Genomic DNA, 72,089 nt, shown 5'->3' on the forward strand with positions numbered 1-72,089 from the left:
ATTTTTCTTTTGGGAGTGAGTCTTCTCCTGGGACCTTGAACACTACAAGAGATTTTTAAGCAGGTACATGGGGAATCGGGAATGGGGAAGGCTGTTTGAAATGATTAGAGCTGTCAGAAAGGTGATGGGGTCCCGTAACTTCGGGTCGGATTCCTGAAGGGACATGGTTCCCAGTCACTTGAAGGTGACCTTTCTTTGACGTGATTTCCTTAATTCTCTACCCACCACTCCCGGCTCACAGTATTTTCAATGAGGAAAGTGTAGTGATTACAAGGACCCGGACGGGTTAAGGATCAGCTCACCAAGTTCTTCCCACTGCCCTTGGTAGGGGGGGTGAGGACAGAATTTCCAAAGGAGCACACACCCAGGGAGGAGGGGCAGAGGGAGAGAGGGGACAAAAGGTAAAGATAGGCGGGATCAACTTCCAGCGCCAAACCTTGCCTGGCTGCGCGCGTGTCCGCCTGGGCTCAGGACCTTTGAGGGGCTCAGGGTGCGGGGCGCGCAGCCCGGGACTGGGCTCCAGCTGCGCGGGGGCGAACATGGCTCGGCCGCGGGCGCTGTTTCTCCTGGGCTTCCTCGTGCTCGGGCTCCTGCCCTCAGAGGCCGGCAAAATCCTGACCGTGTCCTCACTGGGTGAGTGCCCTGCCAAGTATCCCGAGACAGGCGCATCCTGGGCACCGGTGCCAGAGCTCCGGCCAGCAGCCCTTGCACAGCGCGCCAGCGCCTGCGGTTTCCCAGACCGGGCTTGTGTCTCAGGCTGGAGGAGGGAGAGGCGGCGGGGTCTGTGGCGCCGGGAGGGGGCTCCAACTCCCGGAGAAGTGAGTTCTGGAGAATCACTGGTTTCCGGTCCACTCCTAAAAATCGGTCTGGACGCGCGTCCCATTGTGCGCATCTGGGGCCAGTAGTTGTGATCCATGGCTGAGCTGGAGACCGCGGGCCGCCTGCTCCAGGGCGCTGGAGGCTCACCCCTAACTTTAGCTGGGCGCGGTGGTACCAGTAGCAAGTGGGAGGCGGAATCCATTTCAGGCCCTTGGAGGCCGAGAACGGGTGCTCCTGGGGGCAGTGGTGCAAATTGGGATGCTTCATGACTGTGAAACCTGGGGATCCCAAGCAGAGGAAGGTACCTGGGGCAAGGGAGTCCTTGGGCTGAGGGTCTCTCTCTCTCACCTGTCCTGCTAGAAGTTCTGACAGACAGTGAAGCAGTTAATTCTGCATATTGTGGACGTAGTTTTACTTTCTTTCCTTTTGCCCAAACGGGAACAGAGGATGAACCCGAAATCTTAATCAGGATAAGGAGTCAGTATAGGATGGAGTTTCCCCAAGATTTATTCAACCCATCCTGAAGCCTTCTGGGTTCCCTCATTCAGCCCATCCTGAAGCCTTGTGGGTCCCCTCAGTCCGTGCATTTCCTGAGAGGGAACATGAGGTTAGGGAAATGAGGTGCCCTGTGCAAGAGCCCCATGCATCTCCGGAAAGGCACCCGGGCAGTTTACTCAGGATTTCTTAGTCAAAACCATCCTCTTCCACAGATTCCACTCTGTCACTCGTTACAGTGGGGATTTCTAAGAATCAGCATTTAAAAATCCCTTGCCACATTTTTCAGCCTTTTTTCCTTTCTTCAAATTTTGTGATAGAGACAATGGAGAACAGAACCGTCTGCCCCTCTGAAAAGTACCTGCTCCCCTGCTTCCGACTCTGCAGGGAGCTGATGGCGCTTTGGGAGGTGCTGCAAACCTGGCCTCTGCCCCTTAAGGGCTCTAGCTCACCGAGACCCACATGACTGGCCATGTCTGTAGGGACCCCTTCCACCTGCACCCATTTCCTCCACAAGTTAAATGTGAGCAAGAGCAGGCGGCAGGCCGAGCGGTAAGGGAGTTGAGATTTTTGTCAGTGGTGTTCCCTCAGGCAACACAAGTGTGATAGGAAGAAGTCGAGTAATTGCCAGACATGCACACTATCTCTGTAGTGCTATCCTCCTCTCTGCTGACCCAGTCACATGGGCCATCCTCTCCCAAACACCCTCCACTTCCCATCTTCGGCAAAATCTATGCCTTCCCTCTGGTCTGGGTTTTCCTGCTGCTGAGACCCATAGATTCAAGAGAGACGGCCCAGGATGGATGGCACAGAGTTTTAGGCAGACGTGGTGTGATGGGTCTTGGACCTGTCTGGAGGATTCAGCTTCTCTTTCCTTAGAGTCCAAGAGTGGTCCCCCTCTGGGGGATGCTCCAGTGTCCCACGCACATAGGATCCTGCAGACTGGGCCCTTTGGCCCCACAGTCATCCTGAATGTCTTAATTGATGTGCAAAATAGAGGCCCCAACTGGCTCTAAGTGGTGGCTCCACATGCTTTCCCTCCAACAGCTGTTTCTTGGACTCAAATTCAAGCCCCCATATTTCTGCCTCCTACACTATAATAAATTTCCAAAGAGGAGCATCCCAGAAATAGCTCTGTTTGATTGTCTGTTCGGACCCTTAGCACTGTGCCACAATGGCCAGCAGCGCTCTCATTTCTTTAGGACGTGATGTCTCCATGAGCCCGACTAACGTGAAGCTTGTGCCTCAGGGTCAGGAACTCCCAAAACCTAAGCCCAGAGAAGCTCCTCACACTGATGGAGAGACAGAGTCAAGGGAGACCAAAAGGGTGTCTCTGTCAGTAAAGGAGACAAAGTGTCCTCTTGTGGAGGACCGGCAGAGGCCAAGGTTCCGGGCAGACAGGGGCAGGCATCTGGGCTTAGGTTACGCAGAGTGAGAAAGAGGGACTGAAGAAACTCATCTTCCTTTCTTCTCTATCAATTTTCTGTTGGCTTACCCAGATATCCCTCCTGCCACCTCACAGCACTTTCAGACCCTCTATTCTCATCTTTACAAAAGTGAAACTGTGTATTGTTCCTAGGTGGAAGCCATTATCTGCTGTTAGACCGGGTGTCTCAGATCCTTCAAGATCATGGCCATAATGTCACCATGCTTCATTTTGGAAGACAGTTTATGAACCTAAGTATGATTTTTATAATTTTTGAGTTCTTCTATACCAGACTAAGAAAGGCAATGCCTTATTTATATTATGCTTAGCACAAAATCTTTTTGAATCGAGTTGTTGAAGAAATGAAAAAATGTGCGTGTGTGAATGTGTGATTATGTTAAATCCCGGATATCTTATAAGGTTCAGTAGACTTGGCCTCCACATGCCGTATTACCCTATCTTATCTTTGTCTGGGTAGTTTCATTTTAGGCTAGCCTCTTAAAATTATTATTGACATTTTTGATAATTGCTAGTCTGTTTTGTGGTTTAAATTTGTATTGAACAGAAGTATTCAGCCATATTTAAGGCTTGTATTATGTAATTACAGCTGCTCCTCCTTTATCATAGGTTACTTTCTACTCCTGTTATGAGACCTGAAATTTAAGAAAGCTTCCTCAGGTTGTCAAAAGTTCTTGGATCACTGAATCCACTGAATTTTAGTTCCAAAGAACTTCCTCAGTCTAGGACACAGAGGCCCAGAAAAGTGAAGTGATTTGTTCAGGTTCACGTGGCAGGTTAACAGTAGAGTTGAGTGTATCTGGGACTTTAAACTCTGGGTTTCTTATTCAGACTAGCTGGAGCTATGATTCTTTAAAATATTCCAAAATTAATCAACTATGATGAAAAATAGTCTCAACAATTATAGAATTCTGAAAATGAACTTCAGGTTTTGTCATTGTTCAGAATGTTTTACAATAATTTTGATCACCTAGATTGGGTCCCGTATTGTTCACTGAATATCGTTCTATACATACCACTATGTATCTGCCTTGACTGTCAGTCAGGGTAGTTGAAGCACATGATCATTTCATTTCAGTGGGTTCTTTGGCTTTGAGGAACTATCGACAGCTTTTGTCTTTCTACCGGTTCTACAGAATCCAAACAATTCACCGGATTCACGGTCCCCTTAGGTTTATCCTTGGGCCCAAGTTTTAATAGTCCAGGTTTTAATGTTCTTTCAATATTCACCTACCAATGGAAATAATTGAGGTTTTGAATGGAATATTAGTTTTTCTTTTAAGGAGTGGACTTGCATAGAGTTCTGACTAGACAGTTCTTATCTCCTTCAGCCAGTTAAGTCAGCTTTCTTTGGGTGCGTAGGTAGGACAGAAGATCAGCAGCTAGTAAGGAGGTTCTGTCTTGGAATTCAGGTTTTGGATTGGACTCCTGGGCTCCTCCCTTTACCTATCAAGTGGTGCTCACTGGGCCTTGGGAGGGAAACATACAGTGTTTCAGTCTGTTGTCATCAGGTGAGGTCAGCTTCTTACTGTTTGGGACTTATAGAGCTTAGTAAGATACCACCACCTTTCCCTCTGAATTTTCCAACCAATTGAGAGAAAGTTATAGGGGTTAGACTGATGACGATCAAAATGTCACCTTCATCAAGCTGCTTGGGGACCTTATTTTTAGGCTTTATTATATGTCAAGGCTGAGCAGCGGCTTGGAAAGAGGCCCTGTATACCATGTGGGTTTTGTTTTACCTCATCATTTATGGTGGCCATTCCAAGACCTGGGTGATATCCTCACATGTATGTGTAGAACTGCTCCCAGGAAGATCCAAACTCCAGAGCTTTTGCCTATGCAGATGTCTTTGGTGTTCTGGAATTCTGCCTTTGGAGTTCGAGCTTCTATGACCTCCCCAAAACCTGAACTCAGTCTCCTGCACTTGGGAAGACGGCCAGGCCAGATTTGGACACCTGCTCGATGAGCCGTGTCCTGGAGATTTTCCCGATCAGCCATCAATGTCATGAACGGCCTGGTTTCCAACATCTGAAAAACATTTTACCATGTATTTACTATATATCTGATGTTTCTAAAAAACATTTTTTTAAAGTAGTTCATAGTAGGAAGGTCCTGTTGCTAGTTTGGGGCCACAGATTGAAATTCATTGTCTTCATTATTTCAAGCATTGTGTTGAAGTAATATTGGCAATAATAAACTACACATTTAAAATATGTAATTTGATGACTTTACTTTTATATATATACGAAACCATCAACATAATCAAGATAACAAATTTATTTTCACCCCCAGAAGATTTCTCATGTTCTTTGGCCATCTCCCTTCTGTGCTTCCCACCTTCCAATTCCTATTGTTAGTCAATCACTAGTATGTCATTATATGGAATGCATCTTCTAGATTTGATATTAATGGGATCATAATTATGAACCCTTAGATTTTTGTTTATTTTTTTCAGCATAAATATTTTGAGAAAAATTCATAGTGCGTGTATGAATACTTCATTTTCTTTTATTGATAATAAAAGTGTTCTATTGTATGGATTACTAGAATGTGTTTGTTTAGTTGACTGTTGATGGATATTATGGTAGTTTACAGTTTTGAGCTACCATAAATAAACCTGCTGTGCATATTTTTATACATGTTTTTATATGAGCATGTACTGTCTTTTCTCTGGATTAATTGCCAGGAGGGCAGTAGCTGAACCATATGTTAAGTGTATGTTTAATTTTTTAGGAAATAGTCAAATTTCCAAAGTGGCTGTAACATTTTACATTCTAACCAGAAGTGAATGCAAGAACCAGCTCTACTACTTCCTTCTGAGCACTTGGTAGACTTGGTCTTTTTAATTTTAGTCATTCTTGTGCAGATTGTTACTTGTAATTCATTATGGTTTTTATTTACATTTACTTCATGACTGATTTCCTTCAAGCATTTTTCATGCACATGTGTCCAAAATTCCTCATTGATGACTTAAGTGTTTGTCAGATTTGTAGCTGACAAATTCCATTTTTAAATAGGAATATTTGTTTTCTTTTTATTGAGTTTTCAGAGATCTTGATATATATTTTGGATATAACTATTTTATCAGATATAAGCTTTGCAAATATTCCTTATCAGTCCATGACTTATCTTTTCATTCTCTTAGCAGTATCTTTTGAAGAGCACAACTTTTAATTTTGATGAGCTCTAATTCCATACTTTTGTTACATTCATTAGTATGAATATATTATTTTTTGCTTGTTTTCTGAATATGTTGACTATCACTGATTGATTTTCAAATGTCAAAACTAACCTTTTTTTCTGGGAGAATAAGCTCCATTTGGTCAAGACATATTTTCTGTTAATTTATATTTAGATTCAGGTTGCTTAAATTTCAGTTTAAGACTGTACATGTGTGTTCACGTAGAACACTATTCTGGGATTTTGTCTGAATGCTTCTTCTGTCATTGCTATCAGGGCAATGTTTGCCTCAGAGAGTGAATTGAGAAGTGTTCTGTCCTCAAGTTTCTGAGAGAGTTTGGGTAAAATTAGTATTAATTCTACCTAAACTGTTTTAGTCATTCTGTGATAAAAATGATCCCCCTCTTTAGTTAGGTTCTGGCATCAAATACACACCAAGAGGCTCTAAAAGGTTTATTAATATTATATTGGAGCTTCCTGGGGAGAATAAGGCAACTTCCTAGCTGGTTCCAGAATATATTGAGAGTAGAGAAAGGAGAGTGGCTTGGGATTTTTGAAGTGGTTAGGGTTGGGGCTGGAATGAGGGTTCCCTTCATATTTGATGACCATATTGTGCTATGTTTCATTTATTTCAATTTGAACCTGTTGAAGTTATTTTGACATTTTATGGGACCTGCTCCCTAGGGCTGGTGAGAGAGTTGCAAATTTCACTGAAGGTCTTATTGAAAAAGGTCACCATCGTACATTTTGAGAATTGATTAGTGCCTTGGCATGATCAATAATACCTGAAAATCTGAAGAGGACAAGGATAGTCTTGGAGAGGCTCCCCATGTATTGTATTTTTAGTATGTGTAGAAACATGTGTGACCTTGATACAAATTTTGAGACTCTATACAAGAGATTCTGTGTTCTTTACCCAAATAGGAATTTATCTCAAAGTATTTTCTGATTTTCTCAAAATGTTCATGTCAAAGTACTTTCTAATTTTCCTATTGTTTCCTTCTTTAACCCATTGGTTACTTAATAGTATTTCCCACCCAAATTTTTGAGGTATTAATTTCATATGGCATATATATGCTCAAGTTGTACAATGTGAAGAGTTGAAATGCATAAATATTGTGAAATGATTACCACAGAAGATTTGTTAACACCTCCATCCCTTCATGTAATTCCCAGTTTTCTTTTGAGTGATAACAATCAAAATCTACCCTCTTAACAACTTTCAAATACATAATACTGCATTGTTAGCTATAGTCACCATGCTGTACATTAGATCCCCAGCATTTATTCATCTCATACCTGGACATTTGTACCCTTAGACCAACCAACATCTCCCCAGATGCCCCACTTTCAGTCCCTGGCAACATATATTCTAGTCTCTGTTTCTTTGAGTTCAGCTTTTTTAGATTCCACATATTAGTGAGAATATACAGTGTTTATGTTTCTCTATCTCACTTATTTCAGCTAGCATAATGCCCTTAAAGTCCATCTATGTTGTCACAAAAACAGGATTTCCTTCTTTTTTGTGTCAAATAACATTCCATTCTGTGTGTGTATATATATATATATATATATATATACCACATTTTCTTTATCCATTCACTTATCAGTGGATACTTAGGTTGTTTCCATTTGCTGGCTATTGTGAATAATGATGAAAGGAACATGAGAGTGCAGATATCTCTTCAAGATAGTGGTTTCATTTCTTTTGGACATGTACCCAGAAGTGGGACTGTGGGTCATTTGGTAATATTATTTTTAATTCTTTGAGGAACCTCAGTATTGTATTCCGTAGTGGCTAAAGTCATTTACATTCCCCTCAAGGGTGCACAGGAGTTCCCTTTTCTCCAAATCCTTGCTGACACTTCTTAACTCTTGTCTTTTTGACAATAGCCATTTTAACATGCGTGAAGTGATTTCATGTGGTTTTGATTTGAATTTTCATGATGAGTAATGATGCTGAACATCTTTTATGTACTTTTTGGCCATTAGTGTGTGTTCTTTGGAGAAATGTCTGTTCAAGTCCTCAGCTGAGTTTTACATCAACCACTTATCATGCACTTTGCAAATATTTTCTCCCACCTGTAGCTTGCCTTTTCCTTTTGTTGATTATTTCTTACACTGTGGAGAAAACAGCTTTTTTGTTTCATATAGTCTCACTTGTTTACTTGTTCCTTTGTTCCTTGCACTTTTGATTCATATCCAAATATCCAAAAAACTGTTGCCAAGACTAATGTCAAGGAGATTTTTCCATACATTTTCCTCAAGGAGTTATAGTTTGGAGTTTTACATTTATGTAAAAGAGAGAGGTCTAATTTCATTCTTTGCATGTGAATATCCAATTTTGCTGATACTATTATTGAAGAGACTGTCCTGTTCTCACTGAATATTTTTAGGTTCCCTGTCAAATATTAGTTGACGGTGTCTGTGTGGCTTCATTTCTGTGCTGTCAGTTCTGTTCTGTTGGTCTGCATGTCTGTTTTTAAGCCAGTACCATACTTTTTTGATTACTATAGCTTTGCAATAAAGTGATGTCAGGAAGTATGACGCCTTGAGCTTTGGTTTTCTTTCTCAGGGTTGTTTTGTCTATTTGGGTTCTTAAGTGGTTCTATATGAATTTTAGGATTGTTAAAGATTTAAAATGATGTTGGAATTTTGATAGGGATTTCACTGAATCTATAGATGGCATTGGGTAGTAGGCACATTTTTGTCATATTAATTAGTACAATCCATGAATACAGGGCATCTTTCCATTTCTGTGTCTTCTTTGATTGTTTTCAATCTTGTCCTTTCAGTGTACAGGTCTTTCACTTCCTTGGATAAATTTGTTCCTAAGTATTTTGTTATTTTTTATTATACTATATTATTTTTATTATTATTGTAAGAGATTTTCTTTGTTTTTTTCAAACATTTTAATGTTAGTGTACAGAAATGCAACTGATTTTTGTATGTTAACATTGTATCCTGCAATTTTACTGAATTAGTTTTTTTATTTTAACAGTTTTTGGTGGAGTCACTAAAATTTTATTGATATAGGACCATATAATCCTCAAACAGAGACAGTTTTGATTCCTCTAAATTTGAATACCTTTGATTTCTTCTTGCCTAATTGCTCTGCCTAGGACTTCTAGTGCTATGTTGAATAGGATTGGTGAGAGTGGATACCCTTGTGTTTTTCTTGATCTTGGTGGGAAAGCTTTCTTACTTTCTTCATTGATTATGCTGTTAGCTGTGGGTTTGTCATATATGCCTTTATTCTGTTGAGTTGTAAGTTCTCTCCCTAATGTGTGTCAGTGTGTTGGGGGCATGGTTTATGGTGAGATTGTGTCTCAGTTTTTCCTACCCATTTTGATGTGGTTTTCTTCTTGTTCAGCCAATATGAGAGAGTCACTCAGCTAGTTTTCCGATTCCTTTCAGAGGTAATTGTTACATATGTAGCTGTAGAGTCCATGTGTCCATGAAAGGAGGTTAGTCTAGGAGCCTCCCACATCACTATCTTGAAACAGAACTTAAAACTTCATTCTTTTACATGTGGATATGCAGTTCTAATTTGTTGAAAAGACTGCCCTTTCTCACTGAATGGCCTTAGCCCCTTGTCAAAAATAAATTCCAGGGGCTTTTTATTCCATTGGTCCATGTTTGTGTCTTTGCCAATACTGTAGTATATTAATTACTGTAGCTTTGTAGTAAGTTTTGAGATCAGAAGGTGTGAGTCCTTCAGCTTTGTTCTTTCTCAAGATTGGCTATTTGGGACACCTTGAGATTCCATATAAATTTTAGGATGGCTTTTTCTACTTCTGCAAAAGACATCATTAGGATTTTGATAGGGATTTCATTAAATCTATAGATCATTTTAGATAGTACTAATATGTTAACAATATTGAGTCTTCCAATTCATGACCATGAGATGTTTTTCCATTTACTTATTCCTTCTCTAATTTCCTTCAGCATTGTTGTGCAGTTTTCATTTTACAAGTTATTCACCTCTTTGGTTAAATTAAATCCTAATCATTTTATTCTTGTTGATGTGATTATAATTGGAATTTTTTTTTGTAATTTTCTTTTCAGAGTGTTCATTTATAGTGTATAAAAATGCAGTTGGTTTTTATGTGTTGACATTTTAATCATGATATTTTGCTAAATTTATTAGCTGTAACATTTTTTGTGTATGTGGAATCTTTAAGGTTTTCTACATAGAAAATCATGTGATCTGCTAATAGAAATAATTTTCTTTTCCTCCTTTTTTCTGCCCTACTCCCACTCATTCCTTCCTTCCTTCCTTCCTTCCTTCCTTCCTTCCTTCCTTCCTTCCTTCCTTCCTTCCTTCCTTCCTTCCTTCCTTCCTTCCTTCCTTCCAATTACTGGAAAATTACTTGTAAAATTAAGTATACTGGTCTGTAGTTTTCTTTGTTTCTGTATTGAACAGAAATGGTGAAAATGAGCTTCACTGTCTTATTCCTGATCTTAACGAAAAACTTTTCAGTCTTTCTCTACTGAGTATCATGTTTGCTGTGTTCTTCATACATGGTTTTTATTATGGTGAAGTAGTTTCCTCCTATTCCTAACCTGAGTGTTTTTCTTTTCTAATCATGAAAGGATGCTTAATTTTGTCAATGCTTTTTTGCAGCAGTTGATATGTCATATGGTTTTGTCCTTCATTCTGTGAATGTGATGTTTTAGATTGTATGATTTTATATATTGGGCAATCCTTGCCTTTTGGGAATAAATCCCACTTGGATATGGTATATAATCCTCTCTATAGTCTGCTGAGTTTGGTTTGCTAATACTCTGTTGAGGACTTTTGCATCAATATTCATTAAGTATACTGGTCTGTAGTTTTCATTGATTTTGTAGTGTCCTTGTCTGGATTTAGTATCAGGGAAATGCTGGCCTCATAAAATAAGTTTGGAAGTGTTTCAAGCTATTCAACTTTTGAGAAGCCTTGGTATTAATTCTTCTTTAAATGTTGGTAGAATTTACCTGTGAAGCCACTGGGTCTGAGCCTTTTCTTTGTTGTGACATTTTAAAATGCCAGTTGAATCTCCTTACCAGTTATAGGTCTGTTCATATTTTCTCTTTCTTTGTGATTATTCTTAACTGGTTTTGTGTTTCTAGTGAATTTTTCCATTTTATCTAGGTTATCCAATTTGTTGGTGTATAATTGTTCATGGTACTCTAATAATCCTTATTTCTGTAGAATTGGTAGCAATGACACCACTTTCATTTTTTGTATGTTAAAACCCTTTCCAAGGGTTTGAAGTTTTTTAAATTCTTGTTCTTCTTTTTATTTTTATTTATTTATTTTTGGTTACTTAAAGCTACCTCTGTGGTGAGGATCTACCTAAGGTGTGAATTTAGGTCTTTTTATGTTGTTGTTTTTGTTGAGACTCTCCCTGGACATGAATGGGCACTTTCTAATATTCCTGGTATATGTAGGTGATTTTTAATGTACTAGCCTTTAATTGTTTTTCCCAAAGGGAAAAAGAGAGAAAAAGGTTGGGAATAAAAAGTCATTAACCTTTTAAATACACTAGAAATCCATTCAATTGCAACAGTTTGGGGTGGTTCAAAAACAATGGGTGCCTACCTGTTTGTCTGTACCTTTTTGATCAAAAGCAGCAAACAGCAATCAGAGCAAAGATACCTGACATTTGGAAGAAAAGTTCCTTTCTACCTATCCTGGCTCCTGAAACCTGTGTGCAAGCTGTTCTAGGAATATCTGTACAGCTGCCTGCCACAAGATTGAGTGGTGGAGGATGGGAGTTGCTACTGTGGTAGGAGGTGAAATTAACTGACATTATCTGAAATTATCTGTAATATATAGTGAAGGCATTCCCCTGTAAGTTGCAAGCCATCGTTTGAGTGCAGAGTTACAAAAATAATTATTTTAGACATTCTACCCCTACAGTTGCAGTCTAGGTGGAAAGACAGGTTTCCAGTTCTTCCCACTCCATCATCTTCCCAGAGTCTATCGAAGTGCCATTTTTTTTTTTTTCACCTTTTCAAGCTGCTCTCCCAGGTTGGGGCTGCTGCTACATTTATTTGTTTGTTTGTTTATTAGTTTTATTCATTCATTCATTCATTTATTTAATTTTTTATTAAGGTATGATTGATATACACTCTTATGAAGGTTTCACATGAAAAAACAATGTGGTTACTACATTTATCCATATTATCATGTCCCCACCCATATCCAATGCAGTCACTGTCCATCAGTGCAGCAAGTTGCCAGAGATCCACTATGTCCCTTCTCTGTGATACACTGTTCTCTCCGTGATGCCCCACACCGTGTGTGCTAAACATAATACCCGTCAATCCCCTTCTCCCTCCCTTCCCACCTGCCCTCCCACAGCCCTCCCCTTTGGTAACCACTAGTTCATTCTTGGGGTCTCTGAGTCTGCTACCATTTTGTTCCTTCAGTTTTGCTTCATTGTTATACTCCACAAATGAGGAAAATCATTTGGCATTTGTCTTTGCCTATCTTACTACACTGAGCATAATGTCCTCCAGCTCCATCCATGTTGTTGCAAATGGTAGGATTTCTTTCTTTCTTATGGCTGAATCATATTCCATTGTATATATGTACCACATCTTCTTTATCCATTCATCTACAGATGGACAATTAGGTCGCTTCCATATCTTGGCTGTTGTAAAAAGTGGGGCGATGAACATGGGGGTGCATATGTCTTTTTGAATCTGAGAAGTTGTATTCTTTGGGTATATTCCAAGAAGTGGGATTCCAGGGTCAAATGGTATTTTTATTTTTAGTTTTTTGAGGAACCTCCATATTGCTTTCCACAATGTTTAAACTAGCTTACATTCCCACCAGCAGTGTAGGAGGGTTCCGTTTTCTCTGCATCCTCACCAACATTTGTTGTTCTTAGGCTTTTCGATGCTGGCCATCCTTACTGGTGTGAGGTGTTATCTCATTGTGCTTTTAATTTGCATTTCCCTGATGATTAGTGATGTGGAGCATCTTTTCGTGTGTCTGTTGACCATCTGAATTTCTTCTTTGGAGAACTGTCTCTTCATATCCTCTGCCAATTTTTTAATTGGGTTATTTGCTTTTTGGGTGTTGAGGTGTGTAATTTCTTTATATATTTTGGATGTTAACCCCTTGTCAGATACATCATTTAAAAATATATTCTCCCATACTGTAGGATGCCTTTTTGTTTTGTTGGTGATGTCCTTTGCCTTACAAAAACCTTTTAGTTTGATGTAGTCTCATGAGTTCATTTTTGCTTTTGTTTTGCTTTCTCGAGGAGATGGGTTCAGGAAGAAGTTGCTCATGCTTATATTCAGAAGATGTTTGATTATGTTGTCTTCTAAGAGTTTTATGGTTTCCTGACTTACTTTCAAGTCTTTAATCCATTTCGAGTTTACTTTTGTGTATGGGGTTAAACAATAATCCAGTTTTATTCTCTTGCATGTAGCTGTCCAGTTTTGCCAACACCAGCTGTTGAAGAGGCTGTCATTTCCCCATTGTATGTCCATGGCTCCTTTATCATATATTAATTGACCATATATGTTTGGGTTTATCTCTGGGCTCTCTAGTCTGTGCCATTGGTCTATGGGTCTGTTCCTGTGCCAGTACCAAATTGTCTTGATTACTGTGGCTTTGTAGTAGAGCTTGAAGTTGGGGAGCATAATTCCCCCTGCTATATTCTTCCTTCTCAGGATTGCTTCGGCTATTCGAGGTCTTTTGGTTCCATATGAATTTTAGGATGATTTTCTCTAATTCATTGAAGAATGCTGTTGGTATTTTGATAGGAATTGCATTGAATGTATAGATTGCTCTAGGCAGGATGGCCATTTTGACAATATAAATGCTTCCTATCCGTGAGCACAGGATGTGTTTCCATTTATTGGTATCTTCTTAAATTTCTCTCATGAGTGTCTTGTAGTTTTCAGAGTATAGGTCCTTCACTTCTGTGGTTAGGTTTATTCCTAGGTATTTTATTCTTTTTAATGCAATTGTGAATGGAATTGTTTTCATGATTTCTCTCTCTGCTAGTTGATTTTTAGTGTATAGGAAAGCAACAGATTTCTGTGTATTAATTTTGTATCCTGCAACTTTGCTGATTTCAGATATTAGATCTAGTAGTTTTGGAGTGGATTCTTTAGGGTTTTTTATGTACAATATCATGTCATCTGCAAACAGGGACAGTTTAACTTCTTCCTTGCCTATCTGGATGCCTTTTATTTCTTTGTGTTGTCTGATTGCTGTGGCTAGGACCTCCAGTACTATGTTGAATAGTAGTGGGGAGAGTGGGCATCCTTGTCTTGTTCCCGATCTTAAAGGAAAAGCTTTCAGCTTCTCGCTGTTAAGTATAATGTTGGCTGTGGGTTTGTCATGTATGGCCTTTATTATGTGGAGGTACTTGCCCTTTATACCCATTTTGTTGAGAGTTTTTATAATGAATTGATGTTGAATTTTTCAAATGCTTTTTCAGCATCTATGGAGATGATCATGTGGTTTTTGTCCTTCTTTTTGTTGATGTGCTGGATGATGTTGATGGATTTTCGAATGTTGTACCATCCTTGCATTCCTGGCATAAATCCTACTTGATCATGATGGATAATCTTTTTGATGTATTTTTGAATTCGATTTGCTAATGTTTTGTTGAATATTTTTGCATCTATGTTAATGAGGGATATTGTTCTGTAATATTCTTTTTTTGTGGTGTCTTTGCCTGGTTTTGGTATTAGAGTGATGCTGGCCTCATAGATTGAGTTTGGAAGTATTCCCTCCTCTTCTATTTTTTGGAAAGGTTTAAGGAGAATGGGTATTAGGTCTTCACTAAATGTTTGATAAAATTCAGCAGTGAAGCCCTCTCGTTCAAGAGTTTTGTTCTTAGGTAAGTTTAGATTACCAGTTCAGTTTCATTGCTGGTAATTACTCTGTTCATATTTTCTGTTTCTTCCTTGGTCAGCCTTGGAAGGTTGTATTTTTCTAGAAAATTGTCCATTTCTTCTAGGTTATCCAGTTTGTTAGCATATAATTTTTCATAATATTCTCTAATAATTCTCTGTATTTCTGTGGTGTCTGTAGTGATTTTTCCTTTCTCATTTCTGATTCTGTTTATGTGTGTAGACTCACTTTATTTCTTGATAAGTCTGGCTAGGGGTTTATCTATTTTGTTTATTTTCTCAAAGAACCAGCTCTTGCTTTCATTGATTCTTTCTATTGTTTTATTCTTCTCAATTTTATTTATTTCTGCTCTAATCTTTATTATGTTCCTCCTTCTACTGACTTTGGGCCTCGTTTGTTGTTCTTTTTCTAGTTTCATTAATTGTGAATTAGGCTGCTCATATGGGAATGTTCTTCTTTCTTGAGGTAGGCCTGTATTACAATATACTTTCCTCTTAGCACACCCTTGGCTGTTTCCCGCAGATTTTGCAGTGAATTATTGTTGTCATTTGTCTCCATATATTCTGAGATCTCTCTTTTTATTTTGTCATTGATCTATTTTGAACATTGGTCAATGTTGTGAGCCTCCATGTGTTTATGGGATTTTTCATTTTCTTTGTGTAATTTATTTCCATTTTCATACCTTTGTGATGTGAGAAACTGGTTTGTACAATTTCAATATTTTTGAATTTACTGAAGCTCTTTTTGTGGCCTAGTATATGATTTATTCTTGAAAATGTTCCATGTGCCCTCTAGAAGAATGTGTATTCTGCTGCATTTCGGTGTAGAGTTCTGTAGATGTCTGTTAGTTTCATCTGTTCTATTGTGTTGTTAAGTGACTCTGTCTCCTTACTTATCTTCTGCCTGGTTGATCTGTCTTTCAGAGTGAGCGGAGTGTTGAAGTCTCCAAGAATGAATGCATTGCATTCTATTTACCCTTCTAATTCAGTTAGTATTTGTTTCACATATGTGGGTGCTCCTGTGTTGGGGGCATAGGTATTTATAATGGTTATGTCTTCTTATTGAATTAATGCCTTTATCATTATGTAATGTCCTTCTTTGTCTCTTGTTACTTTCTGTGTTTTGAAGTCTATTGTGTCTGATACAACTATTGCAAGTCTCCATGGCTTCAGAGACTATCTCCATTCCCAGCCTGGGGAAGTTTTCAGAACTACCTCCTCAAAGACACTTTCTGCCCCTTTCTCTTTCTCCTCTTCTTCTGGTATCCCTATAATTCAAATATTGTTCCATTTGGTTTGGTCACACAGGTCTCTCAATATTCTTTCCTTCTTAGACATCATTTTTTCTGTCTGTTAGTTGCATGAAATATCTTTTCCCATCCCTTCACTTTTATTCTGTGTATGTCTTCGGGTTTAAAGTGAGTCTCTTGTAGGCAGCATATAGATGGGTCTTGTTTTTTTATACATTCAGTGATTCTATGTCTTTTGATTGGTCCATTCAGTCCGTTTACATTTAGGATGATTTGCGATAGGTATGTGCTAACTGCCATTGCAGGCTTTAGATTTGTGGTTACCAAAGGTTCAAGGTTAATTTCCTTACTATCTAAGAGTCTAACTTAACTCAATTAATATGCTGTTACAAATACAATCTAAAGGTTCTTTTCTTTTTCTCTTCCTTTTTCTTCCTTCTCGATCCTTTATATATTAGGTATCATATTCTGTATTCGTTGTCTATCACTTGATTGACTTTGGGGATAGTTAATTTAATTTTACCTTTGCTTAGTAATTAGCTGTTCTACTTTCTTTACTGTGATTTTATTTCCTTTGGTGACAGCTATTAAACCTTATGAACACTTCCATCTATAGCAGTCCCTCCAAAATAGACTGTAGAGATGTTTTGTGGGATGTAAATTCACTCAGCTTTTGCTTATCTGGAAATTGTTTAATCCTTCCTTCATATTTAAATGATAATCTTGCCAGATAAAGTAATCTTGGTTTGAGGTCCTTCTGCTTCATTGCATTAAATACATCATGCCACTCCCTTCTGGTCTGTAAGGTTTCTGCTGAGAAGTCTGATGTTATCCTGATGGGCTTTCCTTTGTATGTGATCTTATTTCTTTCTCTGGCTGCTTTTAATAGTCTGTCCTTTCCCTTGATCTTTGCAATTTTATTACTATATGTCAATAGTCTGTCCTTTCCCTTGATCTTTGCAATTTTATTACTATATGTCTTGTCTTTCTTGGGTCCCTTGTTTTGGCAGATCTATGCATCTTCATGGCCTGAGAGACTATCTTCTTTCCTGGACTGGGGAAGTTTTCAGCAACTACCTCCTCAAAGACACTTTCTATCCCTTTCTCTTTCTCTTCTTCTTCTGGTATCTCTATAATGCAAATATTGTTCCGTTTGGATTGGTCACATAGTTCTTTCAATGTTCTTTCATTCTTAGAGATTCTTTTTTCTCTCTGGGCCTCAGCTTCGTTTATATTCCTCTTCTCTAGATTCTATTTCATTTATCATCTCTTCGACTGTATCCAACCTGCTTTTAATACCCTCCATCTTGCTCTTCAGCAATTGGATCTCTGACCTGAATTCATTCCTGAATTATTGGATATCTTTCCGTACCTCCATTAGCATGTTGATGATTTTTATTTTGAACTCCCTTTCAGGAAGAATCATAAGGTCCATATCATTTAAATATTTCTCTGGAGTTACATTTATTTTACTCTGGACCAGGTTCCTTTGGCATTTCAGATTTGTATATGGCGCCCTCTAGTGTCCCGAAGCTCTACTCTGGAGCTGCTCAGCCCCTGAAGCAATATCAGGGGTCACAGGGTAGTGGTCTTGGTGCGTGGGTGGAGGAAAGAGCTCTTCCCCGCTTTCTAGCTGCTGTGCCTGTCTCCACTGCCTTAACCAGTGGGCCAAGCACACAGCTATAAGCTTTTGTCCCAAAGCAGCCAGATATGGATCCCTGCTTTCCACAAGTGGCTGGAATCTCAGTCTCTCCAGGAATTCTGCCTGTATTAACTTTCCAACCCAGTAGTCATGCGAGTATCGTAAAAGCACCATGAAATGTAGGTTTATGCTCCCAGTGCAGATCTCTGGAGCTAGGTATTCAGCAGTCCCAGGCCTTCAACTCCCTCCCTGCTCTGTTTCTCTTCCTCCCACCAGTGAGCTGGGATGGGGGAAGGGCTTGGACCCTGCATGGCCACAGCTCTGGTACGTTACCCTGTTCCATGAGGTCTGCTCTTTTCTCCAGGTGTATGCAGTCTGGCATCATCCTCTTTCCTGTTGCTCTCTCAGGATTAGTTGTGTCAACTATATTTTCTAATTGTATTCAGTTTTAGGAGGAAGCCTCTGTATCTCCTCTCACACTGCCATCTTTAATCCAGTCTGCCACACCCAACTGCCATTTGACCTATCATTTCCTTTCAGAACTCATCTATCTACCTACCCATAATATGTGTATGACATATGTATATATGAATATATATAGGTGATGATATATATGTGTGAATATGTATATTATAAATATATATACAGGCGAACACAAAATATACAATACAGATGTTGACCAAATAATTCTTTCCAGCAGCACTGAGGTGCCATGATTTGTGCTTTGCATTGGGTAGTGACACACCTCCTTTTGTTTGCTTCTTTGTGAATGTTTGTATATTGTGAGTGAGTGCAGTCAATAAATTGCTGCAGAGGGTGATGTCTTCAATGTAATGTCATCCATGGGTCCTGGAGAAACCCAAATGTGGTTTAGATTTTGCAGCAAACATTGTGAGCAGGGTTGTTTGGTACTCCATCCATGAAGAGGCATTTAGAGATGATTTGTGTCTTTCACAGATGGAGATATTGCAGCTGGGAGCTTATTAAACTAGGAATTGAATTGGATATATGAACCAAATCTGTGATTGCAAAGTATTTGTCAGTATTTAGGTATAGTCAGCAATTTCAGTAACATTGGGAATGGGGGACCATGGCATTAATATTATAGTAGTCCAATGCAAGGACTCATTCATTCTCTACAGGTTTAAGAGTAGTCTAAATTAGGCTTTTAATGGAAAACCAGTATGATAATCAGTCATTCCCCAACTAGATCATTTGTAATGAATTTCATGATTGAAGGCACTATTTAAGGATACATTGAGTTGTGTTTATATATTTGATCCAAAGGGTCTCTTTTTGTAAGATAACTATAAATGCCAAAACCTTAATTTTATTTTAATTATTACTTGTTAGAAAGAGTTACCATGCTTCCAATGAGACAATTTAACAAATGGGTCTTTTGACTATGGGATATTTAATTCCAGGAGTTAAGACAGGGTGTGTACATCTGACCTCTATTTAATATTCCTATAAGTCTGAAGCATAAAGAGGTGACTTGCTTAAATTTAGTGGGCCCTCTGACATATCTGTGACTTTTGCTCCATAGTTAAGACCATTAGAGTTTCTCATTGGTGCATCTCATGTAATGTTAACTTAGAGCCTCTGATGAAGAGGCACCAAAGCCAACCTGAATCCTTTTTATTTTTGTTATAATATAATTTTAAGTGATGTTAGATTCCAAATGTGTCAAACCTGAGACCTCTGTTTTAGTTTCTTTCCTGATTTTTCCACTCTGCCTCTTCTCTCTCCTCCCATTCCTTTTGGTTCTAATTGGATATACCTTGAGGGGTGGGTGTCCTTTCTAACCTGCTCAAAGGAGTCTTTCTCAGAGTGTCCCAACTAGTATCATCTAGGTTAGGGGCTTCCCAGTGGTGATTGTGAGAGACCTGAGGTTAAGTTGGGTTTGATTTAACTCCTTGCTGTGCCAGAGGGTTGTCATCATGTTTTTCCATGTTATTCTTTTAATCAAGATCTTTTCTGGCTACAGAAATATAATTAGAAGCACAACAAAGGCATTTTCAAGGGTCCTAGTGCACCATATACTTCTAGAGTATGAATCTCATCATGCCACATGGTGACTGTCCTTCTTCACACCATTCAGTGGGCTTGTTAGTATCAGTCCTACCCCCAAGTACTGTTTACAATGGGGTCATTGCCTGGCTGAGACACACAACCCATTGGTCACAGGATTTGCCTACCCTAGTGTCAATCACTGCTCATGGTGGAACTGAGAAACACTACCCAATCTGACACACCCAAATAGGGCTGGCTAAGACACAGGACTTAGGACCACTTAAAGGCCAAAGCCATATTTTGTCTCTAAGTGCCAATTATTGAGGCTTCCAGGTGGGAGTGAGGTGAAGGTTCCCTTGTCTGTGTCTGGCTTGCTTGGTTGGAAGATCTTGCTCACACCAGGGGAGGGCATGCTGGGGTTTTTTTCTCAGTTTTCCCAGAGGAGGCACAGAACCTTTGGGGGGAGGTGGAGCTTGAATGTCTGCAGAGTTCAGATATGGTGTCAGTCTGTTTGTTACACACGGCTGTGGGGGAAAGGCCAGACTGGTAAGTAAGGCTGCAGAGGACTACCACTTTTAACTTAGCCTTTGTTACTTTTGGCTGAGTAATAACCTTTGCATATATCACTTGAATTAATGAAAATGATTTTTTCTTAAAAGAGAAAGGACTGGGGAACTGGAATAAGAAAGATCTATATTTAAATGCAAAGTATACTGGTCAGTCTATGTGCCTCAACAAATTATCTGACACTCCATTCATCTTTGTTTTCCTACCTGCAAAATGAGGAATACTTAATTCCTTGGAATAAAAGCCTTACATGGAAACTTCAAGTATTTAAACTGAATAAAATTGACCAAATCATTGTACGGTTTTCTATAAGTACTACTAGGTCACATGACTGAAGGAAGGAGAAATCAAACCAAACAAGCAGAAAACTTCAAAGCTCTGAAATCATTATTCTAATGTTAATCAGGGTTGTGTGACTTATTTAAGTATCTCCATAATAGTCTCTTCTTTTTTTTAGAATTAGAAATGAAAAAAACATCATACCAAGTTATCAGTTGGCATGTACATGAAGATCATGAGAAAGACATGAAGAAATACTTGGATTTCATAATGACAGAAGCTCTGCAGAGCAGGTAATTTCTTTTATTCTCTAAATGAAAGACTTACTGTTTGAGCAATGCAAATGAATGGATGGCTGCATGGATCCTAAGAGTGAGTTTAAGAGAAGTGTATATTTTGATATGGATGAATGGATGGAGGGAAAGTTCAATAATGGGGGCGAGGATGGATAGGTAGAATAGATGGGTTTCATATTCCCAAACATCCAGTATGCATACTGTCTGCTTTACTAAATGCATGAATGTATTTCAGTATAGTGCAGGGAATTTTTCCTTCTGGATCTTCCTGGAAACATCTCACCTACAGACTTGTGCATAATCTACCAAACACAAAAAGAAGCATAGACAATTTAATTCTTCATTGTTGGTAGGCAAATCAGATCCACCATTTTATACTTATTTTTCTTCCCTTCTGCCCACATAAACTCAAGGATGGAAAAACGCTTATGAACATTGATTTCATACCTTGAACTTCTGGCCTATTGAACCCACTTTAAATAAGCCCAAATATCTTGATGACACACAGTGAGAGATGAGCCTGAGAGTTTCTGTGTCACCGTTATCTATAGAAAATTCTTCACCTTTGACATAAAAGGGGGAAGACACAAATTCATTCCTTGTGTGGTTAATTACAGTGACCCAGCACCCCATTTCTCTCCTTAAAAATTCTTTTACTAATCAAGGTGGTACTCAAATGTAATTTTTTCTATAGAGCCTCTTCCTTACTCAAGTACAAGACTAAATTTTCTCCTCTGTGAGATATGATCTAAAGTACGCATTTGAAACTTTGACTCTATCATCCTATTTTGTTATTCATGTGTTTTTCACTATGTATCTTCTTTGTTCTCCCCAGAGAGATTTCTCTGAAGAATGGTTCCACACACGTTAAATATGATGCCATATACTGAGCACAGTGCCTTCCTGAACGTTTTTTCAATTAATTAACTTAATTTCAAATATAATTATGATTATATGAATTATATAAATATACTACTTTTGAGGAATTTACACTTCATACCTTGATTATCAACATTTGACAGTCATCCTTTTTGTGAAATTTTTAAAAAATACAACAGAGAATAATTTTAGTTAATTATCCATTAGCATCACTTGAAGTTGTTCATAAAGAGCAGGTGGAGATCTGCATATTGTTAATGACTTCCCAACCTGTGGCCTTCTTTAAATGACTGACATGGTGTAGTGTTGTATAGGTAATAGGTTTGTTGGGCAATTGATTCTTACCATCCTTCAACCAACGAGGAAGCCCATGGGGTTCCAAAGCACCTGGACCTGCCAGTACTCTGGTCAGGAGCCTCCTCATCTATTTTACCAGTTACTGTACAACAAGGAGCAGTTTCTTTGCATGCACTGATGGGAAAACATTGAAGGAGAAAAGTCCCTGGAATAATGCTATAGATGACAGCCTTAATTAAGTGTCAGTAAAATTTAAGCATTAACTTCTGTGAATGCTCCAGCAAATATAAAGTGGACAGGCCAGTAAGCTTCAGAAAGCTTTTAATATTATTATTTCTTAAATTGTTTAATTCCTAAGTAGGAAGTCATAAAACTCATGGCTCAGCTTAAAATTTGGGTTCTGATATCATTATCAGAAAGTCCTTGAGTGGGGCAATCTGTCAAATGTAGAATCTACATAATTTGTAAAAAAAGGCTCTATCATCAATATTGATGGACTCTGTTATCAAGTTACTTCCACAATTTTGCTGAGAAACAAGATGGACACTCATAAAAAGTGAGTATACAGATAAAAGTTAGAGCATCAAAGAATATCTCAAGTACACATTAGATTGTGAGATCTGCTACAGGTAGAGATGACTCCCAAAGCTGAGGACATTGAATTTACATTGACAGTGTGTGGATTTGGATCTGCCAGAGAAAGGGGCAGGAGGAAGTGAGAAACTTTAGGGAATAGAAACACCTGCAACAGATTGACCAGGGCTGAGGGTATGTGTTGGATGTTGTTAAAATAGGTGGTGGTAGTGGTGGTGGGGTAGCTGCTAGATATGCTCATACCTGTGATATTTTCATTGACTCAAAGTTTCTCTTAAGTATTGTGCAATTAACACTTATAATGAACATTTGTCACCAGATTTTTTTTCTTACAGAGAAGCACATGAGAACTTGGTAAAGGCAATGGAACAACTGGGGACTCGATGCAGTCATTTGCTAAAGAGAAGTGATATCATGCATTCCTTAAAAAATGAGAACTTTGACCTGGTATTTGTTGAAGTACTTGACTTCTGTTCTTTCCTGCTTGCTGAGAAGCTTGGGAAACCATTTGTGTCCCTTCTTCCCACCCCATTTGGCTCTGCAGACTTTGGGTTGCCGAGCCCCTTGTCTTATGTGCCAGTATACCAATCCTTGCTAACCGACCGCATGGACTTCTGGGGTCGAGTGAAGAATTTTCTGATGTTCTTTGATTTCTCCATGAAGAACTGGAAAATCTACTCTACGTTTGACAACACCATCAAGGAGCATTTTCCTGAAGGTTCTAGGCCAGTTTTGTCTCATCTTCAAAAGAAAGCAGAGCTGTGGTTTGTTAACTCTGACTTTGCCTTTGAATTTGCTCGGCCCCTGCTTCCCAACACTGTGTATGTCGGAGGGTTAACGGCCAAACCTGTTAAACCACTGCCACCAGTAAGTACACTTTAGCACGCAATGTGGACTTCATGCAGAGCCCTTCAGTGCAGAGCTGGCTGCTGCCCCTGCCAGTGGGATCATGGGAGTGAAGTAGGGTGAGACAGCCAAAATACCTAATGTATTCCCTTCTATATTGTGTTATATTACATTATAATTGTAAGATAAATTCTAACTGAAATGAGCAGGTGATGAGAGGCGACAAAAGGCCAGGCAGTTTATTTGAGTGCAATCCTGGGCGAGGTTCATCAGTCTACAGAAACACAGGGCAGAAAAGTCCCGCTCAAGCAGACAGGTGGGAGTTTTTATAAGCACAGGGAAGGGAGGGGGAAGTGGGCCATACCAGGGGTATGTGGGGAATTTTTATTGGCTCAGGGTTGGGTGATGGACAACCAGAGGTCTCCTCCTTCCGAATGGACGGGGTCTGCATCCGGCGTTTGTCGGCACGTCATGGGACTGGAATGCAGGAAGAGCTTTCTGTTGCTTCCTTATATGGCACAGAGCTATTTGGTGCTGTCTTTATTCCACTTGCGCTGTCCTCGCTTTCTCTCTCTGGTACCTCCAAACTTACATGTAAATATTATGTTATATTTTAGTATTTAGTTTTTCTATTCTGTTCTATTCTTGTTGTAAGAATACTTGCAATACATCTAACCCCCTAAGAAAATTTTTAGACAGTACATTTAATTGACTATCAGTACCATGTGTTGCAACAGACTTGTATCTTATTCACCTTTTTATCTGAAACTCTTCACCTGTTTAATAATAATTTTCCCCTTCCCTGAAACACCTGGAAACAAATGTCCACTTTTTGACTCTACAAATTTGACTATTTTAGATACTTCATATAAGTGAACTGATACAGTGTTTGGCAATCTGTGACTGCTTTATTTCACTTAGCTTATTGGCCTCAACGTTCATCTCTATTTTCACATGCTGTATAATTTCATTCATTTTTAAGGCTAAATAGTATTTCATTGTATGTTTAGCTCATATATTTAGGTGTTTGATCCATTTTGACTAAATTTAGTATGTGGTATACTCACTTTTTCTTTAACCATTCATCTTTTAGTGGACATTAAGGCTGTTTCCACATCTTGGCTATTGTGAATAGCTGTTAAGTAAACATGGGAGTGCAGATAGATCTTTGAGATCCTGATTTCAATCCTTTTGGGTATGTATACATAAAAGGGATTGCTGGATCATATGGCATCTCCATTTTTATTTTTAGTGGAATCTCCATACTCTTTTCCTGTACCGTTGCACTGTTTTACACTAACAGCAATCGTGTGTAAGGGTTGCAATTTCTCCATATCCTCAACCCTTGTGCTCTTTGATAATGGCTGTACTGACAGGTATGAAATGATACCTCATTGTGGTATTTTTTTATGATACTATAAGATTTTGTTTTGCTATTGAGTTTTAGGGGTTTCCTAAATATTTTGGAGATTGACCTCTTATCAGGTATTTATCTTGCAAATATTTTCGTTTTTGTAGGTTGTCTTTTCACTCTGTTGTTGGTTTCCTTTGTTGTGCAGAAGCTTTTTAGTTTGATGTAGTCCCACTTGTTTATTTTTGGTTTTGTTGCCCATGCATGGTGCTATCTCATTGCTCAATATCATGAAGTTTTCCCTCTACATTTTCTTCTAAGAGCTTCACAATTTCAGGTCTTATGTTTAAATCTTTAATCCACTTTGAGCTGAGTTTTTTGTGTGGTGTAAGGTAAAGGCCTAATTTTATTCTTGTGCAGGAGTATATGCACATGCCAGGGTAGGGATTCAGGTGAGAGTTTGTTTTGATTACTACCTGCTGACTGGTGAATCTGGTTACACATTTGCTTGGGGTGCTCTACTCTTTCAGTTGGCTTTTGGATTTCTCCCAAGGGGAATTAGTCAGTGAAATGTTGCTGAATTAGCATGTCTTTAGGGGGATGTAGTGTCTAGGGCTTCCAATGTCTAGGGCTTCCCATGCTGCCATCTTGCTGTCATTACTCACCACAGGCACACTTTTAAGGAAGCACTTTTTTAAGCATCATGGAAGTACTATGTTAGCTTTTACATGATCCTGAGACTGAGGATCTCCTTAAGTAACATGTCCAAGGCTCTTCATCTGCCTTATCCTAGTCCTAGCCTGATGGTAAAAGTGCTTTAGTAAGTTGGTATTTTCATTTGCATTTTTACTACCACGTCTACAATAATTATGTAGTGAGAAGCCACAACATGAAATAATTTTTAAGGAGATTAGCTACCCATGATGAAACACACCTCTTTTTGTACTTTTATATATATATTTTTGATATTAGCCATCTAATGGGTATGAACTGGTGTCTCATTGTGGCTTGATTAGAATTTCCCTAGTTAGTAATTTTTACCATGTCATAAGCTTAATGGACATTTATATATTGTCTTTGAAGAATATCTCTTTAGGTCTTTGCCTATTTGTGGATCATGTTGTTTGTTTTGTTTTTCAGAATTGTTAGAATTCTTTATATAATCTGGATATCAGTCCCTTATCAGAAAGATGATTTGCAATCATTTTTCCATTCCCTGGGTTGCTTTTTCACTATGCTCATAGTGTCCTTTGATGTCCAAACTATTTCTTTTTGATGTAATCCAATGTACTGATTTTTAATTTTGTTCCCTGTATTTTTGGTGACATATCCAAGAAATTATTACTAAATGCAATGGCATGAAAATTTCCCCTGTATTTTTCTCTAAGAGTTTTATAATTTTAGTTCATATATTTAGGTGTTTGATCCATTTTGACTAAATTTAGTATATGGCATACTGTCAGACTTCAGCCTTTTGCATGTGGTAATTCAGTTTTTCAATGGCATTTGTTGAAAAGACTGTCCTTTACCTAATGAATGGTCTTGATATCCTTGCCCAAAGTTATTTGACCTAATACATATTATGGTTTATTTCTTGGCCTTCTATTTTATTTCATTGTTCTGTAGGTCTGTCCTTATGCCAATGCCACATTTATTTGATTTTTGTGGCTTTGAAGTAACTTTTGAATTCAGGAATTGCAAGACCTCCAACTTTGTCCTCTTAGTCAGAATTGTTTTGGGCACTCCAAATCTTCTGAAATTCCATATGAATTTTAGTGTGGGCTTTTCTATTTCACAAAAATTAAAAAGTTGTTCAACAGAAATAAAGATTGCATGTTTCAAGGCCACCTTGGGTAGTACTGACATCTTAAAACTATTAAGTTTTCTAATCCATGAAGTCTGATGTATAATTTCTTTTAACAATGTCCTGTAGCTTTCAATGTAAATTTTTTTCATCTCCTTTGTCAAGTGCATTCCTAAGTATTCTTTTGATGCTATTGCAAATGAATTTGTTTTCTCATCTATTTTTTAAAATGTGTATTATTTACATATAGAAAAACAATTGGCTTTTTTGAGGTCTCTTTGTTTCTTGCTACTTTCCTTAATTTATTAATTTTGACAGGTTTTTGTGTTTCTGTGTTTGTTATCTTTAGAGTTGTGTACATAAATATCCTGTCATGTGCCATTATTTCCTCAATCTCTTTGCTCCTCTTACTCTTCTCTTGGGACTTCCATAGTGCATTTATTAATCTACTTGATGGGGTTCCATAAGTTCCATATACTCTATTCATTTTTCTGTAACCTTTTTCCTTTCTGCTTCTTAGACTTAATAGTTTCAAATGACCTGTCTTCAAGTTCATTGACCCTTTTGTCTGTTTGAGTCTGCTGTTGAAATCTTGCAGTGAATTTTTGTATTCTGTTATTGTATTTTTTTTTACTCTCTAGATTTGCGTTCCTTTTAAAAAGTACTTTCTCTTTGTAATATGATCAATTTGTTCCACATACTTTTTTTGTGATTTCCTTTAGATCTTTGTCCATGTTTTCCTTTAGCAATCTGAGCATATTTGGTCAATTTCTTAAAAGTCTTTGCCTTCTAAATCCAATGATCATTTGTCTTTAAGCAGCATTTCTAGATGTTTATTTTTTTTTGAATGACATACTACAGATTTTTTTTTTTAGTATGCCTTGTGATCTTTGGAGAAAAATGGCCACTTGAGTAAACAGTTCCCCCTGCCAGTGTTTGCATACTGTCATGAAAGATCTTCACTAAGGAGTGGGGAATGTTTGGTCCTTTGGATCAGACAGGGGTGAAGGCTTTAATAACTTCTCACCCATTTTCTGGGCATTTGTCTTGTCTGGACCTTAGAATATGAGTTTATTGACCTGATTTTTCCTTTATACTTGGCTACTTTTTAATGTCTTAAGTTCCCAAAGAGTCTCATCATTCTCCCCATGGCTTTAGGTATTTCACTGCATTTTATATCCATAATCTTTTGCCCCAAGATTCTAAATTCTGCAGTATCCCTGAAGCCCTTACATGCCATGCTGTCCTCTATTATTTTGCAAGACTCCCAGCAACCTGGTATCTGAGCTATACTGTCATTCTTATACTGTCAGAGCTCCAAGTCTGGCAAGAGATGAATCTCTCGCTTCGGAACCCACAGAGGATTAAGACATTGACAATAGGTTCTGTTCTTCTGCTGATGACTTCAAAGCCAGGGCTATCACTTCTGCGTTGTGGCATGCTATTCCAGGAGAAGTGTGGGACAAGTGAAAATAAAATTACCATGGAAATTCCTACCATTTTCAGTGTGTATTTTTTCTTGAGTGTGCATATGTTTGATTTTTGTATATCCCTGACTGTTTTCCCAAGTATTGAATAGTTGTTTGAGTTAGTGTCTAGTTGTTTTTTGGTTTTTTTTTTTTAATGTTTCTGTGAGGGAATGTGAGCATGCAGCCTTTTACTCTGCCATGTTGCTGTACTCTTCTGAATTTTTAATTTTAGATTTGCATTAGCAGTCATGGAATTATGAAAGGACAACAAAAGTGTTAAGGCTTCGTCTGGTGTGGTAGCTCTCATAGTGTTATGCTGGATGGAGTCACACAGAGCTACAATGGCCCAGTGGAGTAAGGGGCTGGGAGCAGGGGACAGCCAAAAAACGCAGAGGAAGGAAGAAATAGATGTTTTGAAGTAAGAATTGACAAAACTGTATTAAAGCTAATTTGTAGGGCACTTGATGACAACCCTTTAAGAATCATTTAAGGGTGGCTATCTAACAGAATGAATTAATAGTTAATATCAGACAAAGTAGAATTACATAAAAACTTTTCCAGGACATAAAGGATATTTTATATAAGGTATAACCTAACAAAATCGATCAGTGTAATACAGCACATTAAAAGCACGGAAGGGATAAAATAATGTTATCTCAATAAATGCAGAAAGGATATTTGACAAAATCTATCATGACAAAAACATTCACAGCAGTAGGACTAAAAAGGTACTTCCTCAATATGATAGTGTTTATGGGAAACGTACAGCTGACTTCATATTCTATGGTGATAGACTGAACCCGTGCCACTGAGGATCAGTAGTCAAAAATACCCATTCACACCACTGCTCTTCAAATATGTCTTAGACAGAGCAAGTAGGCAAGAAAAAGAATAAAAGTTCTCCAAATTGGCATGGAAAGAATAAACACATCTTGATTTGTATATGACATGATCCTATATAGAGAAAATCCCAAATAATCCATATACACAAAATAACTACTAGATCTAATAAATGAATCCAGCAAAGATGCAGGGAATTTTATCAACATGCAAATATCAGTTATGTTTGTAATACACCAGCTTTGAACAATCTGAAAATGAAATTAAATATTCTTAATTAAATAGAATTAAATTCTATTTAAAATAGAGTCCTATTGAACCAAAGAGGCAAAAGACATGTACACTAGAAATGTCAAATATGCTTAAAGAAAGTGAGGAAGATCTAAGTAAGACCATGATTTGTCCAACTTATTATTGGCAACATAGCAATACCACTCAAAGGAATGTGGAGGTCAGATCTAATCCCTAGCAACATTGAAATGGCCTTTTTTGCACAAATGGACAGGCCAATCTTTACATATATATGGAGATGAAAGAGATCCTGAGTAACCAAAACAATATATAGATATAGATATAGATAGATATAGATGTAGATATAGATACAGATGACTCATATATCTGGGCCCAATTCATTTTTGAAAAGAGTGCCAAGACCAATCAGTGAAGGAAAGAATTGTCTCTTCAACAAATGGTGTTGGAATAACTGTATATCACAGAAAAAGAATGAATTTTGAGCCTTGCTCACATCACATACAAAAACTAACTGAAAATGATTAGTAGCCTAAAAAAAATACCCAGTTAAAACTGTAAAATTCTTAGAGAAAAACAGAGGGATAAATCTGCATGCACTTGGATTTGGTTAAGGATTTGTAGATGTGACACCAAATGCATGAGTCACAAAGAAAATATAGATAAATTGGACTTCGTCATCAGAATTAAAAATTTCTATGTATCAAAGGACATATAAAGAAAGTGATGAGATAACTTATCAGGTATAAAGCAATTATGGCTCTCACCACTGCTTTTCAGCCTCATACTGAAAGTTCCAGTTGAAGCAACAGGCACAAATAAATAAAAGGCATATATAGGTAAGGACAGAATAAATAAACTGATTTGTTCACAGAAGAATTGATGATTCATGTGAAAATCTGAGTCAGAAAAAAAAATCCTGGAACTAATAAACAATTATGGCAATGTTGCAGGATATAAGTTTAATAGACAATATAAATCCCTTTCCTGTATACCAGGAATGAGCAAGAGGAATGTGAAACTATAAACACATTATCATATACAAATTTACATTAGAACCACCAAAAATAAAAGACTTAGGTATAAATCTAACAAAGCATGTTGAAGGTGTTTATGAGAAAAAATACAAAACTCTGGTGGAAGAAATTAGAGAACTAAATAAATGAAGAGTGGTTCCATATTCATGACAGGAAGATCCAATATTGTCAAGATGTCAGTTCTCTGCAATTTGATCTATGGATTCAAGGCAATCGCAATCAAAATCTCAGCAAGTTATTTTGTGGCTATTAACAAACCAATCCCCAAATTTGTGTGGAGAGGTAAACTCTAAAGAGCCCAAAGATAACAAACAAATTTGGAGAATTAACATCACTGAACTTTGTGATTTACTATAAACTACAGCAACCAACACCTTGTGCTTTGACAAAAAATCAACAAATTGGTTAATGGAACAGATGAAGAGCCCAGAAACAGACCCATATAAATTTAGTCAACTGATCTTTGACAAAGGATTAAAGACAACCATGGAGAAAAGACAGTCTTTACAACAAATTTATAAATATACACTTATAGACATGTATATACACATATATGCACGCAATATAAAAGAACTCTAAAAATTCAAAACTAAGCAAGGGAAAAAAAAAGCCAAAAACCTTAACAGAAAACTCATTAAGTAGATATACAAATGCTCATAAGCATATGGAGGAGACATATTTTCCCAGCATCTTTATATCAGCATCTAGGAGTTCCACCACCCACCACTGGGCCAGGACAGGGGCCTGCTTTCTCCAAGGCACCTGCACCTCTGGTTTGGCATTGGAATAGTCCCAATGACTATATCACTCCAGACCAACAGTGAGGGATGAGGACCCTGGAACTAGGTCATGTTTTCAATGAAGAAAGAGATTCCTACCATCTCAACTTCTTTCTTCCATAAAGCATTGTTATACACAGAGGTCTGGATCTACATGTCAGTCCTGCAGTACTTCATGTGCAATGTAGGCTCTTGTGGCACATGATCTTGTGGCACCATAATCTAAAGCTCCTACCACACCCCTTTGTGATTTAAAAAGATATTTATATGGGAAAATGTGTCCTGAGGTTCTCAAAAATGACTTCAAGGTCATCCAGACACAGTGGATATGAGCATCGTACAGAAGACACTGAGCTGTCCAGGGAACATGAGGTAAATCTCAAGACAATGAGCTCTAGGCACTGACAGGAGGGTGAATTCAGTAAACAGTGACTTTAATTTCAGGTTATCTATGCTTTTGCAGATGTCATTAACCTATTTCCTTTCTTCCCTGTCTTCAGGAATTTGAGCATTTCATTGCCAAGTTTGGTGACTCTGGCTTTGTCCTGGTGGCCCTGGGCTCCATGGTGAGCACCTATCAGTCCCAGGAGGCTCTCATGGAGATGAACAATGCCTTTACTCGTCTTTCCCAAGGGGTGATATGGTCATGTAAGTGTCTTCATTGGCCCAAGGACATCCAGTTGGCAACAAATGTGAAAATCGTGGACTGGCTTCCTCAGAACGACCTATTGGGTAAGGAGTGCCCTGGTTTGCTTGTCTCTTTCCATTTTGTGACTTTAGGACTCATCAGGGTGCTGATTTACTGGGGCAAACCCATCAGCATGAGGCCAGCTGATAACTGAATGGAATCTTCAGAGGACAAGCCAAAGAAGCAGCGGCACCTTCTGAGAAAACAGGTTATCTTTCCAACATGGCAGCAACAGCCATTTTCCTTGCAGCCTTTATTCCGACCAGAGTGATATTTTTGTCAGGTTTTTTGACCTTGCCATATTTGGCACTAAGCAAATTCACCCAAATGCAATCCAAGGCAGTATGTGAACTCATAGAACATGTAACAGGGAGCATGTTGCCACTCTTCTCTGTGGCCTCTTGAGCACCTGTTTAGCCACCTGCCATTATACAAACACCCACACATATTGATCATCCTCCTTAGACACATAAGGCATGAGCAGGTCACACCTTCAGAGTGTGGATGTCCATGGTATCTGGTGGGGGCACCAAGCTATCTGAGTGCCAGGCTAGGTGACCTCCAGCCAGTTATGCAGCCCATCATTTCTCTGTAAACAGGGAGCCCTTACCCCCTCAGGTTCCCTTTGTCCCTGTGCTGCTTTGGGCCCACCCCTCACTGCCACAGCCACGGACTGCATCACAAGTTCCTAATCGAGATAATGCCTCAAAGCATATTGGGAATTTAAGGGAGAGGAAGTGCTGCATATTTGAATCATAGATCATGGGGTAGGGGACAGGATTCTCATTTTCAGGAAATACAAGAACATCCTGATGCACGTTGCTGTTGAGAAGTAGAGTTTGAAATGAACTCGTTGTCAACACTTGCTTTAGTGTTATCTAAGTAAGGGTAGGGTGGGTAGAAAGGAAGTGAAAATACTGAGGTATGTAGTCCATCATTCCTACTTTAAAGGATTTTTCATAAAATTGAGGAGAAAGTGCATGACTAAGTTTTATAAGTGCTGCATGCATTTTGATGTCAGTGAAAGTGTGAAGAATTCAGACAAGAGGAAAATGAATGCACAGTGGAGGAGAGAAAGGGAGACCTAGAGAGTCAGAGAGAGAGAGAGAGAGAGAGAGAGAGAGAGAATGGGAGAGACAGAGACAGGGCCAGGCACACAGAGAAGTGGAGAGGGAGATGGAGAGGGAGGGAGGAACATAAGGAGAGGAACGGAGAGAGTGCACCCTGGGAGAAGTTACGGGGGAAACAGATGGAAAAGCGAATTCAGAGGCAGAGTGAAGAGAGAAGGTAGGATGGATGGATGGAAGAACGGATGGATGGATGGGTGGATGGATGAATGGGTAGGTGAATGGATGGATGGGTGGATGGGTGGACGGATGGATGGATGGATGATGGATGGATGGATGGGTGAATGGATGGATGGATGTGTGGATGGGTGGATGGGTGGGTGGATGGGTGAATGGATGGATGGGTGGACGGATGGATGGGTGGATGGGTGGACAGATGGATGGGTGGATGGGTGGACGGAAGGGTGGATGGATGATGGATGGATGGATGATGGATGGATGGATGGGTGGATGGATGGATGGATGGGTGGACGGATGGTTGGGTGGATGGGTGGACGGAAGGATGGATGGATCATGGATGGATGGATGATGGATGGATGGATGGGTGAATGGATGGATGGATGGGTGGATGGATAGATGGGTGGATGGGTGGATGGATAGATGGATGGGTGCAGAGGTGGACGGATGGATGGATGGATGATGGATGGATGGATGGGTGGACGGATGGACGGGTGGGTGGACGGATGGATGGGTGGATGGATGGATGGATGGGTGAACGGATGGATGGGTGGATGGATGGATGGGTGGATGGGTGGACAGATGGATAGATGGATGATGGATGGATGGATAAGTGAATGGATGGATGTATGGGTGGACAGATGGATGGATGGGTGGATGGATGGATGGGTGAATGGGTGGATGGGTGGATGGATGGACGGATGGATGGATGGATGATGGATGGGTTAACAGATGGATGGGTGGATGGATTCATGGCCAGGAGGAGGGATATGCCTCTCTTATCACTCTCTTTTGAAGTGCCCCTGGATTCTAAGCCTTAGTTGGATGACATAGACTTAGAGGCATCTCTGTTCAGAGACAAGCCCAGCATTTTGTGTCCTGGAACCTGTCCCCTTGAGTGTGTCCTAGGCTAAATGAATAAATTCATTTTCTCCAAAACACTTTGAGATCCCATGACATTTTCTTCTGCCCTTGCTGCTTTCCCCATTGTTCTGAAACTTCCCATTCTGAAATGTTCTGCTCTCTTTATTTCCAACAGCTCACCCTCGCATCCGTCTTTTTGTCACCCATGGTGGGATGAATAGCGTAATGGAGGCCATCCAACACGGCGTGCCTATGGTGGGGATTCCTGTCCTTTCAGACCAGCATGAAAATGTGGTCCGAATAGAAGTCAAAAATTTAGGTGTCTCCCTGCAGTTAAAGCAGCTGAAGGCTGAGATGTTGGCTCTGAAGATGAAGCAAGTCATAGAAGACAAGAGGTACGTGGCTCTTCGGACCTGGGGGCACACACGCTGCATGAAGACAATAAACACGAAGGGTACTGTGTGGATCTTGTTTGCAATATAGGCTGAAGCTTCCTAGACACAGAATAATATATGTGTGTGATGCTGACCCCTGACCTGCTTCCTGGGAAAGGAAGCCCAGACAATTTAGGTTAGAGGCTGAGAATAACCTGCCTGAGGGGTGGTGAGGGACACGACGTACATACGGGGAGTCTCTGAGAACACTATATTTAACAGGCTCTTGTGTAGTGGGGCTCCAACTGAGGTCAGGCCCTTTGTCTGTGTTGCGCCCTGCAGCATCCTCCCCTTCTGCTCACAGGCAGCTCCTGATGACATTCAGGTCTCCCCTGCAATGTCGACTCCTCAGAGGGGTGGCTCCCACTCTGACAGTCCTACTTGGGCTCCTCTCCCGCCCACTCCCATTGTGATTCATTATTTTCTTCTTAACAATCCTTGGGATCTGTAAATACCCCCATTTCTTTACGTTTTAGTTTTTCTCTGTCCCCCCACACTAGAGTGCAGAACCTCAGCTCCCCCAGATAGCAACCCGTGTCTCGTTTCCACTATGTTCCCAGGGCCCCCCCACTCAGGGCTGCCACAAAGTAACTTTGAATAAATTTCTGGTATGTGAGTCAGTAAAAGGGACCCATTGATCCCAAGGTAAATTTTCATCAGACACAACATGTTATTTTGTAACCAAAGTAGAATATCTTATAGGGTTTCAAGGATAGAAACCCTGTCTCATGAATGTAGTACATCATGTATACACATATGTACTTTTCCCTTACTGTGCCATAAGCCTACCTGGGTGGAGACTAGTCTTGACTGATGAAGTCAATTTTTTACACTTTAGCACTGAACATGGGTCTTTGCATGTAGGTATGAGTTTGAACTTTTCAAGGGACCCACCTAGACACTGGCAAGAGCAGGCCAACAACCTTTCCTTGACACTGAGTCTTTTGTGCATACGTTGCAAAGTGCGTGTTCTGTGTGATGCCAGGTTGCTAAGACTTGTGAGTCTCCTGAGTATGTCATGCCCTGTCTTCCCTACAGGTACAAATCAGCAGCGGTGGCCGCCAGCATCATCAGGCACTCCCACCCCCTGACCCCTGCCCAGAGGCTGGTGGGCTGGATCGACCACATCCTCCAGACAGGGGGTGCAGCACACCTCAAGCCCTATGCCTTGCAGCAGCCCTGGCATGAGCAGTACCTGCTAGACGTCTTCTTGTTCCTGCTGTTGGTCACCCTGGTCACCGTGTGGCTCTTTGGGAAACTGCTGGGCATGGCAGCCAGGTGGCTGTGTGGGACCAGGAAGCTGAAGGAGGCCTGAGTCCACGTGCAACCTGTGGTGGGAGGGTTCGGAGACAGTGGCTCTTAGAAGGTATCCCCGGCATGGGCCGCCCCTGGTGTCCTTTACTCACAGCCACTTAACAGTGGCCGGAAAATTGCTCCTCACTGTTCTGCCTCTGTTTAGACAGCCTTACAAGCACTGCTGGGATTTTTTTTTTAATTGTGGTAAAATAGACATCGCATACAAGCTTCCATTTTTATCATTAAATACACAGTTCAGTGACCTAAATGCTTTCACTTTGTCATGCCTCACTACCTGCCACACATCTCTACCATCCAATTCCAGGTCATCTTCTCCTTCCCAAAGTAAAACTGCACCGATTAAACAGTAACTCCCATTCCCTGACCCACCCCCTGCCTCTGTCCTGTAGTTGGTCAGAGCCAGCCCCTCGCAGGACCACGCTGTGCTCTCTGCCCCAAGGTGGGCCCTCCTGCAGGGAGCACCTCCTTTGCTGGCAGGCCTGGCGGACTTCGACCCACAATCCATGCTGTGCTTCCTGTGATTACAGTACCCTTTTCAAGAGTCCCGTTCTTCAAAATGCGGTCACAGATACCTCACGTGGAGCCTGGCACCTCCATGTATGGCTTTGGGGCTTCAGGCCCAGTGTCTGAGGCAGTGCTGAGACCTTCTTTGGTTTGGAACCTTTCCATCCGCCACCCCTACATGGCAGAGAACATTGTGCAGGCAATCCCTTAGGAATAACATTCAGTCCCTAGTAACACAAACCAGAAAAAGTATGGCTTTAACACGTGGGTTTTTGTTTGTTTGTTTGGTTTTTCAAGTCTAGACCAAGTGTGGAGGAAGCCCATGGATTGCTGATTTGATGGCTCTATCATGTCTACAAAAGTTTCTCCACACATCTCTCCTTCTATGTATCTATATAACATTTATATATATACGTGTGTGTGTATATATATATATGTAATTTCTTTTGTTGTGTTCTTCTTTTGTAAATTGATGTACAAAATTGCCTTTCTTGTACAAGTTTTTCAAGAAATATTTCATTTTCAAGTGACTATGTTATCATATTTGCTTCTCCATTCTTAGATGAAATTAATGCTCCTTCTGAAAGTTTTCAGATTTATGGTGTCTGAGGGGTTTAAAATATAGAGAAGAAAACTTCAGACATATGTAGTGGCCCTGGGAGAACCATAGTCTTGGATTGCTTACTTTTAGGTTCCTGAAGCAGATCTTGTAATAATTAAAATTAAAAAATGAAACATCTGCTAGAAATACTTCTTGAAGAAATAGGGAAGTCCACCCATTTGCCAATTCTAAGAAAATATTTTCTCCGGGAGTCTGCAGTACTGGGTGGCTAGTTTCTACCCTTCCTGTGAGTTCTGATGTTGCAAGAAGCATGACACAGGCGCAAGTGTAGGTTCTCAGGGGGTGTGTATGAGTGTGAGACAAGGTTTTATTTTTGTATTTCCTATGAAACCCTTGAAATGGTCTGCAGCAATAGTCCCCTGCAGTGCAGATGTGGAAATCCCTTGTGTCCTACTTGAATCAATAGCTACAATTTTATTTCAATATGACCAGCACTGGAACGGTAGGATGAGGCTCCCTGGCTGGTACCTCCCTCTCTCCACCTGCAGCTTGCTGTCTTCTCCCAACATCTGGTCATTCATTAAGGCGTACTCTGTGGCAGGTGCTTCCTCAGACCCATCCCCAACCCTGAAATAAGATCAGTAGTAGCAGCCAGTGATCCAAGGAGAATGTTCCCCCAGTTTTTTTTCCCCCCAAGCATCTTCCACAGCCTTGCCAGTGTGGTCTTGGCAATGTGGAAATCTGATCTCAGCACTCCCTTATTAAAATCCTTTGCTGGGAGAAGGGATTAAAGCTGGTGGCATGAGAGGTGAGAGAGATGCTTCATCCTAATACTGCATATAATTAGTAGAACTAATCGTGAGAGAGCAACAGGAAAGAGGACTGTGCCAGACTGCATATAGCCAGAGAAAAGAGCAGACCTCATGGAACAGAGTAACGTACCAAAGCTTTGGCCTGGCAGGTCACAAGCCCCTACCCCACCCCAGCTCACCGGGGATAGGAAGAGAAACTGAGTAGTTAGGGAGGGGAGGCCTGGGACTGATGAATATCTAACTGAGGAGTTCTGCTCTGGGAGCACAAACCTACATTTCATGATGCTTTCATGATACTCTCATGATTATGGGGTTGGACAGCTGGGAAAGGCGGAGTTCCTGGAGAGATTGTGATTTCAGCCACTTGTGGAAAGAGGGATCCATATCCAGCTCCTCTGGGACAAAAGCTTATGCCTGTGTGCTCAGCACACTGGTTCAGGCAGTGGAGGCAGGCATAGCAGCCGGGAAGCAGGACTCTTTCCTACACCCAGGCACCAATACTACTCCACTGTGACCCCTGATAAATTAATAAAGCTTCCAAGAAAGATCTAAATTACATGGACCTCATGACTCTAGCTGAAAGGGAGTTCAAAATAAAAATTATTAACGTGCTAATGGAGGTATGGAAAGATATCCAAAAACTCAGAATTGAATTACCGTCAGAGATACAATCATTGAAGAACAAAATGGAGGGTATTAGTACTAAAAGCAGGTTGGATATGGTGGAGGAGATGATAAATTAAATAGAAACCAGTGAAGAGAAATACAAAGAAGCTGAGGCACAGAGAGAAAAAAGGATCTCCAAAATGAAAGAATATTGAGAGAACTGTGTGACCAATCCAAATGGAACAATATTCACATTATCGGGATACCAGAAGAAGAAGAGAGAGAAAGGGATAGAAAGTGTCTTTGAGGAGGTAGTTGCTGAAAACTTCCCCAATCTGGGGAAGGAGATAGTCTCTCAGGCCATGGAGGTGCACAGATCTCCCAGCACATGGGACCAAGGAAGACAACACCAAGACATATAGCAATTAAAATGGCAAAGACCAAAGATAAAGACAGACTATTAAAAGCAGCCAGAGAGAGAAATAACATCACATACAAAGGAAAGCCCATCAGGCTAACATCAGACTTCTCAGCAGAAACCTCACAGGCCAGAAGGGAGTGCCATGATGTATTTAATGCAATGAAGCAGAAGGGCCTCAAACCAAGATTACTTTATCTGGCAAGATTATCATTTAAATTTGAAGGAGGGATTAACAATTTCCAGATAAGCAAAAGCTGAGAGAATTTACCTCCAACAAACCATCTCTACAGTCCATTCTGGAGGGACTAATATAGATGGAACTGTTCCTAAGGTTTAATAGCTGTAACCAGAAGTAAATGAACCACAGTAAAAAAAAGTAGAACAGCTAATTACTAAGCAAATTCAAAATTAAATTAAGTATCCCCAAAGTCAATCAAGGGATAGATAAAGAGTACAAAATATGATACCTAATATATAAAGAATGGAGAAGAAAGAAAAATGAGGAGAAAAAGAAAAGTACCTTTAGATCATGTTTGTAATAGCATATTAAGTGAGTTAAGTTAGACTCTTAGATAGTAAGTAAGTTACCCTTGAACCTTTCGTAACCACGAATCTAAAGTCTGAGATGGCAATAAGTACATACCTATCTGCAATTACCCTAAATGTAAATGGACTGAATGCACCAATCAAAAGACATAGAGTCAATGAATGGATAAAAAATCAACACCCATCTATACGCTGCCTACAAGAGACTCACTTTAAACCCAAAGACATACACAGACTAAAAGTGAAGGGATGGAAAAAGATATTTTGTGCAACTAATAGAGAGAAAAGAGAAGGAGTTGCAGTAGTGCATCAGATAAAATAGAATTCAAAACAAAGAAAGTCACAAGACACAAAGAAGGACATTACATAATGATAAAGGGGTCAATCCAACAAATGATATAACCATGATAATTATCTATGCTCCCAACACAGGAGCACCTACATATGTGAAACAAATACTAACAGAATTAAAAGGGGAAATAGAATGTAATGCCTTCATTCTAGGAGACTTCAACACTCCAGTCACTCTGAAGGACAGGTCAACCAGACAGAAAATAAGTAAGGCCAAAGAGGCACTGAACAACACATTAGAACAGATGGACCTAACAGACATCTACAGAACTCTACACCCAAACACAGCAAGATACACATTATACTCAAGCGCAAATGGAACATTTTCAAGAATAGATCATATACAAGGCCACCAAAAGAGCCTCAGTAAATTCAAAAATATTGAAATTGTAGCAACCAGTTTCTCACATCACAAAGGTATGAAAGTAGAAATAAATTATGCAAGGAAAATAAAATTCCCAGAAACACATGGAGGTTTCACAATATGCTCCAATATAACCAATGGATCAATGACCAAATAAAAACAGATCAACCAATATATGGAGATAAATGACAACAACAATTCAACACCATAAAATCTGTGGGACACAGCCAAAGCCATCATAAGAGGAAAGTATATTGCAATACAGGCCTTCCTCAAAAAAGAAGAAAAATCCCATATAAGCAGTCTAAACTCACTATTAATGAAACAGGAAAAAGAACAACAAATGAAGCCCGAAGTCAGTAGAAGGAGGGACATAATAAAGATCAGAGCATAAATAAATAAAATCGAGAAGAGTAAAACAATAGAGAGAATCAATGAAAACAAGAGGTGGTTCTTTGAGAAAATAAACAAAATAAAAAAACTCATAGCCAAACTTATCAAGAAAAAAAGAGAGCCTACACACATAAACAGAATCAGAAATGAGAAAGGAGAAATCACTATAGACACCACAAAAATACAAAGAATTATTAGAGAATGCTATGAAAAATTAAATGCTATAAAACTGGATGACCTAGAAGAAATGGACAACTTTCTAGAAAAACACAACCTTCCAAGGCTGGCCAAGGAAGAAACAGAAAACATAAACAGACCAATTACCAGCAATAAGATCGAACTGGCAATCAAAAACAGACCAAAGAATAAAACACCTGGAGCAGATGGCTTCAATGCTGAATTTTATCAAACATTTAGTGAAGACCTAATACCCATCCTCCTTAAAGTTTTCCAAAAGTAGAAGAAGAGGGAATACTTCCAAACTCATTCTATGACTCCAGCATCACTCTAATACCAAAACCAGGCAAAGACACAACAAAAAAAGAAAACTACAGACCAATATCTCTCATGAAGATAGAGGCAAGAATACTCAACAACATATTAGTAACCCGAATTCAAAAGTGTATCAAAGAGATCATCCATCATGATCAAGTAGGATTTATTCCAAGGATGCAAGGGTGATACAACACTCAAAAATCCATCAGCATCATCCACCACAACAACAAAAAGAAGGGCAAAAACCACATGATCAACTCCATAGATGGTGAAAAAGCATTTGACAAAATTCAACATGTATTTATGATAAAAGCTCTAAACAAAATAGGTAGAGAGGACAAGTACCTCAACATAATAAAGGCAATATATGACAAACCCACAGCCAACATTATACTTAACAGCGAGAAGCTGAAAGCTTTTCCTTTAAGATCAGGAACAAGACACGGATGCCCACCCTCCCCACTTCTATTCAACATAGTACTGGAGGTCCTAGCCGCAACAGTCAGACAACCCAAAGACATAAAAGGAATCTAGATTGGCAAGGAAGCAAACTGTCCCTGTTTGCAGATGACATGGTATTGAACATAAAAACCCAGAAGAATCCACCCCTAAACTACCAGATCTAATATCTGAAATAAGCAAAGTTGCAGGATACAAAATTAATACACAGAAATATGTTACATTCCTATACACTAACAATGAACTAACACAGAAAGAAATCAGGAAAACAATCCCATTCACAATTGTATCAAAAAGAATAAAATACCTAGGAAAAAACCTAACCAAGGAAATGAAAGACCTATACTCTGAAAACTACAAGACACTCATGAGAAAAGTTAAAGAAGATACCAATAAATGGAAACACATCCTGTGCTCATGGATAGGAAGAATTAATATTGTCAAAATGGCCACTTGCCTAAAGCAATCTATGGATTTAATGCAAATCCTATCAAAATACCAACAGCATTCTTCAATGAACTAGAGAAAATCATTCTAAAATTCATATGGAACCACAAAAGACCCCAAATAGCCAAAGCAATCCTAAGAAGGAAGAATAAAGCAAGGGGAATTATGCTCCCCAACTTCAAGCTCTTCTACAAAGTCACAGTCATCAAGACAACTTGGTCCTTGCACAAGACCAGACCCACAGATGGGTGGAACAGACTAGAGAACCCAGACATAAACCCAAACATATATGGTCAATTAATATATGACAAAGGAACAATGGATATACAATGGGGAAATGACAGCCTATTCAACAGCTGGTGTTGACAAAACTGGACAGCTACATGCAGTAGAATGAAACTGTATAATTCTTTAAGCCGATACACAAAAGTAAACTCGAAATGGATCAAAGACCTGAATGTAAGTCATGAAACCATAAAGCTCTTAGAAAAAACATAGACAATCATCTTATGAATATAAGCATGAGCAACTTCTTCCTGAATACAGCTCCTCAAGCAAGGGAAACAAAAGCAATAATGAACTCATGGTACTACCTCAAACTAAAATATTTCTCTACAGCAAAGGACTCCATCAACAGAACAAAAAGTCGTCCTACAGTATGGGAGAACATATTTGTAAATGACATATGTGACAAGGGGTTAACTTCCATAATATATAAAGAACTTACATGTCTCAACACCCAAAAAGCAAATAACCCAATTGACAAATGAGAAGAGTATATGAAGAGACAGTTCTCCAAAGAAGATATTCAGATGGTCAACAGACACATGAAAAGATGCTTCACATCACTAATCATCAGGGAAATGCAAATTAAAACCACAATGAGATATCACCTCACACCAGTAAGGATGGCCAACATCGAAAAGACTAAGAACAACAAATGCTGGTGAGGATGCAGAGAAAGGGGAACCCTCCTACACTGCTGCTGGGAACATAAGCTAGTTAACCATTGCAGAAAGCAGTATGGAGGTTCCTCAAAAAACTAAAAAAAGGACTGTCATTTGACCCTGCAATCCCACTCCTTGGAATTTATCCAAAAATACAACTTCTCAGATTCAAAAAGACATATGCACTCCTATGTTTATCACAGCACTTTTTACAAAAGCCAAGATATGGAAGCAACCTAAGTGTCCATCAGTAGGTGAATGGATAAAGAAGATGTGGTACATATACACAATGGAGTACGATTCAGCCGTAAGAAAGAAACAGATTCTACCATTTGCAATCACATGGATGGAGCTGGAAGACATTATGCTCAGTGAAATAAGCCAGGCAGAGAAAGACAAATGCCAAACAATTTCCTTCATTTGTGGAGTATTACAAAGAAGCAAAACTGAAGGAACAAAATAGCAGCAGACTCGGAGACTCCAAGAATGAACTATTGGTTACCAAAGAGGAAGAGTGTGGGAGCGTGAATGGGGAGGGAGGGTGAAGGGGATTGAGGGGTACTATGTTTAGTTCACATGGTGTGGGGGATCACGGGGAGAATAGTGTAATACAGTGAAGGCACATAGTCGATGTGTGGAATCTTACTACACTGATGGACTGTGACTGCACTGGGGTATGGGTGGGGACTTGATAATATGGAGGAATGTAGTAACCACCTTGTTTTTCATGTGAAACCTTCATAAGAGTGTGTAGCAATCATACCTTAATACTTAATATAAATAAGTAAAGAAAAAAAATCCTTTGCTGAGAGGAAGGAGGAGCCAAGATGGCGGTGTGAGTAAGGCAGTGGAAATCTCCTCCCAAAAGCATATATATTTTTGAAAATACAACAAATACAACTATTCCTAAAAGATAGACCAGAGGATACAGTACAACAGCCAGGCTACATTTGTGCTGCGAGAACTCAGCACCTCATGAAGTAGGTAAGATACAATCTGTGGCCCAGCAGTTCCTGAGCTCCCCCCCAACCCCAGCTCCCCAGTGGAATGTAAGGAGTCACAGCAGGGAGGGATTAGAAGGCCAGGACTGCTAAATACCCAGCCCTAGTCATCTGCACCAGGAGCATGAACACACATTGCGTGGTTTGCTGGATATTAGGGAAACGGAACAGTAAAACCTGCGAGCAGGTCCTGCAGCCTGTGCCCCTGGGACAAAAGAAAAGCGAGCTCTTTTTGAAAGTCTTAAAGGGACAGGGACCTGACAGCTGGACAGCAGCATTACAGCACACTCAGCCCAGCAGTGGGAAACCCGTGGAAATTCATGCGCTCTAGCCCCCTGGGAAGTAGCACAGCTCTGAAGCCCTCACAGTGATAAACAGCCTCCAATCCATTCCACCTGTGGTGCAGCCCTGTCATAGCAGGGTAGCAGCTAGAGAGGGGCCACATCCACAGCAACTGCCCAGAGCCTTGCCCGCAGCAGCCCGGTCTGGACTCAGAGGCCTTGCTGGCGTACACAGACAGAGGAAGTCCGGAAAGGGTTACAATGGTCACCATTATCACAGGCGAGCACACCTGGCATGCTTGCCACTCCCAGCAGGCCTCTGGGTTGCCTCTACAGCTGCCCTGCCCATAGTGGCTCAGGAAATAAAACCAAATGCTGCTCCGAGGACCTGCAATATAACCAGCAATCAGGTGGGGTACTTTGTTCTCCCAGCTAACACCTGGACCAATTGCCCAGAACAACCTCTATTGCCATGAAAAGGCAGAAGAATTTGATCCAGACCAGAATCATAGAGACAACCCCCGAGAGGGAGCCTGGGGAGACAGATTTAACCAATCTTTCTGAAAAAGAATTCAAAATAAAGGTCATAACCATGCTGATAGACCTGCAGAGAAATATGCAAGAGCTAAAGGATGAAGTTAGGAGGGAGAATACAGAAATAAACACTCTCTGGAAGGACTTAAGAGTAGATTGGATGAGGTGCAGGAGGCCGGTAATGGAATAGAAATCAGAGAACAGGAACACAGAGAAGCTGAGACAGAGAGATGAAAGGATCTCCAGGAAGGAAAGAATACCAAGAGTACTATGTGACCAATCCAAATGGAACAATGTTTGCATTATAGGTGTACCAGAAGAGGAAGAAGAGAGAGAAAGGGATAGAAAGTGTACTTGAAGAAATAATTACTGAAACCTTCCCCAAACTGGGGGAGGAAATAGTCTCTCAGACCATAGAAGCCCACAGAACTCCCAGCACAAGGGACCCAAGGAGGACAACACCAAGACACATAATAATTAAAATGGCAAAGATCAAGGACAAGGACAGAGTATTAAAGGCAGCCAGAGACAGAAAAAAAGTCACCTACAAAGAAAACCCATCAGGCTATCATCAGACTTCTCAAAAGAAACCTTACAGGTCAGAAGAGAATGGCATGATATATTTAATGCAATGAAACAGAAGGGTCTTGAACCAAGAAGACTGTATCCAGCATGATGATCATTTAAATATAAAGGAGGGATTAAATAATTCCCAGACAAGCAAAGTTGTGGGAATTTGCCCCCCACAATCCACCTCTGCAGGATATTTTTAAGGTAATGCTCTATCTGGAAGCACTCCTAGGGCAAAATGGATGTCACCAGAGAAAATAAAATCACAACAAAGAAAGCAGACCAACCAAATACTAACTAAAGGAAAAAATAAAATCAACTACTCACAAAAGCAGTCAAAGGAAACACAAAAGAGCACAGAATAAAACACCTAACATATAAAGAATGGAGGAGGAAGAAAAAGATGGGAGAGAAGTAAAGAATCATCATACTGTGTTTACAATAGCTTAATAAGAGAGATAAGTTAGATGGTTAGATAGTAAAGAAGGTACCCTTGAACCTTTGGTAACCATGCATCTAAAGCCTGCAATGGTATTAAGTACATATCTTTCAATAATCACCCTAAATGTAAATGGACTGAATAAACCAATGAAAAGACACAGAGTAATAGACTGGATAAAAAAGCAAGATCCATCTATATGTTGCTTACAAGAGTCTCACCTGAAACCCAAAGACATACAAAGACTAAAAGTCAAGGGCTGGAAAAAGATATTTCATGCAAACAATAGGGAGAAAAAAGCAGGTGTTGCAGTACTACTTTCAGACAAAATAGACTTCCAAACAAAGAAAGTAACAGATAAAGAAGGACATTACATAATGATAAAGGGCTCTGTCCAACAAGAGGATATAACCATTATAAATATATATGCACCTGATACAGGAGCACCAACATATGTGAAACAAATACTAACAGAATTAAAGGAGGAAATAGAATGCAATGCATTCATTTTAGGAGACTTCAACACACCACTCCCTCCAAAGGACAGATCCTCCAGACAGAAAATAAGTAAGGACAGAGAGGCACTGAACAACACACTAAAGTAGATGGACCTAATAGACATCTACAGAAATCTACACCCAAAAGCACTAGGATACACACTATTCTCAAGTGCACATGGAACATTTTCCAGAATAGACCACATACCAGGCCACAAAAAGAGCATCAGTAAATTCAAAATGATTGAAATTCTACCAACCAACTTCTCAGACCATCAAGGCATGAAACTAGAAATAAATTGTACAAAGAAAACAAAAAGGCTCCCAAACACATGGAGGCTTAACAACATACTCCTAAATAATCAATGGATCAATGACCAAATTAAAATAGAGATCAAGAAATATATAGAGACAAATGACAACAACAGTACAAAGTCCCCACTGCTGTGGGATGCAGTGAAAGCTCTCTTAAGAGGAAAGTATATAGCAATCCAGGTATATTTGAAGAAGGAAGAACAATCCCAAATGAACAGTCTAAAGTCACAATTATTGAAATCAGAAAAAGAATTAATGAGGCCCAAAGCCAGCAGAAGGAGGGACATAATAAAGATCAGAGAAGACATAAATAAAATTGAGGAGAATAAAACAATAGAAAAATATCAATGAAACCAAGAGCTGGTTTTTTGAGAAAATAAATAAAATAGATAGACCCCTAGCCAGACTTATCAAGAGAAAAAGAGAGTCTGAACACATCAGCAGAATCCAAACAAGAAAGGAAAAATCACGATGGACCCCACAGAAATACAAAGAAGCATTAGAGAATACTATGAAAACCTATACGCTAACAAGCTGGAAAACCTAGAAGAAATGGACATCTTCCTAGAAAAATACAACCTTCCAAGACTGACCAAGGAAGAAACAGAAAATCTAAACAGACCAATTACCAGCAACGAAATTGAATCGGTAATCATAAAACTACGCAAGAGCAAAACTCCCAGGACAGCTGGATATACCATGGGATTTTATCAGACATACAGAGAAGACATAATACCCATTATCCTTAAAGTTTTCCAAAAAATAGAAGAGGAGGGAATACTTCAAGACTAATTCTATGAAGCCAGGATCACCCTAATACCAAAACCAGGCAAAGACACAACAAGAAAGAAAATTACAGACCAATATCCCTGATGAACGTAGATGCAAAAATACTCAACAAAATATTAGCAAACAAATTAAAAAATACATCAACAGGCTCATACACCATAACCAAGTGCAATTCATTTCAGGGATGTAAAGATGGTACGACATTCGAAAATCCTTCAACATCATCTACCACAACAACAAAAAGAAGGAAAAAAACCACATGATCATCTCCATAAAGCTGAAGAAGCATTTGATAAAAGTCAACATCCATTCATGATAAAAACTCTCAACAAAATGGGAATAGAGGGCAAGTACCTCAACATAATAAAGGCCATATATGATAAACCCACAGCCAACATCATACTTAACAGAGAGAAGCTGATAGTTTTCCCTCTGAGATTGGGAACAAGACAGGGATGCCCACTCTCCCCCACTGCTATTCAACATATTGCTGGACAATCAGACAAAACAAAGAAATAAAAGGAATCCAGATTGGTAAAGAAGAAGTCAAACTGTCACTCCATGGAGATGACATCATATTGTACATAAAAAACCCTAAAAACTCCACTCCAAAACTAGTAGAACTAATATCAGAACTCAGCAAATTGCAGGACAAAACGTTAATACACATTAATCTGTTGCTTTCCTATTCACTAACAATAAACTAGCAGAAAGAGAAACCAGGAATAGAATCACATTCACAGTTGCATCGAAAGGAATAAAATACCTAGGAATAAACCAACCAAGGAAGTGAAAGACCTATACCCTGAAAACTATAAGACACTCTTAAGAGAAATTAGAGAAGACACTAACAAGTGGAAACTCATCCCATGCTCTTGGCTAGGAGGAAATAATATTGTCAAAATGGCCATCCTGCTTAAGTTATCTACAGATTCAACACAATACCTATCAAAACACCAACAGCATTCTTTGACGAACTGGAACAAATAGTTCTAAAATTCATATGGAACCACAAAACACCCCGAATAGTAAAAGCAATCATGAGAAGGAAGAAGAAAGTGGGGGGGGGATCTCACTCCCCAAATTCAAGCTGTTCTACAAAGCCACAGTAATTAAGACAATTTGGTACTGCCCCAAGAACAGAGCCACAGAACAGTGGAAAGCAATAAAGTCTCCAGACATTGACGCAAACATATATGGTCATTTAATATATGATAAAGGAGCCATGAACATACAATATGGAAATGACAGCCTCTTCAGCAGCTGGTGTTGGCAAAACTGGGGAGCTACATGTAAGAGAATGAAACTGGATCATTGTCTAAACCCATACACAAAAGTAAATTCGAAATGGAACAGAGACCTGAATGTAAGTCATGAAAACAAAAAACTAGTAGAAAAAAACATAGGCAAAAATCTCTCGGACATAAACATGAGCAACTTCTTCATGAACATATCTCCCTGGGCAAGGGAATCAAAAGCAAAAATGAACAATGGAACTATATCAAGCTGAAAAACTTCTGTACACAAAGGACACCATCAACAGAAGAAAAAGGCATCCTATAGTATGGGAGAACATATTCATAAATGACATACCCAATTAAGGGTTGACATCTGAAATATATAAAGAGCTCACATACCTCAACAAACAAAAAGAAAATAATTCAATTAAAAAATGGGCAGAGAAGCTGAACAGACACTTCTCCAAAGAAGAAATTCAGATGGTCAACAGGCACATGGAAAGATGCTCCACATCGCTAATCATCAGAGAAATGCAAATTAAAACCACAATGAGATATCACCTCACACCAGTAAGGATTGTCATCATCCAAAAGACAAACAACAACAAATGTTGGCGAGGTTGTGGAGGAAGGGGAATGCTCCTACTCTGCTGGTGGGAATGTAGATTAGTTCAACCATTGTGGAAATCAGTATGGAGGTTCCTCAAAAAGCTCAAAATAGAAATACCATTTGACCCAGGAACTCCACTTCCAGGAATTTACCCTAAGAATGCAGCAGCCCAGTTTGAAATAGACGTATGTACCGTTATGTTTATCACAACACTATTTACATTAGCCAAGATATGGAAGCAACCTAAGTGTCCATCAGTAGATGAATGGATAAAGAAGATGTGGCACATACACACAATGGAATTTTATTCAGTCATAAGAAGAAAACAAATCCTGCCATTTGCAACAACATGGATTGAGCTAGAGGGTATATGCTCAGTGAAATAAGCCAGGCAGAGAAAGAAAAGTACCAAATGATTTCACTCATATGTGGCGTGTAAGAATAAAGAAAAAAGTGAAGGAACAAAACAGCAGCAGAAACACAGAACCGAAGAATGGACTAAGAGTTACCAAAGGGAAAGGGACTGGGGAGGAGGGCTGGGAAGGGAAAGATATGGGGGTGGTGAGGGGGAAGAAAGGGAGCATAACGATTAGCACGTATGATGTGGGGATGTGGGGCGGGAGGCACCTGGAGGGCTGTGCAACACAGAGAAGACAAGTAGTGATTCTACAGCATCTAACTGCGCTGATGGACAATGACTGTAATGGGGTTTGTGTGGGGAGGACGTGGTGATGGGGGAAGTCTAGTAAACATAATGTTCCTCATGTAATTGTAGATTGATGATACTGAAATTAAAAATAAAAAATAAAAAATCCTTTGCTGGCTCCCATTGCAGGGAATATAATGTCTCTGTGATTTATCTCTAGTCAACTCAGTAGGCACAACTTCAGCTATCCTCCCCTTGTCCGTTTTCCACATATGCTATGCCTGTTAAAGAGAAGTTAGGCTGACACTTGTGAAACCTGGCAAAGAAAACTACGAGACTATTGCAACAAGGAAGAGTGTATCATCATAGGGAAGAGAAACTGACCTCAACCCAGGGTGCAGCAAGGACAGCTGGGGACAGCAGCCAACAAGCAGAGTGAAGAGTTGTTAAAGAAAAAATTATTCAGTGATACTTGTTAGAGATGGTAAGGAGGACTTTATTCAAGGGGGACCATATGATGGGTCTATACACCACTGCAGTAGGATCTTGCAGCGGGGGAAAGAGAGACTGAATAGAATTCGATCTGAATACAACAAGAAGTGGGAATTACAGCCAAGGAGCTGCGTGGGAGTCAGTGGATGGAAAATCATGAGGAAGCACCAGGAATAACGGGGACTTCTGGCTTAACATGTCTAATAGGATTCTTGCTAAGAGGCAAGTCAGGGTAATGAGACATTACTGGGGAATAATAGAAGATGAGGAACCTAAATAGATATTGAAGCTGATCAGATATGGAGAACAGGGTCTGGGTAAACTGACTTAGTGGCATTCTTGCTAAACTGAGAATCCAGGGATGAACATGGAAGTCCAAAAGTCAGGGCCTACTTGAAAAGAGAGCTCCCAGGAGCCTCATTAGAGCTTGGCCAAGGAGACCCCAACTTTGTCAGGGGTCAGTGCACAGAGAATTAGTAAGAGGAACTTGATTCGATTTCAAAGGTAAGGGGTTTCTTATCAAAGGAAGACCAGAGTGATTAGAGAGCAAGGCTAGAGGGACTTCCCATAAACTAGCTTAGCAGGATCTTTGCTAAAATTGGGCTCAGCAGGCTAAGGGCAAGGCAGAAGCGAAGTTGAGGTCTAGTACAGAAGAGGGCTCAGAGGAGCCTGCCTAGAAGGAGGGCGTCTTTGCCACCCCCACCCCAACATGCTGTGCTATGCTGTTTGTATCTCCATGTCTTTGGCCATTATATGTCCTCTCTCAGAAATGCTATTACGCTCTTGTTGGAATTAAAAAGCCTCTTCCTCTTGTTCTTCAACACCCAGAGTCATGACTTCACATCAGTATGGCTGGACCTGAGCACCACACTCTCAGCAGAGGTCATTGCCTCCTCTTCTGAAGCATTTTTGTTACTATATTTAAATTATTCGTTAACATATCTTTCTCTCTATTTAGAAACCATAAGATCCCAAAAATCAAGAACTGAGTTACAGCACCTGGAACAAAAAGTAGTGGGACAACTGGATAATCATTTAGAATTCAGTCCATACTTCACACCACATCCAAAGTAAACTCCAAATACATCAGACATTTAATATAAAATATGACAACATAGCGGTTCAAAAAAGGTAAATTTTTATATAACCTGTGTGTATGGAAACGCTTTCTAAATATGAGTAAAACGTCCTGATTCAACAAAAAACTTAACTAATTTAACATTATCATAAAATCTTTTCCATGACTAAATCATTGTTAGGTGGGGTCAAATACCAATTAACAAGTGGTAGGAAAAATTTTATAACATACATCCAGCATAAAGGACTACTACTCCTAATATTTTAAAAAATCTATTAAAATTGAGGAATGAAGCTATGGACATGCACACACAGGAAGAGCAGGCAGCTATAAGATGCGATGAGCAAGACAACTACAAACTAATCTTTAGTGAATTCTGATATTACTAAGTAAATAGAGCAAAGTACATAGCGTGCTGACTTTTAAGAAAAGAGAAGGGGAAAAGAATAAAAATACATGCATATCTGCATTGCTTTGCCAAAAAAAAAAAACATAGGGAGAGAGTGGGGGAAAATGAGACAGACTCTTCACAAGGTTGTTGTTCGAAAAGCGTGGAAGTTCAGGAGAGTTGGTGATAGTTCTATGGATTTATATTTTTACATAGGTCAGGTTTTGAAAGCATGTTTGTGTTTTATATAACAAATTTATACCTTAATTTAAAAAATGGAGGGAAAACATAAAATGGAATACAACAAATGGACTTAAAACATTTTTTAAAGGTATTCCATAATCCGTATATACCAAAAAATAAATAAAGGAATAAAACAATTCCATTTTTTACACAGTACACTCTTTGTACTGTCAATCCAAAGAAAAAAAAATGCAAAAAATCTTGTATTCTCTTGAGCAGGTTTCTTTTTCACAGTTGGTGGATCAGTATACAAGAACCTTCTTTCAGTGCATGGTATGATTGAGCAAGTGAGTAAAAATACCAAAGATGCTGAGAGTTAGATTCTTAATTTTGGAAAGGGTTTACAAATGTGGAAATGGGAAAGTTAGCAACAGCTCTGTGGTGTTGTACTAGAATTCATTCATATCAGTATGAATTCATTATTTGTTATAAACTAAATATAAACATAGCTCTGAGGAGAGATACAGGTATGTGATATTTATACCCATGTCTGCATCTGTACTTTCGCGACTGTCCATCGAAAGGGTATTTTAAACAGTGGCACTTCATTAGTAATGAGCATTTCTACCAACGACATCCAGGTTTCCAAACATTCCCTACTAAAGGGTTCCTTAAGATATGGATGCTTTTAAGACAGGGACAAAGAAAAGTACAAGATGAGTCTGGAAATCATGTGCAAGAAATAAAGGAAAAGTTCCAAAATGATGGGAGCGTGGCAAGCCACAGGACCAAGCTAGTGAATAATGGTAGTGAGAGATTATATCCCATTGAATAAATATGGTTCCAGGTGGAAAAACTGATAACAAATAAATAGAAATACATAAGTAGGAAAGGGCAATAGATAGGTTAGCAATTAAACAGAAACCACATGAGATATGAAGGAGGAAAATGGAGTTAAAAATTCATTAATCTGCCACCATGGCAGTAATCATTGATTCAGGAAGAAATGTAAAAGATGATAATATGAGTAGAATTTGATGAGGAACAGAATATTTACATTTTGAAAATGTCTCCCTACAACTTGTTTCTTCACTAGAGTATAAAAACTAATAACTTTTCAATTGAGAGTCTTGGTAGACACCACTTTACACAAGAGATCAAAGTTATCTTCACCGATAACGGGGGCATCTGGCATCATGTGCTTCCTGTCTGAGATGGAGCCAAAGTCAGCTTTGCATTATTCCTGAAAAAAACCTTAAACTGAAGTATAATAAGAAAACATCAGACAAACCCAAATCGAAAGCCATTTTACAAAATTAATGGTTTGTGCTCTTTAAAATGCCAATGACATGAAAGAAAATGAAGTCTGAGAAGCCAATCCTTACTAAAGGAGATGTAATAGACATGATACTTAACATAATGTGTGATCCTGGATTTGCTCCTGCACCAGAACATTCATATTACTATGTAGGGCATTGGGAGAATGGGTGGAATTTGATAAGGTGTGCAGATAAGGTGATGTGATTACGTTAATGCTTAATGGCACCTTTGTGATCCACAGATGATTTTTTTCACTGGGAAGTAAAATATTTGAAGATTTTAATCGTCAGCATGTATATATGTAGTCATGTGATGACATGAGTATAGCACAAAAATGGATGTACAAGAAAAAATGGAATAAGATTGGGAGAATTTAAAAAACTTTCTAATGAACACTTTCAAGCACTTACAGAAGTAGAACGTGGTGCCCAACACCCTTCCGATTTTATGATGCTCATGCAGAATTATAGGTGCAGCTTTGCAAATTCAGTTCTCCAGGTAAACACCTGGACTTCAACAGGTGGTTAATACTAAGCAGCTGTATCACCTTTAATGAATAAGTTTCTTTCAAAGAAACTCTGAGCAGTAAGTGTAGGTCATTTTTCTTTTGGGAGTGAGTCTTCTCCTGGGACCTTGAACACTACAAGAGATTTTAAGCAGGTATATGGGGAATCGGGAATGGGGAAGGCTGTTTGAGATGATTAGAGTTGTCAGAAAGGTGATGGGGTCCCGTAACTTCGGGTCGGATCCCTGAAGGGACATGGTTCCCAGTCACTTGGAGGTGACCTTTCTTTGACGTGATTTCCTAAGGTCTCTACCCACCACTCCTGGCTCACAGTATTGTCGAAGAGGAAAGTGTAGTGATTACAAGGACACGGACGGGTTAAGGATCAGCTCACCAAGTTTTTCTTCCCACTGCCCTTGGTAGGGGAGGTGAGGACAGAATTTCCAAAGGAGCACACACCCAGGGAGGAGGGGCAGAGGGAGAGAGAAGATAAAGATAGGCGGGATCAACTTCCAGCGCCAAACCTTGCCTGTCTGCGCGCGCGTGTCCGCCTGGGCTCAGGACCTTTGAGGGGCTCAGGTTGCGGGGCGCGCAGCCCGGGACTGGGCTCCAGCTGCGCGGGGGCGAACATGGCGGGGCCGCGGGCGCTGTTTCTCCTGGGCTTCCTCGTGCCCGCGCTCCTGCTCCCGGAGGCCGCCAATATCCTGACCGTGTCCTCACTGGGTGAGTGCCCTGCCAAGTATCCCGAGACAGGCGCATCCCGGGCACCGGTGCCAGGGCTCGGGCCAGCAGCCCTTGCACAGCGCGCCAGCGCCTGTGGTTTCCCCGACCGGGCTTGTGTCCCAGGCTGGAGGAGGGAGAGGCGGCGGGGGCTGTGGCGCCGGGGCTGTGGCGCCGGGAGGGGGCTCCACCTCCCGGAGAAGTGAGTTCTGGAGAATCACTGGTTTCCTGTGCACTCCTAAAAATCTGTCTGTACGTGCGTCCCATTGTGCGCATCTGGGGCCAGTAGTTGTGATCCAGGGCTCAGCTGGAGACCGCGGGCCGCCTGCTCCAGGGCACTGGAGGCTCACCCCTAACTTTAGCAGGGCGCAGTGGGTGCCAGCAGCAAGTGCGAGGCGGAGTCCATTTCAGGCCCTTGGAGGCCGAGAACGGGTGCTCCTGGGGCAGTGGTGCAAATTGGGATGCTTCATAAATAGGAAACCTGGGGATCCCAGGCAAAGGAGGGGACCTGGGGCAAGGGAGTCCTTGGGCTGGGGGTCTCTCTCTCACCTGTCCTGCTAGAAGTTTTGACAGTGAAGCAGTTAATTCTGCATAATGTGGACGTAGTTTCACTTCCTTTCCTTTTGCCCAAAAGGGGACACATGATGAACCCGAAATCTTAATCAGGATAAGGAGTCAGTATAGGATGGAGTTTCCCCAAGATTTATTCAACCCATCCTTAAGCCTTCTGGGTTCCCTCATTCAACCCATCCTGAAGCCTTCTGGGTCCCCTCAGTCCTTGCATTTCCTGAGAGGGAACCTGAGGTTAGGGAAATGAGGTGCCCTGTGCAAGAGCCCCGTGCATCTCCCGAAAGGCACCCGGGCAATTTACCCAGGATTTCTTAGTCAAAACCATCCTCTTCCACAGATTCCACTCTGTCACTCGTTACAGTGGGGATTTCTTAAAATCAGCACTTAAAAATCCTTTGCCACATTTTTAAGCCTTTTTTCTTTTCCTCAAATTTTATGATAGAGACAATGGAGAACAGAACCGTCTACTCCTCTGAAAAGTACCTGCTCCCCTGTCTCCGACTGTGCAGGGAGCTGATGGCGCTTTGGGAGGTGCTAGAAGCCTGGCCTCTGCCCCTTAAGGGCTCTGGCTCACCGAGACCCACATGACTGGCCGTGTCTGTAGGGACCCGTTCCATCTGCACCCATTTCCTCCACAAGTTATATGTGAGCAAGAGCAGGCGGCAGGCAGAGCGGTAAGGGAGTTGAGTTTTTTGTCAGTGGTGTTCCCTCAGGCAACACAAGTGTGATAGAAGAAGTAGAGTAATTGCCAGACATGCACACTATCTCTGTAGTGCTCTCCTCCTCTCTGCTGACCCAGTCACATGGGCCATCCTCTCCCAAACACCCTCCACTTCCCATCTTTGGCAAAATCTATGCCTTCTCTCTGGTCTGGATTTTCCTGCTGCTGAGACCCATAGATTCAAGAGAGACGGCCCAGGATGGATGGCACAGAGTTTTAGGCAGACGTGGTGTGATGGGTCTTGGACCTGTCTGGAGGATTAAGCTTCTCTTTCCTTAGAGTCCAAGAGTGGTCACCCTCTGGGGGATGCTCCAGTGTCCCACGCACACAGGATCCTGCAGACCGGGCCCTTGGACCCCACAGTCATCCTGAATGTCTTAATTGATGTGCAAAATACAGTCCCCAACTGGCTCTAAGTGTTGGCTCCACATGCTTTCCCTGCAACAGCTGTTTCTTGGACTCAAATTCAAGCCCCTATGTTTCTGCCTCCTACACTATAATAAATTTCCAAAGAGGAGCATCCCAGAAATAGCTCTGGTTGATTGTCTGTTCGGACCCTTAGCACTGTGCTACAATGACCACCAGCGCTCTCTTTTCTTTAGGACGTGGTGTCTCCATGAGCCCGACTAACGTGCAGCTTGTGCCTCAGGGTCGGTAACTCCCGACACCTAAGCCCAGAGAAGCTTCTCACACTGACGGAGAGACAGAGTCAAGGGAGACCAAAAGGGTGTCTCTGTCAGTAAAGGAGACAAAGTGTCCTCTTGTGGAGGACCGGCAGAGGCCAAGGTTCCGGGCAGACAGGGGCAGGCATCTGTGCTTAGGTTACGCAGAGTGAGGAAGAGGGACTGAAGAAACTCATCTTCCTTTCTTCTCTATCAATTTTCTGTTGGCTTACCCAGATTTCCCTCCTGCCACCTCACAACACTTTCAGACCCTCTGTTCTCATCTTTACAAAAGTGAAACTGTGTATTGTTCCTAGGTGGAAGCCATTATCTGCTGTTTGATCGGGTGTCTCAGATCCTTCAAGATCATGGCCATAATGTCACCATGCTTCATTTTGGAAGACAGCTTATGATCCAAAGTATGACTTTTGTAATTGTTGAATTCTCCTATACCAGACAAAGAAAGACAATGCCTTATTTATATTATGCTTAGCACAAAATCTTTTTGAATCGAGTTGTTGAAGAAATGAAAAAATGTGCATGTGTAAGTGTGTGATTATGTTAAATCCTGGATATCTTATAAGATTCAGTAGACTTGGCCTCCACATGCCGTATCACCTTTATCTGGGTAATTTCATTTTAGGCCAGCCTCTTTACATTATTATTGACAGTTTTGATAATTGCTAGTCTGTTTTGTGGTTTAAATTTGTACTGAACAGAAGTATTCAGCCATATTTAAGGCTTCTATTATGTAATTACAGCTGCTCCTCCTTTATCATAGGTTACTTTCTACTCCTGTTATGAGACCTGAAATTTAAGAAAGCTTCCTCAGGTTGTCAAAAGTTCTTGGGTCACTGAATCCACTGAATTTTAGTTCCAAAGAACTTCCTCAGTCTAGGACACAGAGGCCCAGAAAACTGAAGTGATTTGTTCAGGTTTACGTGGCAGGTTAACAGTAGAGTTGGGTGTATCTGGGACTTTAAACTCTGGGTTTCTTATTCAGACTAGCTAGAGCTATGATTCTTTAAAATATTCCAAAATTAATCAACTGTGATGAAAAACAGTCTGAACAATTATAGAATTCTGAGAATGAACTTCAGGTTTTGTCATTGTTCAGAATGTTTTCCAATAGTTTTGATCACCTCCTAGATTGGGTCCCGTATTGTTCACTGAATATCGTTCTATACATACCACTATGTATCTGCCTTGAATGTCAGTCAGGGTAGTTGAAGCACATGATCATTTCATTTCAGTGGGTTCTTTGGCTTTGAGGAACTATCGACAGCTTTTGTCTTTCTACCTGTTCTATAGAATCCAAAACAATTCACCGGATTCACGGTCCCCTTAGGTTTATCCTTGGGCCCAAGTTTTAATAGTCCATGTTTTAATGTTGCTTCAGTATTCACCTACCAATGGAAATAATTGAGGTTTTGAATGGAATATTAGTTTTTCTTTTAAGGAGTGGACTTGCATAGAGTTCTGACTAGACAATTCTTATCTCCTTCAGCCAGGTAAGTCAGCTTTCTTTGGGTGCGTAGGTAGGAGAGAAGATCAGCAGCTAATAAGGAGGTTCTGCCTTGGAATTCAGGTTTTGGATTGGACTCCTGGGCTCCTCCCTTTACCTATCAAGTGGTGCTCACTGGGCCTTGGGAGGGAAACATACAGAGTTTCAGTCTGTTGTCATCAGGTGAGGTCAGCTTCTTACTGTTTGGGACTTATAGAGCTTAGTAAGATACCACCACCTTTCCCTCTGAATTTTCCAACCAATTGAGAGAAAGTTATAGGGGTTAGACTGATGACGATCAAAATGTCACCTTCATCAAGCTGCTTGGGGACCTTATTTTTAGGCTTTATTATATGTCAAGGCTGAGCAGCGGCTTGGAAAGAGGCCCTGTATACCATGTGGGTATTGTTGTACCTCATCATTTATGGTGGCCATTCCAAGACCTGGGTGATATCCTCACATGTATGTGTGGAACTGTTCCCAGGAAGATCCAAACTCCAGAGCTTTTGCCTATGCAGATGTCTTTGGTGTTCTGGAATTCTGCCTTTGGAGTTCGAGCTTCTATGACCTCCCCAAAACCTGAACTCAGTCTCCTGCACTTGGGAAGACGGCCAGGCCAGATTTGGACACCTGCGCCATGAGCCGTGTCCTGGAGATTTTCCCAACCAGCCATCAATGTCATGAACGGCCTGGTTTCCAACATTTTTTTTTTTTTTAGATAATTATTTTCTATTGAAGGGTAGTTGACACACAGTATTACATTAGTTTCAGGTGTACAACACAGTGATCAACATTTAAATACATGATAATTCTAGCTACCAGCTACCACCATACAAAGTTGTTACAATATTTTGACTATATTCCTTATGCTATACATTACATCCCATCCCGGTTACTTATTTATTTTACATTTGGAAGTCTGTACTTTTTTTTTTTTTTTGAGAGGGTATCTCTCATATTTATTGATCTAATGGTTGTTAACAACAATAAAATTCTGTATAGGGGAGTCAATGCTCAATGCACAATCATTAATGCATCCCAAGCCTAATTTTCGTCAATCTCCAATTTTCTAAAGCATAACAAACAAGTTCTTACATGGAGAACAAGTTCTTACATAGTGAATAAGTTACATGGTGAACAGTACAAGGGCAGTCATCACAGAAACTTTCAGTTTTGATCATGCATTATAAACTATAAACAACCAGGTCAAATATGAATATTTGTTTGATTTTTATACTTGATTTATATGTGGATACCACATTTCTCTCTTTATTATTATTATTTTTAATAAAATGCTGAAGTGGTAGGTAGATGCAAGATAAAGGTAGAAAACATAGTTTAGTGTTGTAAGAGAGCAAATGTAGATGATCAGGTGTGTGCTCGTAGACTATGTGTTAATCCAAGCCAGACACGGGCAACAAAACATCCACATATGCAGAAGATTTCTCTCAGAACAGGCTGGGTGAGGTTTAGGCCTCACCTCTGTTGATCCCCAATTTCTCACCTGATGGCCCTCCTGTGACTGTGCCTGTCCTAGGTTGTTCCTCCCTTGAGGAATCTTACCCATCTCTGGCTAACCAGTCATCTTCCAGGGCCATACAGGGAAATGTAATGTTGGTAAGTGAGAGAGAAGCCTTATTGTTTGAAAAGGTTAGCTTTTTACCTCTTTGCATATTTACGCCCTGCAGCTTCCATGCCCAGCATCTGTCTTGAGGTGTCTTTACCACTTGTAGGAATTATGATACTCGGTAAATTCGATATGAGGCACGAATTCTATTTAAGGTTTGTAATTAGAAAGGAAGAAGAAAAGCTATAAAAGTAGCAGGCAGAAGAAAACATGGGAAGATTGATTATTTCTTTGACATATCTTCTTGTAGAGTAACTTCAGCATGTATAGGTTTTAAACTGCTAATTAAATTGTGCACACACATTAACATAATAGGAGTACAGTTACATAACCAAAGCAGACCTATAATTACCAGCCATCTCCAGTGAAACCAAGAAAAACAGTTATGCACCTTAGGCATTTTTGAAAACTTCTCTATGATATGGTGGATATTGTCCAACTGCACTTGAACAGTCTGAGAAAAATCAGAAAAATTAAAACAACCCATACCTGGGGACTGTTCACATCCCATATGTTCTTTTAACAGTAGATAGTCTGTAGTTGTAAGATTTTGGAGTGCTACAACTTGCACTTCTCCTAATTCTTGGTTGAGTTCCAACAGTATAGATCCAGTCAAATTTGCTGTTTTACTGTATGCACAGGCCAGCTTAGATATCTCCTTCTTCATTCCCATGGCAAGTCCAGGAACTGGTGGGATGAATGCAGCTACAGCTGTAGCAGCACCTGGATCTTTGTTGAGGTTTTTTGATGATCATCTTCTGGTATGAGTCTTCCAGAGAGTGCTGATGTTGGAAGTTCTTCTTCATATCGTATCTTAGTTCATTTTCTGGGTAGCCAAATTAGGCTCTGATCCTCTGTATAAACACAAATAGACCCTATGCCTATACTTTTATACGCCCTTTATACCATTGTGTAGGACTCATTGGAGGTCACCACACAGGAACTGCTTTTTCTTTTTTTTTTTTAAGAGAAAGGAATATTATCAGAAAAATGTACCTCCATAGCCGATCATCTGACACCCTTTAAGTGGTTGAAATTAAGGATATTTAAAGCATGCATTAATCTTTGATTTACAGTTAGTTTTATCCTATCAGGGAGTAATCCCCCTTTTCTTTCTTTCTTTTTTTTGTTCTCATTAATCTTCACTTACATGATGAATATTATATTTACTAGGCTCTCCCCTATACCAGGTCTCCCCTATAAACCCCTTTACAGTCACTGTCCATCAGCATATCAAAATGTTGTAGAATCACTACTTGTCTTCTCTGTGTTGTACAGCCCTCCCCTTTCTCCCACCCCCCAAAGCATGTTAATCTTAATACCCCCCTTCTTCTTCCCTTCCCCTTTTCCCTCCCTACCCACCCATCCTCCCCAGTCCCTTTCCCTTTGCTACCTGTTAGTCCATTCTTGGGTTCTGTGATTCTGCTGCTGTTTTGTTCCTGCTGGGAGCGAGCCTATGGACTTTTAAGCAATACTAGTTATGTAAGTCTTAAGACAACAGCAATCATTTCTGCACTAAGGCAGAGTTGCTCTCCTAGCCAAATCAATATAGTTCTTGCATTCAGATTGCTAAGCAATGTTTCCTCCTCTGTTCTTTCCACTGGCCTTCTAACCCTGCCAAACTCCTGCTTCTCAAGAACACCCGCTGACCCAGGGGAAAGCCCCACCCTTAAACTTCCCTCCCAAGGGCCCCCACCCACAAGATGGCGAACTTCCTGCTTCTCTTCTGGCTCCTCGGTTCCCGCTGGCACCACCTGAAGCCCAATCACCTCTTTACATATATTTTCCTCACAACCTATATAAATTGAGCCTGAGAAAAATAAAATTGGTCAGCTTGATCAGACATCCTGTTTTGCTGTCCATTCTTTGTGTCTCTTGCCCCTTCATTCTCTCCTCCAGGTTGTTGACCCCCGTTGATAGTCCTGCGGGTCAGGACAACTGGCGCCCAATGTGGGGCCCGACAAACCAGAGAGGCGAGAACGTTGCCCCCAGGAGGGTGGGCCCACCCATGAAAGGAGTTGTCTGCAGCTATGAGACCCTCGCCAGAGTTGCCACGTTCTGAACCTGGCATGAGACAGACTCGTATATACTCAATCGGCGACGCATTTGTGAAGGTAAGTCATGGGGCAAGCATCCTCGCAAGAAGATTTGTTTATAGCCGGACTCAAAGAGTGTCCCTCAGGACACAAGGAACAAGGGTTAAGAAAAAAATTTGAAACGTTTTTTAGTCTTTATTGAAGATGTGTGTCCCTGGTTCCCTCAAGAAGGGACCATTAGTGAAAAGAAATGGCGATGAGTAGGCGATTGCCTTCAAGACTATTAGAGAGTTTTTGGTCCAGAAAAAGTACCTGTGTCAGCATTTAGCTATTGGAACCTTATTAATGATATCTTGCGCATTCATCGTGAGTGGCCCAATTTACAAAAAGTTGTCATTGAGGGAGAATAAACCTTGAGATCCCGCTCTCGTTCCCCCTCTGAGGCTTCTCGGCCAGCCTCCCCTTCTCTCAAAGAACATCCTTCAGATTCCACTGCAAACCCCTCTCAAATATCGGACAGACTCCCACCCTTACCGACTGTCAAGTCTCCTTCCCCGTCACTGACGGAAGAAGTTTCCTCCCTTAATAACTCCGCTGACTCCCATCCTCTCCCTGCTATCCCTCCCCCAAATATTTACCCTAGCCTCATCGACTTAAGTCCTGCTGAGCCCCTTGATCCCACTGATGAAGCAACTTTAGAAGAAGAGGCAGCGTGTTATAACAATCCTGACTGGCCACCTAAGGCCGCTACCATCGCCCTTGCCTCTGCAATTCACCCACAAGCAGTAACCTTACCACCCTTCATTCCCCCACCACCTTATCACCCCCCTGTTCTTGACCAAATGTTTCCCGTCTTCTCCTTTCTCTCCCGTGAGCGTTTACATACTGCAAATGACCTCTCAGTCCTCAGGCAGATGGTCAAAAATAGAAAAGAACATATCCAACTTGTACAAGCCATTCGTGACCTAGATCAAGAGCTCTCCAAATTAACCCATTTAACCCACACCCCAAATTCTTCCTCTAAAAGTACTCCCCCTCCCTTGAAATCACTTTTTCACAAAACAAAAAAATTGCTCAACCCTGTCCTGACTTTTCCTTTCTCCCTATGGAGTGGGGTTTCTATTCCTCAGAGCCCCTCCCCTAAGTTATTTGACCCCGATAACCCTGAAGAAGAGGGAACTGATCCTGATATGAGAGAAGAAGGTCCCGTGAGTACTACTCTTGATGATAGAGCCCAGAGATTCATGGCATGACGATGGAGATGACCATCTAAACGATAGCCCTGAAGACCGAGCTGAAAGAGGCCCATGTCCTAGCGACAGGCCTCCATTGATGAGAGACCCAGCCCCTATAAAAAGAACATCCTTTTCACCCCTAGATATCCAAGCTCTAGAGAAGCTCAAGTCAGCTGTTTCCAATTACAGGCCTACTGCCCCATTTACTCTAGCTCTGTTAGAATCTATCACCAATGATTGGCTTACCCCAAATGAATTCCATCAGCTTGCTTGTGCAGCCTTAAACGGGGGAGACTTTGTTCTTTGGAAAGCCGAGCTTGCCGAATTCGCTAAAGAAATCGAAAGTAAAAATCTTACCTGACCCAGTTCCTGAGACTGGACAGCAAAAAGAATTTTAGGTGAAGCTCCTTATAACACTCTAGCAGTCCAAGCACGCTTTCCCACAGGCCTCTTGGCTCAAGTTAGACAAGCTGGCCTCAGAGCTTGGAAAAAGTTACCCCCTAAAGGAGCTTCTACTTCCGCTCTTACTAAGATATGGCAGGAAGCAGACGAGCCTTACAGTTCTTTCTTCAGCCGCCTTACGGAGGCGGCTGAGCGCATGTTCGGAATCCAATAGCCCGACAACCCTTTTATTAAACAGCTGGCTTTTGAGAATGCTAACCCGGTCTGTCAAGACCTGCTTTGGCATCATCGCAAAGAGTCAGTGTCAGACTTCGTGCGCCTCTGCGCAGGCGCCGGAACTAGTCATGCCATTGGACTGGCTATCGGAGTTGCCATGCAGAGTGCAAGCATTGGCTCAACACAAAAAACTTGCTCTAATTGCAAGCAGCCTGGCCATTTTGCCAAAGACTTCCCACAGCCCCGAGTCCCTCGGCCTCCCAATCCTGACCCCAATCCACCCCCTTTTAATAATACTTGCAATACCCCCAGACCAGTTAATCCATCCCCCCCTCCACCCCTTGTCCCAGATGTCATAAAGGATATCACTGAGCCAAAGAATGCCGGTCTAAAACCGATATACAAGGTCTGCTCCTCCCTTTTAAGAACCAGGGAAACCCCTTCAGGGGGCAGCTGCTGGCCCCCCTGCAGAAGATGAACCCTGGGGCAATTGGGTTCATCCCCTCGACAGTAACCCAAAATCAATTTCAGACCTCTGGAGAGCCACAAAAAACAGCCCAGGACTGGACCTCTGTTCCACCACCAGTACAATATTGACTCCAGAAGAAGGGACAAAGCTTCTACAGATGGGCATCTGAGGGCCCCTCCCCCCTAACACTTTCGGCTTAATTCTGGGACGCGCTTCAGCCTCCCTAAAAGGGCTTCAAATACACCCTGGAGTAATTGATCCAGATTTCAAAGGAGAAATTCAGATCCTAGCCCCCACTCTTAAGGGCCCTCTATATATTCCAGCAGAATATACCCTTGCCCAGCTTATTCTCCTACCCCTCATCCCTTCTTCCAATAAGTGCCTTAAAGAGCACCGTGAAATGAGTGACACAGGCACCACAGATGTCTATTGGACTCAACAAATTACGCGTGCCTGCCCCATGCTAACTCTGTCCTTAAATGGGAAAGCCTTTCAAGGCCTCCTAGACTCAGGAGCAGATGCCACTGTTATTGCCAAAGAGCAGTGGCCCCCTTCCTGGCCCCTTACAAAGTCCACCACCCACCTACAGGGAATCGGACATTCACAAAACCCTCAAGTTAGTTCCCAGTCCCTTCATTGGTCAGATCAAGAAGGGAATTCAGGGAAAGTTATTCCTTTTGTAATTCCTAGGCTTCCAGTCAATTTGTGGGGAGGAGACATTCTCTCTCAAATGAATATTATTATATGTAGCCTAAACAAGTTAGTAACCAAGCAAATGCTGACACAAGGCTACTTGCCTGGCCAAGGGTTAGGAAAGAATGCACAAGGCATTAAAACTCCTGTGACCATCGTATCAAATACTCAGAGAAAGGGACTAGGATCTCCTTTCTCCTAGAGGCCACAATCATGCCTGTACCCCAGCAACATGCCGATAAAATAACATGGAAAACTACCGAGCATGTCTAGGTTGATCAGTAGCCCCTAAATGCAGAAAAATTACATGCCGCCATGCAGCTTGTACAGGAGCAACTGGCAGCAGGCCATATTGAGCCTTCCAATTCTCCTTGGAATACCCCCATTTTCGTCATCACAAAAAAAATCAGGCAAATGGAGGCTCCTACAAGACCTTCGAGCCATTAATAAAGTTATGGTCCCTATGGGCACCTTGCAGCCCACCTCCTGTCCCCTGCTGCTATACCCATAAACTATTATAAGATTGTTATAGACCTGCAAGATTGCTTCTTTACTATTCCCCTCTACCCAGATGATTGTATCCATTTTGCCTTTAGCATTCCCCAGATCAACTTTAACAAACCAACGCCTAGGTATCAATGGCGTGTTCTTCCCCAAGGTATGGCGAGTAGCCCTACCTTAGCCCAAAAATTCGTAGCCTGAATTCTAGACCCCGTTAAGAGACAATGACCTCATATTTACTTCCTTCATTACATGGATGACATACTTATTGCTTCCCCCGATGAAGCTCAAGGCATTGCCTGTTTCCAACACCTCCTAGAAACCCTTGAAGCCTCCCACTTGAAAATTGCTCCCAATAAAATTCAGTTTTCTGAAACCTATACTTACCTGGGCTATAGCCTCCAAGCTCACTGAATTTTCACACCCAAAATAGAACTCCACATTTCTTCCCTTAAAACTCTGCATGACTTTCAAAAATTGCTAGGCAACCTGCAGTTTTTAAGGCCATACCTGAAACTCCCCCCTAAAAGCTTAACTCCCTTAAACAATTTACTAGCAGGTGACTCGCATCCCCTCTCCCCCTGCACCCTAATGCCCCTAGCAGTTGCTGCTATAGAACAGATAAATCAAGCTATCTCTCTACAAACCTCCTTTCAGATTGACTACTCCTCTCCTTTATATCTTATCATTTGTGCCACCACCCATGTCCAGTAGGAGTTTTTTGGCAGTCTACCAAGACTCTTGAACAACGAGGCAAGCCTCTTCTTTGGGTCTACCTCTCCAGCAAATCTGTGAAAGTTCTAACACCTTACTTTCCCTAGCTGCCTCTGTTATTATAAAAGGAAGAAAACTAAGCAGACAGTATTTTGGTAAAGATCCTGATATCCTTGTTGTTCCATATACTACAGAGCAGATAGATTGGTTGCTACAAACCAATGATGACTGGGGTATCGCTTGTGCCTCCTTTGCTGGGACCATAGATAATCATTATCCCACTGACCCTTTGATTCAGTTTAGCAGACTGCATCCCCTAGTTTTTCCCAAAGTTACCTCCCCCTCTCCTTTGCAAGAAGCCCTCCTCATCTTCACAGATGGCTCAGCAACAGGGCGGGCAGCATATGTTATTCAAGATAAAACCCCCATCTCCCTGCCCACTCCCTTTTCATCCACCCAACTTGTTGAACTTTACACAGTCCTCCAAGTGTTTTAGTTGCTCTCTAATACCCCTTTCAATCTCTATACAGATAGCTCTTACATAGCCCACTCAGGACCTCTCCTTGAAACCACTCCCTTTATTAAGCCTTCCTCCAGCACCGCTGATCTGTTCAGACAAATTCAATATCTCATAATCCGACTCTCCAACCCCTTTTTCACTGGCCACTTATGAGCTCACACAGGACTCCCCGGCCCTCTTTCAGCAGGCAATGCCCTTGCTGATCAAGCCACCCGTACCCTTCCCCTAATAGCGCTAGCCTTCAGCAGTACACCCCTAAGTCAAGCTCAGCATGCTCACTCCCTCCACCACCTTTCAGCAAATACTTTGCGACTCATGTTCAAAATTACTAGACAGCAAGCCCGAGAAATTGTCAAAAAATGTAATGACTGTGCTCCACATCTTCCTGTTCCTCATTTAGGAGTGAACCCTCGGGGACTAATCCCGAATGAAATTTGGCAAATGGATGTCACTCATTTCACCCCCTTTAGGAAGACGAAGTACCTCCATGTTACTATAGATACCTTTAGTGGTTTTATCTTCATGTCACCCCTTACCAGAGAGGCTTCTAAAGATGTCATTACCCACACCTTGCGCTGTTTTACAGTGCTAGGCAAGCCAAAGATCATAAAAACTGACAATGGGCCAGGTCACACAGGAGCTAAATTCCAGTGCTTCTGTTCTGACTTCCAAATAAAACATATCACAGGCATCCCATATAATTCCCAAGGACAAGGAATTGTAGAGCGAGCTCATCAAACTCTTAAAAACATGCTCTCCCGCCTCAAGAACAATCCCCTCCTCTATACAACCATCAGCCCCCACAATCAACTTAGCCATGCCTTGTTTGTCATTAACTTCTTGATGCTCGATTCCCACAGATGCTCAACTGCTGTTCGGTTATGGCACCCTAAAACCTATGAACTTCAAGCGTTAGTAAAATGGAAAGATCCACTGACCTTTGCATCGAAAGGTCCCGACCCCATTATTATCTGGGGCCAAGGGTCCATCTGCATTTATGACCAACAAAACTCCGAGCCTCAATGGCTCCCTGAAAGGCTAGTTAAAACCGCTAACTTATCACAGTCCAGACTGGAGCTTCCATCTCCGCCTGAGACAAATTCTTTTTCCATTGCAGATGCAGTCGCCAAAAGTCCTCATCCTCCTGATCATGACCACAGCTCTGAGCCATCAGCCAGCTCTGCAACCCGCGAGATCCTGACACTTTCCCTGGAACTACACCTGGATAGTGCTTTCTGAAAGAGGAGATGTTGTTTGGTCCCGCTCTCAAACCTCACCAGTCATCTGGTGGCCAAGCGTTTTACAACCTGGTCTCTGTAAGCTGGCCCTAGGTGCGGGAGCCCCTTGGGGAGTAAAACATCTTCTCGAGCAGAGTGAAGCACCTCTTATCCCTCGTGCAGGTCTCACCACCCCCAGTTGCTCTGATGCAGGGTGCCGGTCAGTTCTTAGATCATATTCCTTTTATGTTTGCCCTGGGCAGCACCGGCCCCGTAGCCTCTTTCATAAATGCGGAGGCAAGACAGACTATTATTGTGCATCATGGGGTGTGAGACCATGGGAAATACTTACTGGAGACCCTCCTCCTCCTGGGATTATATTACTGCCAAAGCCAATTATACCCACCACCCTTTTAAAGGGCAAAAATATCCTGAAGCACTCCCCGAGTGCTTCCCTAGAAATATTACCAAAGGTTGGTGCAATCCTCTTTCTATCACACTCACTGAAGAAGGAAAAAAAGCCTCAAGTTGGGCACAAGGATACACTTGGGGTCTTTGTTTATATAAAGAACATTATGATGAAGGCATCACCTTTACTTTAAACTCCTTAAAGAGTTCCCTGCCACCCCTTCTGCCGATATAGGCCCAAATACAGTCCTAGGTGGGAAGACCCTCCCCCACTGAAGCCTTCTGCCCTCTCGCCTAACCATAGCTTCACAACTAGCAGTCTTAAACCCTCCCCTACACCGCCAATGTCGCCCCTAGTGAGTTCTAAGGGCCTTGTCCTCACCCTTATAAACCAAACCTTCCGTAGTCTTAATTCCACCACTTCTGAGCTTACCGCCAAATGTTGGTTATGTTACCACTCTTCCCCTCCTTTTTATGAAGGTGCCGCCATCCCTGGCAACTTCTCCACCTCCAATGATACCTACAACTGCCATTGGAAACTCACTAGTTGGGAAGGCCTAACCTTAGCCCAAGTAGTTGGTAACAGGACTTGTATAACAAACACTCTTCAAAAGATCCCTCATGAGTACACACACCTCTGTCGAGAAATCTTCTCCATTGGATGGGGATCCCAATTTATAGTTCCCCCCAATGACACCTGGTGGGCCTGCTTAGACGAACTCACCCCGTGTGCCTACAATCCCATTTTACAAGAGCATGGATTTTGTGTTCTCCTAAAAGTTATACCCAGGCTCATTTACTACCAGCGTGATGAGTTCTTCCATATCTGGGAACAATCTTCAGACCCTTCCCTCCCTAAACGCTCCAGCCAAGAACCCATTACTGCTGTTACTATCGCTGTTCTGCTCGGCCTAGTGACTGTAGGTGCAGGCACAGGCACATCTTCTCTGCTTCTTTCTAACTCCTGCTATCACGAGCTCAGTGCCACTTTAGATCAAGATATCCAAGAATTGCAGAAAGAAATCTCTAACCTGACAGATTCAATCTTGTCCCTCGCTGAAGTAGTTCTCCAAAACCACAGAGGGCTAGACCTACTCTTTCTGCAGCAAGGTGGGCTTTGTGCTGCCCTGAAAGAAGAGTGCTGCTTCTATGCTGATAAAACAGGAGTAGTTAGAGATAGTATGAAAGAGTTAGAGAAGGATTAGAAAAAAGAAAGAAAGAAAGAGAGCAAGATGAAAGTTGGTATAAAAATTGGTTTCAGCCTCCTCATGGCTTACTACACTCTTGCCCTTTCTTCTAGGCCCCCTCATAGGATTGATATTGCTCTTGTCTTTTAGCCCTTGGGCTCTTAAACATTTGATGAGCCTTATAAAGAGACAAATAGATATCCTTGTTGGCAAACCTATCCAAGTCCACTATCACAAACTAGCTCGCGAGAGTGATGACGATGACGAAGCACCCCCCTCTATCTCTTCTCAGCAAAAGTAAGCACCAGCGCGACCCTCCCAGGAGTCTCTGAGTGCCAGTTGAGTACTAAGGTGGATGTGAGGCAAAGCACTGCAAAGGAAAGGCTAACGCCTGCCCTGGGTTCCTTGAGGGACATACCTGATTGCATAGAGGTTTGTGTCCTGCATCCTCCTCTCCTCAGGAAAAAGACACCTTGTGCTTAATAGAGAAACTCTTTCTCTTCAGCAGAGCCTGTAAGACTAAGAATCCTCTTCACGCACCAGATATCCACTGAGGATCAGACCCTTGTCCTCACCCCTTAGCCTGCTCAACCAAAATCGTCTTAATTTTTAACAAAGAAAGGGGGAGATGCTGGGAGTGAGCCTATGGACTTTTAAGCAATACTAGTTATGTAAGTCTTAAGACAACAGCAATCATTTCTGCACTAAGGCAGAGTTGCTCTTCTAGTCAAATCAATATAGATCTTGCAGTCAGATTGCTAAGCAATGTTTCCTCCTCTGTTCTTTCCACTGGCCTTCTAACCCTGCCAAACTCCTGCTTCTCAAGAACACCCGCTGACCCAGGGGAAAGCCCCACCCTTAAACCTCCCTCCCAAGGGCCCCCACCCACAAGATGGCGAACTTCCTGCTTCTCTTCCGGGTTCTCGGTTCCACCGGCGCCACCTGAAGCCCAATCACCTCTTTACATATATTTTCCTCACAACCTATATAAATTGAGCCTGAGAAAAATAAAATTGGTCAGCTTGATCAGACATCCTGTCTTGCTGTCCGTTCTTTGTGTCTCTTGCCCCTTTATTGTCTCCTCCAGGTTGTCGACCCCCATTGATAGTCCTGCGGGTAGGGACAGTTCCTTCAGTTTTTCCTTTGTTATACTCCACAGATGAGTGAAATCACTTGGTATTTCTCTTTCTCTGCTTGGCTTATTTCACTGAGCGTAATACCCTCCAGCTCCATCCATGTTGCTGCAAATGGTAGGATTTGCCCTCTTCTTATGGCTGAGTAGTATTCCATTGTGTATATGTACCACATCTTCTTTATCCATTCATCTATCAATGGACATTTAGGTTGCTTCCAATTCTTGGCTATTGTAAATAGTGCTGCAATCAACATAGGCATGCATCTGTCTTTCTCAAACTTGATTGCTGCATTCTTAGGGTAAATTCCTAGGAGCAGAATTCTTGGGTCAAATGGTAAGTCTGTTTTGAGCATTTTGATGAACCTCCATACTGCTTTCCACAATGGTTGAACTAATTTACATTCCCACCAGCAGTGTAGGAGGGTTCCCCTTTCTCCACAGCCTCGCCAACATTTGTTGTTGTTTGTCTTTTGGATGGCAGCCATCCTTACTGGTGTGAGGTGATACCTCATTGTAGTTTTAATTTGCATTTCTCTGATAATTAGTGATGTGGAGCATCTTTTCATGTGTCTGTTGGCCATCTGTATTTCTTTTTTGGAGAACTGTCTGTTCAGTTCCTCTGCCCATTTTTTAATTGGGTTACTTGTTTTTTGTTTGTTGAGGTATGTGAGCTCTTTATATATTCTGGATGTTAGGCCTTTATCAGATCTGTCATTTTCAAACATATTCTCCCATAGTGTAGGGTTCCTTTTTGTTCTATTGATGGTGTCTTTCACTGTACAGAAGCTTTTCAGCTTGATATAGTCCCACTTGTTCATTTTTGCTATTGTTTTCCTTGTCCAGGGAGATATGTTCAAGAAGAGGTCACTCATGCTTATGTCTAAGAGGTTTTTGCCTATGTATTTTTCCAAGACTTTAATGGTTTCCTGACTTAAATTCAGGTCTTTGATCCATTTTGAGTTTACTTTTGTATATGGGGTTAGACAATGGTCCAGTTTCATTCTCCTACATGTAGCTGTCCAGCTTTGCCAGCACCATCTGTTGAAGAGACTGTCATTTTGCCATCGTATGTCCATGGCTCCTTTATCAAATATTAATTGACCATAAATGTCTGGGTTAATGTCTGGATTCTGTAGTCTGTTCCACTGCTCTGTGGCTCTGTTCTTGTGCCAGTACCAAATTGTCTGGATTACTATGGCTTTGTAGTAGACCTTGAAGTTGGGGAGTGATATCACCCCTACTTTATTCTTCTTTCTCAGGATTGCTTTGGCTATTCAGGGTCTTTGGTGTTTCCATATGAATTATTGAATTATTTGTTCCAGTTCATTGAAGAATGTTGCTGGTAGTTTCATAGGGATTACATCAAATCTGTATATTGCTTTGGGAAGGATGGCCATTTTGATGATATGAATTCTTCCTAGCCACGAGCATGGGATGAGTTTCCATTTGTCAGTGTCCCCTTTAATTTCTCTTAAGAGTGATTTGCAGTTTTCAGAGTATAAGTCTTTCACTTCTTTGGTTAGGTATATTCCTAGGTATTTTTTTTTTGATGCAATTGTGTATGGAGTTGTTTTCCTGATTTCTCTTTCTGTTGGTTCATTGTTAGTGTATAGGAAAGCCACAGATTTCTGTGTGTTGATTTTGTATCCTGCAACTTTGCTGTATTCCGATATCAGTGATAGTAGTTTTGGGGTGGAGTCTTTAGGGTTTTTTTTATGTACAGTATCATGTCATCTGCAAATAGTGACAGTTTAACTTCTTCTTTACCAATCTGGATTCCTTGTATTTCTTTGTTTTGTCTGATTGCGGTGGCTATGACATCCAGTACTATGTTAAATAACAGTGGGGAGAGTGGGCATCCCTGCCTCGTTCCCGATCTCAGAGGAAAAGCTTTCAGCTTCTCACTGTTCAATATAATCTTGGCTGTGGGTTTATCATAAATAGCCTTTATTATGTTGAGGTACTTGCCCTCTATTCCCATTTTGCTGAGAGTTTTTATCATGAATGGATGTTGAACTTTGTCAAAAGCTTTTTCAGCATCTATGGAGGTGATCATGTGGTTTTTGTCTTTCTTTTTGTTGATGTTGTGGATGATGTTGATGGACTTTTGAATGTTGTGCGATCCTTGCATCCCTGGGATGAATCCCA

At 40.9% G+C, this 72,089-nt stretch overlaps 1 protein-coding gene and 1 long non-coding RNA gene across 3 annotated transcripts; both read left to right on the forward strand.

Moving 5' to 3' along the window:
- Window positions 1–410: 410 nt before the first annotated feature.
- LOC108388571 (UDP-glucuronosyltransferase 3A1-like) lies at window positions 411–36,854 on the forward strand. 2 transcript variants are annotated; one of them, XM_037004438.2, is made up of 7 exons: window positions 411–633; window positions 2,894–2,995; window positions 20,742–20,856; window positions 22,965–23,496; window positions 31,505–31,736; window positions 34,036–34,255; window positions 35,333–36,854. In XM_037004438.2, the coding sequence occupies exons 1-7, from the start codon at window positions 540–542 to the stop codon at window positions 35,607–35,609; spliced, it is 1,572 nt and encodes a 523-aa protein (XP_036860333.2). In that variant the 5' UTR covers window positions 411–539; the 3' UTR covers window positions 35,610–36,854. The 2 variants fall into 2 exon arrangements, with proteins under 2 accessions (XP_036860333.2, XP_036860334.2); XM_037004439.2 differs by lacking the exon at window positions 2,894–2,995.
- A 17,082-nt stretch (window positions 36,855–53,936) lies between these two features.
- Window positions 53,937–61,316, forward strand: LOC118969723 (uncharacterized). Its single transcript, XR_012131619.1, has 3 exons — window positions 53,937–54,127; window positions 56,395–56,496; window positions 60,584–61,316. It is a non-coding gene; the product is annotated as an uncharacterized lncRNA (long non-coding RNA).
- Window positions 61,317–72,089: the final 10,773 nt, after the last annotated feature.

Source organism: Manis javanica, chromosome 1 (genome assembly GCF_040802235.1).
Source record: "Manis javanica isolate MJ-LG chromosome 1, MJ_LKY, whole genome shotgun sequence".
In the NCBI taxonomy this organism is placed as follows: domain Eukaryota; kingdom Metazoa; phylum Chordata; class Mammalia; order Pholidota; family Manidae; genus Manis; species Manis javanica.

Excerpts from the sequence above, each read along its gene's own strand:
- LOC108388571 (XM_037004438.2), top strand. The coding sequence starts at position 540 with ATGGCTCGGCCGCGGGCGCTGTTTCTCCTGGGCTTCCTCGTGCTCGGG. Across the intron at positions 20,857-22,964 it reads ACAGAAGCTCTGCAGAGCAG|AGAAGCACATGAGAACTTGG; the intron begins GTAATTTCTTTT and ends TTTTTCTTACAG. Across the intron at positions 23,497-31,504 it reads CTGTTAAACCACTGCCACCA|GAATTTGAGCATTTCATTGC; the intron begins GTAAGTACACTT and ends CCCTGTCTTCAG.